Source organism: Caretta caretta, chromosome 1 (assembly GCF_965140235.1).
Source record: "Caretta caretta isolate rCarCar2 chromosome 1, rCarCar1.hap1, whole genome shotgun sequence".
Taxonomy (NCBI): Eukaryota; Metazoa; Chordata; order Testudines; family Cheloniidae; genus Caretta; species Caretta caretta.
Window position 1 is genome coordinate 216,270,621 of NC_134206.1, and position 71,843 is coordinate 216,342,463.

Below are 71,843 nucleotides of genomic sequence, written 5' to 3' on the forward strand. Positions count from 1 at the left end.
AGCTCTCCCGCATCCCAGGTGAGTAACTAACCACTGGGCTAAAAGTTACAAGGGAAGTCATCCCTTCCCTGCACTTCTTGCAAAAACAGCATAGATGCCTAACCCTCAAGAGAGTTTCCAGATGAGAATAGGTAGCAGAGCTAGGCCCCTCCCTGCAGCCTGGATTTAGGTGCCTATCTCTGGGAGAAGGGCAGTACTTGCATATACCTCTCATCAGCATCTCCCTTTGGCTAGCTTAGATGGCTCCCTGCCTAGCATGCTGGCTTTTGTGAGTCCTATTCTAAGGCTCCTATCTCTCCCCATGCAGTGTATATTAGCCTAGGTGCCTATCTCAGACTTTGTGAATCTCAGTGATTTTTCTACACACTTAAAAGTTAGACACTGTGACACTGAACATTGCCATGCCAAACACCTGTTGTACATCCGGACCCTAGAGAATGTTCAGAAGCATTATGACCTGGGCTTCTGGTCACAAAATGTGTCCTAACATGTCTTTTTATCTCTTTTTATTTCTTTGGTTCTGTGACATAGCTGAAGTTCCAAGTTTCAATTTGACATCTGTTGCACACTTCAGAACTGGATTGATAGATTTTGTGTGTTATGTCTAGTGCATGGCAGTAGTACTTGATGCTCACAGTAGCTTATTTTTCCCAGGTACATTCTAAGATTCTTTCCAGTTAGTGTTTCTTTTTCCCAGGTTTCAGTTGTGAAAATCAAGACACAGTAAGTTCTGGCTTAGGGTCTAATGGAATGCCAATTTGAACCCCCACTTTGAGAAGCCTGAACCCCCCCCCCCAAAATACTGAGTATATGTTTTTTCATACTGAAAGCACTAATGTGCATTTTGGTGATGTTGCTGTACCTTAGCTCAACTGTTGCTTTCTCACAGATCCAGAAGTGCATCTCTGTGCAGTAGTTATTAATAGGGCTGTCAAGCGATTAAAAAGATAATTGTGATTAATCACACCGTTAAAATATAACAGAATACCATTTATTTAAATATTTTTGGATGTTTTCCACATTTTCAACTATATTCATTTCAATTACAAGACAGAACGCAAAGTGTACAGTGCTCACTTCATATTTATTTTTATTATAAATATTTGCACTGTAAAAATAAATGAAATAGTATTTTTCAATTCACTTAATACAAGTACTATTGTGCAATCTATTTATCATGAAAATTGAACTTACAAATGTAGAATTATGCACAAAAAATAACTGCATTCAAAAATAAAACAATGTCAAACTCTAGAGCCTACAAGTCCACTCAGTCCTACTTCTTGTTCAGCCAATTGCTCAGATGAACAAGTTTGTTTACATGTGCTGACCACTTCTTGTTTACGTCACCTGAAAGTGAGAATAGGCGTTCGCATTTAACATTCCTGTGGTGGGAAAAACACCTCAACAGCCCAACACTGTGGCATTTAATTTCAGAAGGGGAACTATGCAAAAATGAGGAGGTTAGTTAAACAGAAATTAAAAGGTACAGTGACTAGAGTGAAATACCTGCAAGCTGCATGGACACTTTTCAAAGACACCATAATAGAGGCTCAACTTCAATGTATAACCCCAAATTAAAAAACACAGTAAAGGAACTAAAAAAGAGTCACTGTGGCTTAACAACCATGTAAAAGATGCAGTGAGAGATAAAAAGGCATCTTTTAAAAAGTGGAAGTCAAATCCTAGTGAGGTAAATAGAAAGGAGCATAAACACTGCCAAATTAAATGTAAAAATGTAATAAGAAAAGCCAAAAAGGAGTTTGAAGAACAGCTAGCCAAAAACTCAAAAGCTAATAACAAAATGTTTTTTAAGTACATCAGAAGCAGGAAGTCTGCTAAACAGCCAGTGGGGCCCCTGGACAATGGAGATACAAAAGGAGCACTTAAAGACAATAAAGTCATTGTGGAGAAACTAAATGAATTCTTTGCTTCAGTCTTCACGGCTGAGGATGTGAGGGAGATTCCCAAACCTGAACTGTCTTTTGTAGGTGACAAATCTGAGGAATTGTCACAGATTGAAGTGTCACTAGAGGAGGTTTTGGAATTAATTGAGAAACTTAACAGTAACAAGTCACCGGGACCAGATGGCATTCTGAAAGAACTCAAATGTGAAATTGCGGAACTATTAACTATGGTTTGTAACCTGTCCTTTAAATCAGCTACTGTACCCAATGACTGGAAAATAGCTAATGTAACACCAATATTTAAAAAGGGCTCTAAAGGTGATCCCGCCAATTACAGACCGGTAAGTCTAACATCAGTACCGGGCAAATTAGTTGAAACAATAGTAAAGAATAAAATTGTCAGACACCTAGAAGAACATAAATTGTTGGGCAAAAGTCAGCATGGTTTCTGTAACGGGAGATCATGTCTTACTAATCTATTAGAGTTCTCTGAAGGGGTCAACAAACATGTGGACAAGGGGGATCCAGTGGACATAGTGTACTTAGATTTCCAGAAAGCCTTTGACAACGTCCCTCACCAAAGGCTCTTACATAAATTAAGTTGTCATGGGATAAGAGGGAAGATCCTCTCATGGACTGAGAACTGGTTAAAAGGCAGGGAACAAAGGGTAGGAATAAATCGTCAATTTTCAGAATGGAGTGGGGTAACTAGTGGTATTCCCGAAGGGTCAAGTCCTAGGGCCAATCTTATTCAACTTATTCATAAATGATCTGGAGAAAGGAGTAAACAGTGAGGTGGCAAAGTTTGCAGATGATACTAAACTGCTCAAGATAGTTAAGACCAAAAGAAGACTGTGAAGAACCTCAAAAAGATCTCAAAAAACTAAGTGACTGGGCAACAAAATGGCAAATGAAAAGTAATGTGAATAAATGTAAAGTAATGCACATTGAAAAACCCCAACTATACATAAAATATGATGGGGGCTAATTTAGCTACAATCAATCAGGAGAAAGATCTTGGAGTCATCGTGGATAGTTCTCTGAAGACGTCCACACAGCGTGCAGTGTCAGTCAAAAAAGCAAACGGGATGTTAGGAATCATTAAAAAAAAGATAGAGAATAAGATGGAGAATATCTTATTGCCCTTATATAAATCCATGGTACGCCCACATCTTGAATACTGCATACAGATGTGTTTTCCTTATCTCAAAAAAGATATACTGGCATTGGAAAAGGTTCAAAGAAGAGCAACTAAAATGATTAGGGGTTTGGAATGGGTCCTGTATGAGGAGAGATTACAGAGGCTAGGACTTTTCAGCTTGGAAAGAGGAAACTAAGCGGGGATATGATAGAGGTATATAAAATCATGATTGGTGTGGAGAAAGTGAATAAGGAAAAGTTATTTACTTGTTCCCATAATAGAAGAACCAGAGGCCACCAAATGAAATTAATGGGCAGCAGGTTTAAAACAAGTAAAAGGAAGTTCTTCTTCACACAGCGCACAGTCAACCTGTGGAACTCCTTGCCTGAGGAGGTTGTGAAGGCTAGGACTATAACAGGGTTTAAAAGAGAACTAGATAAATTCATGGAGGTTAAGTCCATTAATGGCTATTAGCCAGGATGGGTAAGGAATGGTGTCCCTAGCCTCTGTTTGTGAGAGGATGGAGATGGATGGCAGGAGAGAGATCACTTGATCATTACCTGTTATATTCACTCCCTCTTGGGCACCTGGCATTGGCCACTGTCGGTAGACAGGATACTGGGCTGGATGGACCTTTGGTCTGACCCAGTATGGCCATTCTTATGTTCTTATGGAATTGCTGTAGCCGGTGTTTCAAGATATTTACGTGCCATATGCGCTAAAGATTCATTTGTCCCTTCATGCTTCAACCACCATTCCAGAGGACATGTATCCATGCTGATGATGGGTTCTGATAGATAACATACAAAGCAGTGTGGACCGACACATGTTCATTTTCATCATCCGAGTCAGATGCCACCAGCAGAAGGCTGATTTTCTTTTTTGGTGGTTCAGGTTCTATAGTTTCTACATTGGAGTGTTTCTCTTTTAAGACTTCTGAAAGCATGCTCCATGCCTCGTCCCTCTCAGATTTTGGAAGGCACTTCAGATTCTTAAACCTTGGGTTGAGTGCTGTAGCTATCTTTAGAAATCTTACATTAGTACCTTCTTTGAATTTTGTCAAATCTGCAGTGAAAGTATTAAAAAAAACAACATGCTGGGTCATCATCCGAGACTTCTATAAGATGAACTATATGGCAGAATGCGGGTAGAACACAGAGCAGGAGACATACAATTCTCCCGCAAGGACTTCAGTCACAAATGTAATTAACCCATTATTTTTTTAATGAGCGTCATCAGCATGGAAGCATGTCCTCTGGAATGGTGGCTGAAGCATGAAGGAATATTTAGCATATCTGGCATGTAAATACCTTGCAACGCCGGCTACAAAAGTGCTATGTAAACACCTGTTCTAACTTTCAGGTGACATTGTAATTAAGAAATGGACAGCATTATCTCCCGTCTTAGGGATTGGCTGAACAAGAAGTAGGACTGAGTGGACTTGTAGGTTCTAAAGTTTTATATTGTTTTGTTTTTGAGTGCAGTTATGTAACAAATAAAATCTACATTTGTAAGTTGCACTTTCACAATAAAGAGATTGCACTACAGTACTTGTATGAGGTGAATCTAAAATACTATTTCTTTTGTTTATCATTTTTACAGTACAAATAATTGTAATAAAAATAATATCAAGTGAGCACTCTACACTTTTGTATTCTGTATTGTAATTGAAATCAATATATTTGAAAATTTAGAAAAAGATCCAAAATATTTAATAAACTTCAATTGGTATTCTACTGTTTAACAGTGTGATTAAAACTGCGATTATTTTTTTTAATCACGATGAATTTTTCTGAGTTAATTGCATGACTTAACTGTGATTAATCAACAGCCCTGGTTATTAATAATAATTTTCATTCCACACAAGTAGCCACAATTATAGGATGCATACAAGTCAATCCTAGAAAATAAAGCATTTCATTATGTCCTGACATTGGCACTCTGCATGTATTCGGGGCACTGTGTATTTACCAGTTTCCCTTGGGTTAGTAATCTGCACCTACCCTACAACTGGTTCAGATTACTTTCCCCTCCATCCCAGCTCAGCTGTGCCAGCCAGTGCTCTGCAGGGCCAAAGCCAATGCTTATGCTCCACTACTGCTTGTCCACTCCCTCCTCACCCACACAGGACAGGAAATAGCAGTCCCGCAGAGGCTGGTATTGCCCCTGTGCTTGTAGTCACAATGCAGACAGCACAGGAGAATAAGTGGGTACCATATGCTTCTCCTTTGTGCAAGCACACAGCACAGGCCACAACTGGTAAGTTTTGAATACAGTATTTAGGACCCAAACTGCTCTCTGTGTCAAAAGAGCTGAGCCATCCTCCCCAATACCAGCTGTTCCTTTCAGATGTACACAAACCAATCCAGTAATATTGTGTATAGGAGCCTTTTGGAGGTGCATGATTCTGTGAGTAAATCGCAACATTATTTCCAAAAAGAAACCAAGTTCTTATCTTTCATAATTTGTATAAGCTAAAAAACCAAAAACTAATATAAATCAGTAACAGGAGAACTTCCAGCCAATGACATCCACCCATTCCAGCCAATGACACCCTGATTTTGATGAAATAGCCCTGACTTGTATTACAAGACTGTTCAAGTGTCTCAGATTATTGCTATGTTGCAGGACAGATTTAAGAGTCACTGTTCTAGCACCAGGGGACAGATTTTCAAATATATTTAGGAACTTAAAAGTTGTAGATAGACACCTACTGGGATTTAAAAAATGCTTAGGCACCTAACTGCCATTGATTTTAGTGGGAGCTAGGCACTTTTAAAATCATACTGGCTGAAAGGTGACAGGCAGAGCTCTTTGAATCTGGGGATTTACCATCCCTTACGGCTTCGGCCCTGATTTTGAAATGTTTTGTCTGGATCAGATGATATGGAACCAGACACATTGCCTATCTCCATTAGTGTGTCCTGAGCAATTCCTGAGATGTGCCTCACATGTTCCGAATGTTTCCTGTCATCATATGCAATTTCAGTCCCATCCTTCTTCTGTTTTCTGTCTTTCTGGTTTTTTACCTTCTGTCTCCTAAGAGCCTGGCTTAGCCAGCCAGGACAGCACTTTGCTGTAACTGATTTAGCAAGCCATAAATAATAAAGTAACATGATCCATGGGAATTTTGCTCTCTAAAATATGATGAGAATCAGGATAACCCAGTCAGATGTTTTCCTGGGCCAGGGAATTGCAGATGAGGTCAAGGAGTATCTAAATGGGCCAAGGGCCCTAGCAATCCCTGTAGTCTTCCAGTACCCAACCAGCAACTCGGAGACAGAAGCTTTCTCTTTCCCCTTTTGTGCGTCTGTCTGCTTTTCTCTTAGGCAAATATAGGATCGGAATTTAATGACAACTTAAGATTTGCGAGCTCCCGCCCACCTAAAATAGACTTTGTTTCTTCCCCCCTGCCCCTCTCTCAAGTTCAGTGGATATTATTTAAGAAACTTTTAAGGAAGAGATTTCTGTAAATTCTCTGTGTAACTTCTGTGCTTCAGCCTCTGGAGAGGTGAAAGAAATGAAGGATGGAATCTACGGTGGGATACCTACGTGGCAGTGGAGGCACCAACTTCTAGATCACTGGGTACAGCTGCACAGCGTTTCTAGCTAGAGACAGATGTAAAAGCAGGAATCGGGCTCTGATTGCTTGGCTGGCAGCACACAGCACGCATCCTAGACTTACCATTAACATCCTCCACAGCACTCCCCTCCTCAACTCTTGCCAGGGAACTTGAGAGACTGGCGTAGACAGCTTGTTAAGGAAGAGCCCTGGCTGGGATGATTTAGTTAGGGATCGGTCCTGCTTTGAGCAGGGGGTTGGACTAGATGACCTCCTGAAGTCTCTTCCAACCCTAGTCTTCTGTAAGAGCTGTGTATTTTTCCCTGGCTGAGGATAAGGAGTGGATAAAGAGAAGAAGATTGAATTGGAGTGGACATTGTCATGGGGCAACTGTGACATGATTTTGCAAACTGGAGGAGCTATGTGGGCATGCTTGTCACTGATGCATGTGGTACCTACCCATGCCCTAAATATGCATTTAGCCCAACTTTAGGCATCTATTGTTCATCTTAGCCCTAAATTATCAAAAATGTACCAATCTTTTTGTGTATAGAAAAAGCTGTGTTTTCCTCCCAGGAGCAGCCAGTCCAATACATTTTATTTGCTATTATACAGACAGAGATATTCCTATGAGGACACTTTAATAGAACCCCCACTTCTTAGTGAGAAGTCTGTAGGTTCAGACTCACTGATGGTACCATTGAAAGAAGACGAGTACCACCGAACAGGGTGCTGTTCACCCATTCTGATATCTGTGAGACAGGCCTGCTCTTAAGCTTATAGGACCGTTAAGTGCTATACGAGAAAGTTTAGAGACACCATTTTGAAGTATGATTCTGGCATATCTGACACAAATATATATTTTGCTTGGGAAAGTGACAGGAAATGTGAAGTGATATAGATTTTTGTAGTTTCATAGAACCACCCATTGTAAAGTTGGAAAAGCCCTATATGATTCCATCTCATTTACCCATGCCCCATCTGAACCATTGCACATCAGACAGAGGTTTGGAGAGGGTGCTTCATTATTTAATGGTTGTACTTCTATGGCACTTTCAGTCAGGATATTGTAGCACTATATGAAGTGACCAAGTGAAAGTAAACATTATTTTTCCTTTAGATTTGTAAAAGTCACCTGTCCAAATATCAAGGCACATCAACAAACCAAATCAAACGTATAATTTTAAATAGATACTAGTATTTTCAAATGCATGGAGGACAGTGCGGTCTCTGGTGTACATGGTGTAATTGTGACACTAACAGACAGTTCAACTAGTGTGTGACCATAACAACATAACAGGAGATATTAAAATGGTGTGACAAAGCTCTGTCCTTGCCTCCATGGGTTCCGTGTTTCCTGGCGGATTTCGCTAGCCTCAGAGGCTCACTGTGACCCTCCATGTAACCCTTCTTTCTCTAGAGATAAGGGTCACAGTCTACTGAGCCATTTTCATCATAAGCCAGCAAGGGAGGTGAGGAGAAGTTATCCTTCTTTGCACAGTCTCTGTTGTCTCCCAGTCTCAGTGATTAATCAGGGGGCAAAGGTGCAAGGGGGGGGGGGGAGCCTGGGCCCACCCTCTACTCCAGGCTCCAGCCCAGGGACCCTAATAGTATCAGCTATGGTAGCTGACCTTTTAGAAACATGATATGTACAATTCCCTGAGCTACTTCCCCCACAACAGCCCTCACTTCCTCAAGCTCCACTTCACCCTTACCTCAGGGCTTCTTTCCTTGTGCCTGATATGGTGTGTACTCCTCAGTCTCTCCAACAGCGCAACTTCCTTCCACAGCTCCTGAGATGCACACCCACCTGACTGACTGGGCGGCTTTTAACTAGTTTCAGCCAGCCCCTGATTGGCTTCAGGTGTCCCAATCAACCTAGCATTCTCCCTGCCTTCTGGAAAGTTCTTAATTGGCCCCAGGTGTCTTAATTGACCTGGAGCAGCTTCCATTTCACTTAACCTGGTACCAGGGATTTGTTTAGCCTGGAGCTAATATATCTATCTCCCACTACTTTTCTATAAATCGGTGACACTGGTCGTGGCACTAGTTAACTCGAGTGGGTGGAAGACCACGAGTGTCGAGGAAGCCCCCCCGCTCTGGGCCCAGGCTAGCCTGAACACTTCTCCCTCCTGAAAGCTGCTGTGTTGTACCTTCTGATTGCGTTGTTTTGTTGCATAGTTGTTTTGTTTCTTTGGTAATTCTGTAAGCGTTACCAATAAACTTTCTTTCTGTTTCAAAAAAAACAAACAAAACAAAACAAAAAAAAAACCTGGTACCAGGGATTTGTTTAGCCTGGAGCTAATATATCTATCTCCCACTACTTTTCTATAAATCGGTGACACTGGTCGTGGCACTAGTTAACTCGAGTGGGTGGAAGACCACGAGTGTCGAGGAAGCCCCCCCGCTCTGGGCCCAGGCTAGCCTGAACACTTCTCCCTCCTGAAAGCTGCTGTGTTATACCTTCTGATTGCGTTGTTTTGTTGCATAGTTGTTTTGTTTCCTTTGGTAATTTTGTAAGCGTTACCAATAAACTTTCTTTCTGTTTCAAAAAAAAAAAAAAAACACTTCTCCCTCCTGAAGGCTGCTGTGTTATACCTTGTGTTTGCTTTTGTTTTGTTGCATAGTTTTGATTTATCCTTTTTGGTGATTCTTTGTAAGTGTTACACAAATAAAATTCTTTTCTGCTTCAAAAAAAACCAACTACTTTTCTATAGCCATCTGGCCTTGTCCCGTCACAATGGTAAACAGGGCCATTCCTCGTAGATCATTGTCAAAGCCGTATTAAGAAGTCTTAAATCTTTAACATGTTTGCCTGTATTATTAGAGAATCAAGACTAGAAGCTAAGTGTATTTGTCTGTGTTTACCTATATCTTGTTAGAAGTTTAACCATGTGATCTAATTAGCTTGTAGATGCTAAAATCCTATTCCCGTCTCTTAATGATTCATTACTGTATTCTATTGACTCAAAAATCAAAGATGCAAGATGCTATAGGACATAATAACATTACTTATATTGTCTTCAGCTTAATTATCTGATATAATGAATTGTTTTAGTAATTTGAATAGTTATTGCTTAATGTATTTTCTGAGAAAGGACCCACTGAATAGAGATCAAACTGTCTGCTTGCTTTCATCAAAGCCCATGTGGTGGGATTACCTGTCAGCACCCAGATTGCTTCAGATATAAAGAAAGCTTCAGGCCTGATCCTTTTTATATCAGGTTTACTTAAACTTTGACAGAGAAGGTCTAAGCCACAAGACTGAGGTCTCCAGATTTACTCTGGATTTACCCTGGAATTCTCATGGAAGAACTTGAACAAACTCTACATCTGAAACGTCTATTGGACTGTAACCTTTTAAATTGATTCCAGAAAGACTTTTACAAATCAGCAGTCTCACCATCTCTGCTATGAAACTGACCTAAGGACTTTACACACATTTGTATGTATATTGATCTCTTAACTATATATAACTCTCTTTTATTAATACATCTTAGATTTAGTTAATAAGGATTGGCTGTAAGGGTGTATTTGGGTAAGGTCAATGGTCTTTTGGAATTGGTAGAACTTTAATTATGGTGAATAAGGTTTTCGATAACCCTTCGATAACCCTAGATTTGATTGGGTATGGGTCCTGCTTTTGAGCAGGGGGTTGGACTAGATGACCTCCTGAGGTCCCTTCCAACCCTGATATTCTATGATTCTATGATTCACTATATTAGCATTGGCTGTCTATATGGGAGCCAAAGGTTGGATTGCTTAAAGGGGATTGTATTTGACTTCTCCAATGTGGTGTCACAGAAGTTGTTTTGTTACTGGCTTGCTGAATCTAATTATAGAATAAACCACCAGTTTTAGGGATTGTCTACTCTATTCCTTGCTGTTTGCCCTGAGTAAGCATTCTCAGTGTGACCCTTCCAGGCACCACAACCATAGTAATATATCTGTATAATAAAGGAACACAACTAAGTGATCAGGCAGCTGCATTCTGCACTATCTTAAGTTTGAGTGGTCTTCGAGTGTTGTCACAAGTTGAGCACATTACAGCAATCTAGTTATTATCCTTATTTCGACTTGTAAAACTGCAAAGGTTATTATGAGCATGAAATAATCCAGGACATTTTGAACTCCAGCCACAGTATATGATTCTGATTTCCTGTAGCAATATTTGTAATGGTTTTCTATACTCTTTGTAAAGAATGGCTTTTTGTTGCTAATGTATAACTATATCTATACAATAACAAGCTGGCTGTCTGAAATAGAAGAAACGTTGTACAAGTATCAGATGAGTAAAATCACCAAGGAGAAATAGGATAAAGGCCTAGTTTACACTACAGAGTTAGGATGACACAAGGTGGCTTACGTCAACCTAATTATGTCAGTGTCTACACTAGAATGCTGCTTCTGCTGAAGTAAGTTGCCTGCTACACCAACATAATAACTCTACCTCAACTAGAGGTGTTGTGCTTCGGTCGGTGTTGTTAGAGCAGCGCAGTGTCCATGTAGACACTGAGTTATTTACATCACCTGTTGTCTGTCAGACCTGAGTAGGGCTGACAACTGGAGCTACCGCCACCCTGGTGCTGACAGCCTGAGCTGTCACCAAGCACTAGCTGGAGCTGATCAGGCCACACACCCGTTCCAAGTGCACTTTAACCAGAAACCTAAATTTGGAATTTAGAATGTGGGAATTTAAGACTCACCCTTTGGTACCCCTCGCTGCCAAAGATCCCAGGTGAACTCACCCGTTGGCGCCAAGTGGATGTTTGGAGGCGAGAGGCCCCGATGATGGTCGCCTAGAGTCCTACTGCGGTGGCCAAACTGTTAGGGGAATAAACAATTAGCCCTTGCTCTCACCAATTTAGGTGCTTGATTCGACTCTAGGATCCCACGAACTTCTAAATTCTGAGTCTAATCTATATATGCGTCTTTTATTAGTTAACAGAAATACAGCTCGAGCTGGGTGCCTCAGGAGAGGGACCCCGCCCCTCAGAAATTGCAAGCAATTATACCCTTTACAGTTGGTAACACCGCCCTCGCCCATGTCCAAAGTCCAGCCCCCCAATTTGAGTAGGGGTCTCTGCTCTTTTCCATTGGACAGTTCTGTTGCTGAGTGGACAGTCCGTTGCCAGGTGCCGGATTTGCTCCAGGAGACAGTCAGTCCTACTCCTTGCATTCTATTTTATCTTCGATGATAACAGGCAGTCTCTCCTGGTTTTGTAGCTGCTTCTTCAGCATTCCTCTCAGGTCATCTTGACCTCGGCCTTAGGCTTCAACTACTTTAATCACTTATGCTAAGTTAGTAACTTATGCTAAGTTATAAGAACAAACTTATTGAACATTCATATAAAATAGCATATAAGCACTTTTTTATAACAATAACTCCACCTCAATAGAGGTGTTGTGCTTAGGTCGGTGTCGTTAGAGCAGCGCAGTGTCCATGTAGACACTGAGTTATTTACATCACCTGTTGTCTGTCAGCCCTGAGTAGGGCTGACAGCTGAAGCTCCCCCCACCCTGGTGCTGACAGCCCGAGCTGTCACCAGGCACTAGCTGGAGCTGTCAGCACCCGGGCCAGGGGGAGGGCTCCAGCTGTGAGCCTGGCCCCTGGCTGACAGCTTGGGCTGTCAGCACTGGAGCGGGGGGCGAGAGGGGGGGGGAGAGGCTGACAGTTGAGGCTGTCAGCCCCAGGGCTGCTGAACTGCAGCTGTCAGTGTCCCACAATCCCCTACCTCAGTCAGTGGAACCACTCCTAGTCAGGGCATGTCCCACCGACAGATGGGACATAGTGTGGACGTGAACCCACCACTTTAATTACTGTGTTGGCTGTACATTGACTTCACTTAAGTTGACTTAATTTTGTAGTGTAGGCAAGCCTTTAGTTTATGGTTGTCTGAGGGAAATAACTGAAGTGTGATGAAATTTAGAAAAAAATTATTTCAAGTTGGAACTCAGGATTTATTTTTAACTTTTTTGTAAAATTGAGATCTGTGATATTTTAGAATTGTCTCTCAAAGAGACAAGCCTCATCACTTCAATTACAATATTTAAAGCTAGAAAAAGCTCTGGTGGATCTCCTATTCAGAAGAATTATGCCCCAGGGTTCTGGTCACAAGATATAACCCAACCCATTTTATCTCCAGTTTCTCCGGTTCCATGCTATGCCTGAAGTTCCCAGTTTCAATCTGGCGTCTGTTACACATTTCAGAACTGCACTGATGGATTTTGTGTTCTCTCTGGTGCATGGCAGTGGTATTTTGATGCTGACAGTAGCTTATTTTTGCAAGTGACTTCCTAAGACTCTTTCCAGTTATTGTCTTGATTTTCATAACTGAACCTTAGTGTGGAGGGAAAGAAACAAGAAGTTCTGGTGTAGCATATAATAGAACGCCGATTTTAATCCCCACTCTGAAAATTCTGAAAAAAAGTATAAAAACCTCACAAGAAAACAAAATACACTGAGTATATGTCCCATCATACTGATGGAGCCAGTGTTCCTTCTGGTGATGTTTCTTTATCTCAGTTGGACAGCTGCTTTCTCACAGATCCATAAGTGCTCCTGTGAGCAGTCATCTTTATACATTTTCCTGTCATATAGGGATGCACATTGATTGTATCCACATCCGCGGTCCCTGAAATAGATGTTTTAGAAATAGATTAACATTGTTTGTGTTTAGTAATTTTGAATATTTGTTCATTATTGTATAGATCTGTGTTAATGGTGACATAAATCGTATCATAAGAGGAATGGGAACTGCCCCTTTAAGAATAGGGTGAAGGCACCGTGAGTGAGCTGCTACAGAAGCTAGTATTCACTGTGTGCTGCTGCTGCTGCTCCTGGAAAAGGACGGTGGCCTGTAGCTGGGCACTGGGGAGGTCTCTGTCTGCAAAAAGCTCCTTACGCAAAAGATTGGAAACCCAGAGCAAACAATGGTCTCTTTAAAAAATGACTCTAGTGGTTAAGGGTGTAGCACACAGACTGTCATCCTAGAAAATGAGGCATCGTTTTACTGTGTCCTGACATGTGCGTTCTATGCGTGTGTTCAGGACCCTCGTGTCTTCGCCAGTTTCCCTAGGGGGTAAATAATGCACAGCTGCCCTACAACTGGTGTGGATTACTGCCCCTTCCTGCCAGCTCAGCTGTGCCAGCCAGTGCTCCGCATGGCCAGTGCCAAGTCTCCAGCCTTGTTTGCCCACTCCCGCCCTGCCCTGTGCAGAACGGAGATTAGCAGCTCACAAAGGCTGTTATTGCCCCTGTGCGTCTCTGTCAGAACACAGGTAGGCAGCACAGGAGAGTAAGGGGGCACCTTATGCTTCTCTCCTGCAGGGGTCCTGGAATGGGCCACAATCAGGCCCTAAATATTCATTACCAATCAGTTCTCTGTGCTGAAAAAGCTGAGCCGTCCTCCCAATGCCAGCCGTTCCTTTCAGATTTACATGATAATCCAAACCAGTAATAGTCTCTAGTCTGTCTTGGAGGTACATGATTCTGTGAGGAAATCACAACAACATTACTTAAATAAAGAACTCATATTCTTACCTTTAAAAAACCCCACTAATGTATATTAGTGATGGGAGAGAACTCCCAGCCAAAGCTATGGCGTCCACCCTTCCTGATGTGATGATATATCCCGGATTTGTATTACAGGACTGTTCAAGTGTCTCAGATTATTGAAATGTTGCAGGACAGATATAAAAGTCACCATTGAAGTGAGTCAGATTTTTAAAAGGTATTTATGCAGATAAGCACCGAGTGGGATTTTTCTAAAGTGCCTAACACCCATTAAAATCAATGGGAGATAGATGCCTGGGTGCTTTAGAAAATCTCATTAGGTGTTTATCTACATCTTTAGGTGCATAAACACCTTTACAAATCTGCCCTAACGGCCACATTTTTAAAGGTATTTAGGCATAACTATGCTCAGCTTTGCAACACCTAACTAATTTAGGAGCCTAATCCTCATTTTCAAAAGTGACTTGGGCACTTCGGAGCCTAAATGTGTTTGAAAATGAGATATCGTTTCCTAATCAGTTCAGCATTGCAAAGTTGAGCACATAAGCAGCTAAATACCTTTAAATATGTGGGCCTAAATGCCTTTGGTAATCTTGGAATAAAAGAATATTTGAACTAAATGCAAAGATGGACAATTTCTATGAACTCATGTCTTAATCTTTTAGAAATCTGACAGATTCTGACATATGATACAACATATAATAGTTGGGAAAACTGACAAGAAATCTTTATGATAAATATTATTTCTAGTTTCATAAAACGACAGAAATTAGAGTTAGAAAACCTGCTACCTTGTCCACGCACCAATGCAAGGTGGATTTCTTTATTTTGTAATTTAGAAAATGCTTCCATATAAAGTCTCTGAATTCATGTGCTCCAGTTAGTAGAACATGTGACTTTTAAACAAAAAGTCAAAAACAATAGAACTCTATGCCCAATCCAGTTATAAACTTTAGACCAAACAACTGAACTCCAATTCCAATAAGCAACAGCCTGAAGAAAGGCATGGGATCAGCTCCATGCCCTAAAGATCCACAAATTATGTTTTTTTTGTAGCAGCACAGGAAGTGAATTCCAGACTCCAGGTTCCTTCACTAGAATGCCCTGTCTCTCCATCCCCAGGCATTTGAACTTAGCAGTGGTTAATTCTACCTACTCAGCTGGCCTCAGTTGCTTTGTGACAGTCCATGGCAGAAGAAGTTAGCTACCAGGGAGCTTGGACAAAACCCGCATAGGGCTTTAGACAGCAAATCCGAATCATCCCTTGCATTGCATACGGCAGCTAGAAGTACAGCTGTTTCTGGAAGTTGTCTGAGCAATAACAGAGCTTTGGTGGACTTCTGCTATTGATTCTGCCTTGCTGCTCCTCAGTGCATGTTGTCTTTATCCCACGCTCCCAGCTCTCAACCTATGCTTGGCTCCCGGCCCTGATTAACTGTCTTCGGTTTAAGATGATTGCTGATCTCAGTGAAAGACAGTGGCCCAACCTGACCCAGACTCTTGCCTCACACACTCAATCTGGTAATAGTATCTGACTGTGTGCTTTTGAGCTGGCCTGGCCCCGGATTGATCTCTGACCTTCAGCCCCAGTATTGAGTAGCTCACTCCAGGCCCACAGGCCACCCATGACTTGGCCTGACAATAGGGGCCTAATTCCCAATTGTCCTGTGCCTTCTGTTGTCATTTACATGGGTGTAAACATCTACCAGATCAGATTGCTAACATTTTATGTCGACTTTACCACATTGTAAATGAAGAAGTGAATCCTGCTCTCTCTCTGCCCATCTGATGTGGAAGTGTGGAAATCCTGCCCTTGAACCCCTCTAGCAGCCAGAAGAGCAGGACAAGTGTTATCCACATAGAACTGATCAACCTACTCCTTAAAGCACCCAGAAGGCAGTGCTCTGTGTGGAAAACCCATTGTTCATAACCACAGCAGGATCTGAGAGACTCACATCTACTCTTTGCTTTAAAAATATCCTATGGTGGTAAGTTCCACAAGCTATTTATCCAGTGTCTGACAAAGGCACTGTGCACTGCAATGTACCACACCCTGTAGATAGGAGGCAATAGAGCTATAGTAACCAAACTGCATTTTCTGTCTTGGGTGGCTTATGAGAAATTTACATCCAGATAAAATAAAAGAGGCTTGGGTAGGAGCTCTACCAGCTTCTCCATGTCTTGTAGCATGAGAAGGGTTGAATTCTGTAAGGAACAGAATTTTCGACTCTGCTTCCAGGACCTTTTCTCTCTTGAAATGTAGAAGCAGGTGTCACCTCCCATCCATTGCCAGTTTGCAGGGCAGAGTGTACAATTTGGTCCTAAAAAAGAGAGAGAAATTGTCTTTGTTTCTCATCCTAAGCAGTTCAATTTAGAATACAAGGGCTACTGCCATTGACTGGAAAGATGCACATAGAAGTTGCAGAGCTGTCATGTATATGGCACTGATCCTCCACGGGCCAAGCCCGGGATTATCACTAGCCTGTGTGAAATGATCTGCTGAGTCTCAGTTCTTTTAAAGTATGATACGATCTCCATGGAGAAGGGCTGGATTTTGCATTGCTGAAGAGGTAGAAACTGTGTTGAACCCAGCAGCAGAGAACGTTGTTATATCAGGAATCACCAGATCGAGCTTCTACACATAGTCTTACAAGTTCTGCTCCTCAGCATGAGAGCAGTGTGCAGTCTCTGAAGAGATGCTGTATTGTTGTTAGGTTTCAGAGTAACAGCTGTGCTAGTCTATATTTGCAAAAAGAAAAGGAGTACTTGTGGCACCTTAGAGACTAACCAATTTATTTGAGCATAAGCTTTCATGAGCTACAGCTCACTTCATCGGATGCATACTGTGGAAAATACAGAAGATGTTTTATACACACAAACCATGAAAAAATGGGTGTTTATCACTACAACAGGTTTTCTCTCCCCCCACCCTACTCTCCTGCTGGTAATAGCTTATCTAAAGTGATCACTCTCCTTACATTTTTTCATGGTTTGTGTGTATAAAAACATCTTCTGTATTTTCCACAGTATGCATCTGATGAAGTGAGCTGTAGCTCACGAAAGCTTATGTTCAAATAAATTGGTTAGTCTCTAAGGTGCCACAAGTACTCCTTTTCTTTTTGCAAATATAGACTAGCACAGCTGTTACTCTGAAACCTAACAACAATACAGCATCTCTTCAGAGACTGCACACTGCTCTCATGCTGAGGAGCAGAACTTGTAAGACTGAGAGCAGTGTGCAGTCTCTGAAGAGATGCTGTATTGTTGTTAGGTTTCAGAGTAACAGCTGTGCTAGTCTATATTTGCAAAAAGAAAAGGAGTACTTGTGGCACCTTAGAGACTAACCAATTTATTTGAACATAAGCTTTCGTGAGCTACAGCTCACTTCATCAGATGTATACTGTGGAAAATACAGAAGATGTTTTTATACACACAAACCATGAAAAAATGTAAGGAGAGTGATCACTTTAGATAAGCTATTACCAGCAGGAGAGTAGGGTGGGGGGAGAGAAAACCTGTTGTAGTGATAAACACCCATTTTTTCATGGTTTGTGTGTATAAAACATCTTCTGTATTTTCCACAGTATGCATCCGATGAAGTGAGCTGTAGCTCATGAAAGCTTATGCTCAAATAAATTGGTTAGTCTCTAAGGTGCCACAAGTACTCCTTTTCTTTTTGTTGTTAGGTTTGAGATTCAGGTTCTTTTTTATAAAGCTGTTACAAGCAGCAAGAGAATTTGCTCTTTCCCTTAATCTTTGTAACTACCGTTTATTTCTGGGACAGAGTTGCCTGCTGGGACCCAGACATTAATGTGTGGGCTGAGATTCCTGAAAGCAAGGATTGCCTGTATGCTGTTTGTGACCACCTCTGTTCCAGGTGTATCTAGTGTAAAGAAACCACTTGCACTAAGAATACCCAGACTCCTCATGATTAATTTCTCTTCCAATGGAAAACTGACCCTACCAGGCCCTGAAATCTGCTGTGACTCAGCAAAGAGGCTTTTTTTTTTAGTGAACAATCTTGCAGTGGCCAGAGAATGAGAATGGGGATGGAGACAGTATGAACTACCAGGATCAAGACTTTTTCCATCTTAATTGATAACATTATTATGAATCTGAATGTCCTTTATGTAAGGCCCCTTTAGACCACTCTGACAACGTAATGGTGCTTTAAAGGGAGTGTAAATGGCTCCCATAGCAGTGTAAAGGAGAATCTGCTCCTATACTATCTTTAAAGGATAGTTCATACATAACATACCTAAGGCAAAAATCACAAAAGCAAGGTGGTTAAAAGTCAGGGCATCTAACAGGGCATATCCTCTACTCCAGTGGTTCTCAAACTTTTTTTTTCACAGACCACTTGAAATTTGCAGAGGCTCCACTAATTAGGTGAGTGGCCCTTCGTTCTCTTGTGTGTGGCTGCCCAGGCGCGCACCTTAGAGGGAAGTATCTGTGGACCACCTGAATGGAGCTCGCAGACCACTGATGGTCCGCAGACCACAGTTTGAGAACCTCTGCTCTATGCCTCAACCTAGGAACACACATCCTACTAGAGCAACCACCATACAATGCAGAATACACACTGTCATCTGAACTCTGCCCCAGTGGGGACACCAGACTTACAGAATAGCCCTCCCAAAATCTCTACACCCACAAACAGACCTGACTTTCCAAAAGCACTGTCCCAATTATTCCTTCTGCACAGTTCTGGAAAAACCACACTAACTCAATGTTCACATAAGGGCTGTTCCACAGAGATCCTTCTCTTTATGAAAGTAGCGTCTGCTTTGCTGAAGACCTTCCTTCCATAGATGATGCTAGATTAGAAAAGCCCATTCATGCTCTGTGTTAAGTTCCAGTTTCAGAGAGAGGGGACATTACTGGAGGCATGTGAAAATTTCTTGCTCTTCCAATATGATCAAAACCAGTGCTGGTGAAAATGAAACTCCATTGTCCTTTTCAAAAACAAAATGTGTTCATGTTTTCCACTGGTGAACCATTGTGCTTAAGGATCTATTTATAAAATGATTATCAATCCCTCTTCCCCAGTCTCAGACCACTGGTAGCCTTAGGCACTAGAGCCAGGGTCAGAAATAAATCACTTTTCCCATCTCCCTGAGATTCTGGGCATCACAATGAAAGACTCTGATGATCTTTCCAGCTCTGCTTATTTTTCTAGTGTTTTGCAAGCAACTCGTGTACTCCACCCTTGAGGTTCCATAGTGAATCCACGTTAGAAGCCAATCAATATTGCTCCTTAATTAGCCAAAGAGGGCAGTGCAAAGTAGAGCTAACCAAACCATTTTTTTTTAGATGAGGGACTGAACAAAAATATCTGAAAAAAATGGTAAGTTTCCAATCAGAGGTGGGTTTTTTTCATTTTCTTGCTGAAATGAAAAATTGAAAAAAATTTCCTTGATGTTAAATGAAACCACATTTAAAAATGAAACTATTCATTTAGAAATGGAATGTTGTTAGTTTAGAAAAATATCAACGCAATGGAAAAAATTTGCTAAAGAGTCAGTTTGGGGTTGAACAAAATGTTTCCTTCATCCCACAATGTTTTGTTTCCAGACATTTTTAAAGGACTAGATTGAGAAAATGGCCAGAGGAGGAGGCCCTCTTAGAACCCTTACCTCGGCAGGTAGGGCATTCATTTGGAGGGGATATTTGGGTTTCCTTCGCCGATGCATTGATATGAACCTCTATCTCCTCTATCCCAGGAGAGTGAGCTAGAGGCTATTCTTGGATGAGGTTCTCTTAGTCTATTTTGTGGAAGCCATTCCACTTTGTATAAATAATTTAAAAATATTTGGAGCAGGGACATCATCACAGGTGAGGGCCCTAGCACCTAAACTGTAATCATTCTCCCAGTCATGCTCTGCTTTTGTGAATCACTCTGCTTTTGTGAATGGCACCTAAATTCTTGTGTTTATCTAGCCTGATTTTTTTATTTTATTTTTTTTTGCCAAAACAATTTGGGAAATACCTGTCCAGTCCTCTTATACTTTCTGGACAGATATAAATAAATAAAAATAAACTTTTTTATTTGACTTTTTCATTTTTTTCGTTATTTTTTAGTTTGTCTGACTTCAACCTAAGTTGACGAGTAGTTTTGGACACCCCTTTGATGATTTACTATTCAAAAAAAAAAAAAAAAAAAAACAGTTGCCCAGCTCTATTGCTGAGTGATATAAAGCATTCCTGCTTCTCCAGACTCTGAACATGCTGCTTCTTTCACACTTCATGACCCAGTCTTAGAGGAACTGAATGAAAGTTGATCCTTAATCTTCCAAGCTGTTATACAGACCACTAAGCAACATCACTAGTGGACAGTTACCATCTGATACTGTTTTATGGCCCATGTGAAATCAGTCAGATAGTACCAGTTCAGTTACTAGGAGGAAGGTGTCAGCATCACAAAAGCACAATAATAACTGGCATTAATTATTTGCTTTCTTAGCCATTTGAACAGAGAAAACAAGGGCTGAATGGCTCATGAAGGAGGAATTCCCTTGTACCTCACCTCTCTGCTAATTGCATACAATTAGTGATCGTCCTTTTCAGTGCAGGTATAGAGGTCATTTAATGGGGTGTAATTGGAAGAGAATAGGTGAAATTGTACAACCATTGCCCAACCTGTATCTATTCTGGAATAAAGGACAGGAGTCCATTTGCATAACAATCCTATTTACCATTATTCTTATTTTTTTCTTCCCCTTTCAGACACAAATTGTCTTTCATGTCTTGCAGCCTTTTTGAGGAACTTGTTTGCAGAGTTTCCTGGTTTTGCTTGAGGTTTCCAATCTGTTTCTGGAAGTCACTGGAAACCTGAAAAACTGAAATTCACAAAAAGCATTTTGTATTCTTATAATTTATGAATAAAAATTATTCCTGTCTTTGTCCTCTTTTAATTTTTGTATCCGGGGGTAGCCGTGTTAGTCTGTATCCACAAAAACAACAAGGAGTCTGGTGCCAGTCATCTGTTTTTTTTTAAATTTTTGGTTATTCTATTCGTCTGGTTTAAATTTTGTGCCTTGTTTTGGGTAGTAACCTTTAGTATTGGCATTACAGGTTTAGTGTAATTTTTCTATTTTAAAATAAATTTTAAATAAAATGAGCTGGCTTTTTAATGAGATACAAAGCCTTTCACCTTTTTGTCACCAATTGATATCCAGCGCAGGTCAATAGTAACTGAAAAACATCCCCACCTTATAAGTGTTCAGTGTGAAATGAATTAGTGGATGTCACCCAGTTCCTCATGGGACTGGTTTCCATATCACAAAAAAGAGCATCATAACTTGGTGTCACCAAAAGGCTTCCCTTTGGCAATTTAAGTAGAGAGGTTAAGGAGTGAGTGGGCTCCAGAAATTGTCACTTGCAGCAATAACACTACTCTGGAGCTCAACCAAGGTAAAGTACATTAATGGGTGATAAGAACAGGAGGACTAGTGGCACCTTAGAGACTAACCAATTTATTTGAGCATGAGCTTTCAGGAGCTACAGCTGAAACACGGCTGCTACTCTGAAACCTGTCCTTAAGGGGTGATAGTGTGTCTGGGAAGCTTGCATTACCACTGCTCATGCTGTACCTGTGCGATGGTTAAATCAACAACTTCAGACTACAGGGGATGGATAGATACCTGTATCAAATTCACCAAATAAAAAAGTATTGATACTTACACACAATCCCCAGGGCTAATAGCCCTACCAGCAATGCCAAGCACAATGTGAGGAAAGTCAGGGCAGCCAGACGCCATGTGGGGGATGAAGTGGGGCGCCCTGCAGAAACAGCAGAAAAAAGTCCAGACCAGTAATATATATAATTGGTGCTTTAGTGGGGCCAATTTCACAATGCTGAAAACAATTATAAACCAAATCCAAACCAGCTGGGAGGAAGAATTTAATCAGAAAAAAATTGAACGATAATTGGGAATCTTTAAACAACACCTTACTAGATGTCCCCAATGCCATAAGCCCACAATTGAGGAAGAAGGCTGTGCTAAGTTTTAAAAAAAAAACTAGTTTAGAGTAGAATTAAAGGCAGCTGTAAAAAATAATAATAATTAAATACATAGCAAATGGAATAAAGGGGAATTAATATAAATCAGAAATTAGGAATTGTAGAAAATTGATAAGGAAAGTCAAAGGATATCTAGGGCAGCAGAAATAAGAACAATAAGAAGGAGTTTTTTAAATATATTAGGAACAAAAAGAATCCTGACAATGGTATTGGTCCATTGATAGATGGATATGATAGAATTACCAATAATAATGCAAAAAAGGCAGACATGCTAATATATATTTCTGTGCTGTATTTGGGGGGAAAGCAGATGATGCCGTCTCATCATATAGTGAGTACACTCTTTCCCATTCCATTTGTATCTCTGGAGAATGTTAAACAGAAACTGGTGTGACTGCTGATGGAATACTATGTCCAGTTCTGGTGCTCACAGTTCAAGAAGAATGTTGATAAATTGGAGAGGGTTCAGAGAAGAGCCATGAGAATAATTAAAGGATTAGAAAACATGTCTTATAGTTATAGAATCAAGGAGCAAAATCTCTTTATTTTAACTAAGGGGTGACTTGATTATAATCTATAAGTACCTCCATGGGGAACAAGTATTTAATAATGGACTCTTTAATCTTTCAGAGAGAGGTATAACACGATCCAAAGCCTGAAAGTTGAAGCTAGACAAATTCAGACTGGGAATAAAGTGTAAATTTTTAATGGTGAGAGTAATTAACTGTTGGAACAATTTACCTAGGGGTGTGGTGGATACTCCATCACTGACAATTTTTAAGTGAAGATTGGATGTTTTTCCAAAGCCGTGTCTACACTAGCGAGCTTATGTCTGTGCCGATGCAGCTGCGCCATTGCAAGATTGATCGTGTAGCTGCTCTATGCCAAGGGGAGAGTGCTCTCCTGTCAACTTAATAAAAACACCTCCATCAGTGGTGGTAACTATGTCAGCGGGAGAATCTCTCCCGCTGACATAGCACTGTGCACACTACCACTTATGCTGGCAAAACTTATGTTGCTCAGGGAGTGGTTTTTTCACACTCCTGAACGACATAAGTCATAGCGTAGACATGGCCTAAAAGATTTGTTCTAGGAATTATTTTTGGAAAGTTCTATGGCCTGTGCTATGTAAGAGGTCAGACTAGATGCAAGAGGTCAGACTAGATGCTCATAATGGTCCTATCTGGCCTTGGAATCTATGAAAACTAATAATGAATTCAGTGACTAAAAGCTCTGCATTCTGGAAATGCCTTATTTTGCTGCTTTGTTCTTCTTCCTTCCTTCCTTCCTTCCTTCCTTCCTTCTTGGTTCCCACATACCCACAAAGACACTGAGCCAGCTTCTGATAGGGCAGACTCAGAAATGGTGAAAGGTCTGCTTGGAAAGGGCTGCAGCTACACAAGTTTCCAACAGACTCTCTTCCACTGCAAGGGCTACAGATGGTCAGCACAGACCCTTGTTGGCCTTTACACAGGGCTTCCCTTGCAGAAGCCTAACCTGATCCTGTATTGTTCTTCCGCCATTGTACCCTATCTGTTAAAACTTATCCCATGACTTCTTTCTGCCAGAGAGACCTGCCTCCTCTGCAGTTTCTTCCCCCAGCTGAGCTCCCTCAGTCTACTTTTAAAGCCTAGCTAGCTCTGCCTCTTCTGGGCAGGAGACAATTAGTTAATCACTCCCAGGTGTGAAGCTGACTAACTAGGGTTCTTTCCCTTACTTTACAGAGGATGGGGATGCTCTGGCACCGGCTCAACACCCTAAGCCAGCCCCCAGGTATCCTGGCCTGACTCCAGAAGAAAATTTTGGAGTTCTTTTGGCTGAAGCTGCACTGGGTCTCTGTGGTGGTCCTGAGTCTCCTCCTGGGAGAGGGTGGACAGGACCTGCCCTGCCTTCGCAGTAAGGTCCATGTCTACCACCTTCAGGCCCTGCAGAGACTTCTTTATGGTGCAGGTACCGCAGTGTAGAGTTTTCTGGTGCACGCCTTCCTCCACCATCTCTGAGGGCTCTGATACAACCTTCAGCTCTTCTACCTCCATCTGAGGGGTCTTCTGCAAGACCTGTCTGAGTTGCCGGTCTTCTACTGGGACATCCTCAGGACCTGGAAGCTGGACTTGATGACCAGGTCCATGGTGGCCGCTAAGAAGGAGGACCTCTTTGCAGAGCCTCTGCTATACAACCCCCAGCTCAGTGTGCAGGTGGCGGAGTCCCCCTTGGTGAGCCAGAAGTTGGTCCTGACAGGTATCACCAGAATCGGGGAGACCTCCTGGAGTAAAACAATTGGACCCCTGTCGCTTGGCCAGCACATGGGGCTCTCCATCCCTCAAGTTCGACGGTGTATAAGAGCAGCCATACGAGGTCAGTCCAAAGGTCCATCTAGCCCAGTATCCTGTCTTCCAACAGTGGCAATGCCAGCAGCCCCAGAGGGAATGAACAGAACAGGTAATCATCAAGTGATCCATCCCCGGCTGCCCATTCCCAGCGTCTGGCAAACAGAGGCTAAGGACACTATCCCTGACCATCCTGGATAATAGCCTTTGATGGACCTGTGCTCCATGAATTTATCTAGTTCTTTTTTTAACCCTGTTATAGTCTTGGCCTTCACAAAATCCCCTGGCAAAGAGTTCCACAGGTTAACTCTGCATTGCGTGAAGAAATACTTCCTTCTGTATACACCAGGAGGTGAGGGCAGCCTTACTGCCTGTCTCTCAGGCCTTCCTCGAGTGGGTTATTCAGGAGGGTTCTCCCTGCCTGCCCTTCCCCCCAGCTCTCTGGACCTCTCCATCAGGCCCCTGTCCTGTGACCCTCCCCCTCATCCCCCCCGACCACTCCCTCCTCACCAGATGAGCTGGCTGCACAACTTGCAGCAGGTCCATCTCTGAACTGTTGCACTGCCCTCCTCAAAAGATGCTGCAAAGAATGTGGCTACAATCAATGTGTGTCCAGAGAGCACTGAGAAACCTGTGTGCCTTCTTACAACACGTTCCTGGGGGCAGACTATTATGTCTTCTTCTGAAATCTTTGACACTGGTCAGTGTCAGAAACAGGATTTCTTTCTTTGCCTGTCAGCCCAGGTTCTGGGCACTTTTGAATACTTAAATGGCCCAGATCCTTAACTCTGCTGTGACCCCTATGCACAGCACCTCTGGGACACTGTGGCATAGCTGGCACAGGAGGGTAACACCAGTGTAATAGCTCTGATGCTAACTTCCTTCCCTATGGCTGGTGTAAACCGGTGGCTCCAGAAAAGAAGACACTACTGGGGTTTCCCTGAACCGGTGATCCCCAACTGCTCCTCCTCCAATGACCATTTATGGTCACGAGCACCTGCAGCAAAGTTGGAACAGCCTTCAGAGTGCTCTAACTGATACCAGAGGACTGGCTTAGAGCACAATTGGCCCAGGATTGGGGATAGAACAAAGATGGTTTCCAGACATTCTTGCACATTCCCCTACTGAATCATGCTGTGTGCTCCTCTGCCTGAACCAGGAATCGGGGCCTGTAACACACTGATGCCGTCTGGTGATTGCTACTTTCCTAAAAATGACAAAACTGCTAAATAATCTGGCATTTATCTGAATGTAAAGGCAAAATAACCTACCACCTTCCCTACCGAGATACAGCCCCAAGCTGGAGCCTGACAGCATCACAAGTGGTCTCTGACAGATAAGGAAAAAAGGAAGTGGTTTCAGTTTGATTCACTCGGGATCTGAGGTTTCCCTAGCTGAATGCAAGCCCTTCTGCAGAGATCAGCCTGGGCCTCTGAGGTCCAAACTGGTCAGGGAGCCAGAGCAAACAAAAGTTCTGTCTGGAGAGTTTTGTATTTAACTAATCTCTCATTCATTGTTTCAGAAAAAGGCTCCGTGAAACAGAGTTTGTGTTTTGAGCCTTTTTTTTCTTCTTCTTGCATTTACAAATATTCCCATGGTCTCTTTTTTAAAAGGACCTTTGACTATTTAAAGTACTTCCCTCTTCTCTGGCTCTGTTCACCCTCTCGCATGGAGACATCACAAACGCTCTATACTGTGAAAGTGAGTTATCATTTGTCACCAAATGTTACAACCTCCCATGAGAAGGAAGCAGGTCAAAAATGAAAGAGAACTAAGATCCTATTTCCCCCATAGACCAGAGTTTGACAACTATAAAATCCTAATCTAGGGCAATATCCTGCCATTGTTGATTCTGCCAAAATCCCCATGGATGGCACAATATTCCTCTAGACTCTCAAACTCTACTCTAGAACCTGATCCCACAAACACTACCTTGCACACTGGTCACTCCCATGGGTAGTCCCATTCAAGTCAATAGGATTACTCATGGTAGAAAGTGCTCTCAGCAGTTAGTGTTTGCAGGGATCCTTACATTATACAAATATTCAGGGGAGGGACAACATCTCCCTCCATGCTTTGAACTGCACAGTGCATGCTTCTGCGCTTCTGTTAATTAATAATGACAATAAAACAAAAGGAGAAATTCACCACTGGTGTAACTCTACTGACAGTCATGGATTTAGAGGAGTGAATTTGGCCCATTCTGCCTAAGATTAGGTTGACAGTACTTCCCAGTCCAGCTAATTTAAGCACAATAACCAAAAAAGCTCCTTAGAGATTGTACCTTTTTCCTCAGGAGCGGCAGGTTTTGGGATATTTTCCAGTGCATAAGGTTTATTAAATTCCAGATCCGCATATGTTATTTCCTCTGTCATAGGCTGGTGAAGAGGGAAGCTTATATTTCAAGTCAAAAAGTTAAGGCACATTCAAGGTTCTGCAGCAGATGAGCGAGGAACAATATCTGTCATTTTAGAGAGGGCTCCTTTTTAATGCATTGGTAGATACAAATGATGCAACCCGGATGTCAGAGCAGAGTGGCCCAGAACTTCCTATGACAGGATGTTACAAAAGAGAAATGTTCCCTTTTGACTGAGGAACAGTTCCCCTCTCTTTCTTCCTCTGCCTCCCTTCTCACCCATCTACCCACCACTTATTTCTCTTTGCAACATCTGTCTGTGTAAATTCTGTGCTTTGGTTTTTAAAGAGGCAACTTGTTTCTGCAGAACTGCAGGGTCAGGATTCATATGTGGGGATGAATACAGGATTTTCACAGCATTATGGTCATGTTCTGTTATGATCAGATGCATGTCATAGGGGTTAGCACTCTGCACAGTCCAGCAGCAGGCTTGGGATCAATTCTCAGTCCTTGTCGCTTGCCACAGGGTGCTGAGAGTGCTCCAGAGACTAGGTTCTGTCCCCAGGAGTTAGAGTTCAATGTGACCATGCAGAAGCCCAAGTCCAGGTATTTGGGCCCAGATCCTTGGCTGGTATAAATCAGTGTATTGATAATTGATTTATAGTCCAATGTACATCATCTGGCACCTGGTTTCTACCAGCTCAGGTCAGAAAGAGCAAGGAGTGCTCCAGGGATCGGGGCCAATGCCTGGGAACCACTGCTTGTGCTCTGATATGTGAGACTTCAGCTTTATTAACATTCCTGGAATCTTGCTTGTCTAGGCCTAAGGGGATAGTCTTTGACACAAGGAAAAGTTCAGGCAAAGGGACAGGTTTTGAGGCTGCACAAGAAGGTAAAAGGAGGATGCAACATGTGTGCTGGCTTTTGTGTCTCCTCCATAAGGGCCAGCAAAAATTGTAGACTCTGCACTCTTCTCAGTGCAGTGACTGCTCCTTTCTAGCACACCCTGTAGTGTAAGGCTCTGAAAGGGGACAGGAAGGAGGGAAGGAACTGGCTAGCCTTGGAAGACAGTGCATGCTGCACCCTCCTAGCAGACAGAGCACCAGGTGTGTTATTTGGTGCACCAGAGAGATCCACTGTATTTCTGTGGGCCACAGGGATTCCCACTGCTCCTGACCATACAGCATTAGGGCAAGTTTTGTGACAGCCAGAGCAACTGAGACACAGAAACAGACTCCCCTGGGGAGGTGGTCAAGTACTCAGTGATACTGAGAGATTCCAGAGAGTTTAAATTAGATGTGGGAATGCAGATGTGGGACGTACACCATTGTGAAATGAAACAAGGGCTACAACATGTGGATCAGGAGCAGATTGTAAATTATGTCACAATCTGAGTTGCTAACAGAAATAGGACTGATTCTCATTTACAGTAGGACCACCTTACACCACTCTGGCAGTGTAAAGGATCTTTAAGTGAGTGTGGATGAAATTTACACCTACTTTAAGATGTCTTTGCACTTTCAGATTGGTGTAAACCAGCCTTCGGGTGACTGAGAATCAGGCCATAATATGGGGTTTGTTTTGTTTCTCCCTCCAATTAACTGAAAAATATTATAGACATTAACATTTTCATCATCTCAGTTGTTAGAAACATAGAGAAGGAAAATTAAATTTAAATTATCCAAATGTTAACCTGTGTTCCAATAGAGCCCAATTCTACAAATGCTTTGCACAATATTATCTTTACTCAAATGAATAGCCCAGGTGAATTACTGATGTGCTTAAGTGTTTGCAAGTACAGGTAATTCATTTGGACTGATCAAAGAAGAAAACACTCTCTGAAATTATTTTAGTTATTAACCAAAATTCCAAGTGTCCCAACCTTTAAATTCGTGTTTAAATTAGTGTTTAAATTTGGCAGAGAATTCCGTCTCTCTCCCTGCAGATAGGGGGTTTTTCCAGGCTGCACAGTTCTCTGCCTACACTTCCCAGCAAGCCAGATGACCTACACAGCCAGTGTCTGTGGTTTGTTTTGTGCTCCCTGACAGTTAATCAAAAAAAGGGGGCATGACCTATGCTGAGGTTCCACCCAAATCAGGGGCCCCATGACAGTCATCCTTTGTGAGCAGAGAACTCTGCCCCTCTTGTAGCTCTTGACTCACATTTACACTGCCACTCACATCCATATTTCCTCTGTCCAAGTAAGAAGAGAGTTAATCTTCTCTGGGAAAGCATCCAACAGTAATTTTCTCCAAGAGGAATTCACTCCAGCAGACATTGTTGTTTCCTTAAAGAAGTGATGCTTAAAAAATTAAGCAAGTTACAGATGAGAAAATATAGACAATATGAGATATTATGCAGGACACTGTCCAGATTCTTATACCTCACCTATCCCTGTGGTATGTGAACATCTAACAAAGTAGCTTCAGTGATGAGTTGCATTATCACCAAAATGTCACTTTGGAGAATAAAAAGTAAACTTCTATAGGAGAAGAAGTTAGTTCCCTCTTTAGCACTTACCTCTTCTGCTTGTAGCACAAGCAACTTTGCTTCTCTCTCTTCCTATCAGCAACATGGCTAGTGACAGCCACTTGGGAAGAAAGAATCTGCATTGAGAGACCTTTCAGAGATATAGGCCAATTCTCTTTCTGAGCACAGGTGATGCAATTAACAGAGTGGGATCAACAGTGGGAGTTATCACTATACCACCAACATAAGGGTGTGGTGTTTATTTTATTTATTTTATTTATCTATCCACTTCAGGACACTGCCCTCCAGCAGTGCCCACTACTCCAGACTTACCCCCTTCCGGGGAGGTTAACAGCAGGTCTGGGGACTCGCACCTGCCTCAGTGGCCAACCTCAACCCAAAGTCTAGCCCCCTTTGCCAGAGTGCCCCTGAATTTCAGTGATCACCACTATGAGGCAGCCCCTTGGGGACTGTTGCAGACAGGCATAATTTAGAGAATGTCCGAGGCTGCTATAAATTACACTAAGGAATAGGCCAGCCCGATTGACCTCAGAATCAGCACATGTGGCTTCAGCTCTCCTTTATCCCCTCCTTTCTCAGCTGCACTGAATAGAGCTTTGGCACAACTGAGGATCTGGCCCCTTCTATTTACTTTGTGGTTTTTCTCTTTACTCTCTAGTGGAGGCAAAATAAACTTTGCTTTTATTGAAAATAAATATGGCTCCACTTCTCCTCCCACAGGGACTGGTGCAAATGAGGACTAACCCCACTGAATTCAATTCAATTAGATTGCTAGAAAGACAGAACACAGTCAAGTTCCTGGAAGTGGTTATAGTAAGTGTCAGTGGACACTGCCTTTCCTGGGCACTCCAAAGAAAAGGAAGTTCACTTTAAATGTCAGAGGAGGCTGGTTTGGGAATGAGGGAACAGAATAGACCCAAAGAGTGGCAATGCCCTCCTCAAAAGATGCTTCAAAGAAGCTGGCTGCAATCAGTGTATGTCCAGAGAGCACTGAAAGATCTGTGTGTCTGCTTACAACATCCTCCTGGGGCCTGACTTTGAAATCTTCCTCTAAAGCCTTCGACATTGGTCAGTATCAGAAACAGGATTTCTTTGTTTATCTTTGTTTTTCCAGCCAAGGTTCTGGGCACTTTACAATCCTTAAATGGCCCAGATCCTTAACTGTGCTATGACCCCTATGCACAGCACCTCTGGGACACAGCGGCATAGCCGGCCCAGGAGGATCATACCTGTGTATTTGCTCTGGTGCTAACTCTCCTCCTTATGGCTGGTATAAAATAGTGGCTCCAGAAAAGAAGGCACAGCTGGGGCTTTCCTGAACTTAGGTGATCCCTAGCTGCTCCAATGGTCATTTATGATCACTAGCAACTGGAGCAAGTTGGAGCAGCCTTCAGACTGCTCTAATTGGTACCAGAGGACTGGACTGAAGCACAGCTGGCCCAGGATCAGGAATAACACAAAGGTGGCTTAAAGCTACTTTGCACATTCCCCTCCTGAATCATGCTGTGTGCTCCTCTGCCTCAGCCAGGAATCAGGGCTGAGAACACACTGATGCCGTTTGGTGATTGCTACTTTCAGAAAAATGGCAAAACTGCTAAATAATCTGACATGTATTTGAATGTAAAGATGAAAAAACCTTCCACCTTTCCTACCAAGCTACAGCCCCCAGCTTGAGCCTGAAGGCAAAACGCTTTGTCCTCTTTGACAGTTAACCAGAAAAGGGAAGTAGTTTTCTATTTCAATTACTCTGCTGCAGAGAACAGCACGGGGGCTCTGTGGTTGAATTGGTCAGGAGGCCACAGCAAACCAATTTCCTGATTTGTACGTGTTTTGATTAAATAAACTCTCATTCATTGTTTTGGGAAAAGGTTCCACGAACTGGGGTTTGGCTTTTGAGGGTTTTTTCTTCCGCTTTCTAATGTCACCTTGGTCTCTTTTTTAAAATGCAGCTTTGACTGTTTAAAGTGTTTCCCTCTTCTCTGGCTGTGTTCACCCCCTCACATGGAGACAACACAAACACTCTGCTCCAGAAACTCGAGTTATAATTTGTCACCAAATGTTACAATCTCCCATGAGAAAGATGCAACCTGGAGCAGGTTAACCATGAAAGCAAACAAAGATCTTCTCCTTCCCATGGACCAGAGTTTGAGAATTTTAAAATCCTAATCTAGGCTGCATCGTGCCATGGATGATTCTGCAGAAATGATTATGAACTGATGACACAGTATCTTCTCTAGCGTGTCAAACTGTTCTCTAGAGCCTGATCCCAAAAACACTTATTACCTGGCATACTGCTCATTCCTATGGGTAATCTATCCAAGTGAATAGGACTACTCATGGCAAAATGTATTCCTCTCAGCCGTTAGTGTTTCCAGGATTGGTTCCCTACATAAGAAAATCTTCAGGGTAGAGACAGCATCTCCCTCACGCTTTGAACACCAATGTGCATGCTTCCACACTTCTGTTAATTAATAATGACAATAAAACAGGACAAATTCACCACTGGTGTGACTCTACCAAGAGAAGTGTTAGAGGATCAAATTTGGCCCACTCTGCCTAAGATTAGGTTGAGAGCGCTTCCCAGCCCAGCTACTTTTAGCACAATAACTAAAAAGCCCCATAGAGATTGTACCTTTTTCCTCAGGAGCGTCAGGCTTTGGGACATTTTCCAGTGCATACGATTTATTAAATTCCAGATTCGCATATGTTATTTCCTCTGTCATAGCTGGTGAAGAGGGAAGCTTATATTTCAAATCAAACAGTTATAGCATGTTTCAGGTTCTGCAGCTTTTGAGCAAGGAGCAAGATCTGCTGTTTTAGAGAGGGCTCCTTTTTTAATGCATTGGTAGATACAAATGATGCAACCTGGATATCAGAGCAGAGTGGCCCAGAACTTCCTCTGACAGGATGTTACAAAAGAGAAATGTTCCCCTTTGACTGAGGAATTGTTCCCCTCTCTTTCTTCCTCTACCTCCCTTCTGGCTCATCTGCCCTCCACTTATTTCTCTTTGCAAAATCTGAAGAAAACACAGCCCTTCGGCAGAGAATTCCATCTCTCTCCCTGCAGATAGGGGGTTTTCCAGACTGCACAGTTCTCTGCCTATACTTCCCAGCAAGCCAGATGGCCTACACAGCCAGTGTCTGTGGTTTGCTTTGTACTCCCTGACAGTTAAGCAAAAAAAGGGGGCATGACCTATGCTGAGGTTCCACCCAAATTAGGGGCCTCTTGACAGTCACCATTTGTGAGCTGAGAACTCTGCCCCTCTTGTAGCTCTTGACTCACATTTACACTGCCACTCACATCCATATTTCCTCTTTCCAGTAAGAAGAGAGTTAACCTTCTCTGAGAAAGCATCTAACAGTAATTTTCTCCTAGAGGAATTCACTCCAGCAGGCATTATGGTTTCCTTAAAGAAGTGAGGTTTAAAATATCCAGCAAGTTACAGATGAGAAAATATAGACAATATGAGATATTATGCAGGACACTGTCCAGGTTCTTATACCTCATCTATCCCCGAGAACCTAACAAAGTAGCTTCAGTGAGGATTTGCAACATCATCAAAACTTCAGTTTGGAGAACAAAAAGTAAACTATGTGTAGGAGAAGAAGTTAGTTCCTTCTTCAGCACTTACCTCTTCTGCTTGAAGCACAAGCATCTTGCTTCTCTCTTCCTTCAGCAGCCAGGCTAGTGACAGCCATCTGGGAACAAAGTCTCTGGATTCAGAGCTTTCAGAGGTATAGGCCAATTCTCTTTCTGGGCACAGGTGATGCAATTAACAGAGTGGGACCAACACTGGGAGTTATCACTATCCCACCAACATAAGGGTGTGGTGTTTATTTTATTTAGTTAGTTATTTAGTTGGGTGATCATACAATAACTTTACTGAAGTCACTGGGAAAGTGAAATGATGAAGTTATTTATATACAAACAGATATTAAGATGAGGAAGTTGGAGTTACATGATACTTTAAAGTGCATGTCTGCTCTAAAGGGATGAAATCCAACTCCCTTTCCCAGGGCTGGTCTGTCTCTGCAGGGTGAACAGGACAAAAAATCAACAACTTGTTTCTATTCCTAAGGCCAAGAGCATGGCTTTAAATATCCACAGGAAGCAGGTGCATTCCGTAAGAAGATGTCTTTTTATATTCACCTTTCAAAGTAAAACTGCGCTTTTGGAAATTTAGCCCTGTGTAGCAAAGATAAATTATAATGGACTTGCTGATTACATCTTAACCCACATCTCTCTCAGTACAGAAAAATAACACCTGAGATTTTCATGTTGATCTAGGGGGATTTAGTTACACGTCTTCCATTCAAATGCATGTCTTTAAATTCCCTAGACTGCTTTGAAAATCTCCACCAAATGGTTTTCCAGTAGAACCTTATTGTTCGGAATGACATGAGATGAAATTAAAATTTAGGCACATGAAAGGCATCATCTACCCACAAGCTAGACAGTGTAATCTGAAAATACCTGGAAAATCAGAACTGAATGAATGGAAATGAATGTTATGGTGTCAAAAGCCACATGCACACACTATGCCTTCTGGATAAACAATGAACATTGGACATACAAATGGTACTTCATACCCAATTGGTACAGTGCAGTTCTCCTGGGAAGACCATACTAGACAAGCCATCAGAAGTTTTATGAGTGGATTTCTTCATTCCCCCTCACTTTAAGCCAAAAAAGACAAGGATGGAAGATCAGAGACCAGAGTCTAAAAATGACCCCCTTTTAAGACTCTGCCATGTTGTTACAGAAAAGACAGATTGAGGATGGGTATTCATTGTTGTTCTCCTCCACAATCCCCTCCTTGCTACAAAGAACCTGATTTGTACCAATGCAGCAATCAGAAGATTCCCTGTACTGGGACACACTCACTTTTAATACAAAGTTTCTGCTGCTTAGAGTCGCCAGGAGGATGTATGAATGGAATGGAGTACATCTCATGTGACATGGCATGTATTTTCCTGTTGTTGTTTATTTGAGGAAGATGTGTACTGTCGTTCAGGTACATTGAACACTGGCCCGTGGACTGGAACTGGCCCACTTGATGTATTTGGTGGCCTTTGTGGTATATTCAGATTCTGCAGAGTCTAACTTTATTTTTGAAATCAGGTTTCCAGACTCAAGTGTTGCAAAGAAACTCTTGAAAATGTGACCCACGGAGTGTAAATTGCCACAGCATGAGTGTTATGCATATGCCCTAATCCTTGAGATCCCCATATCTACTGGAAGTGGCTTTTTCAGAATTATAATTGTCATCACTAACAAAAAGTGTAAATGTATTCATGACAATGTTTGCAACTGCTGGACTGCACTTCTCTTCAGCATTGTTCACGTTACTTTCCTCTTCCTTTTATGATCCTGCTGTTTTGTTTGTGTAAACATTAATGAAAAGAGAATTGGGGCCCTGGGTTAAAGTTCATTTAATCAAGAAACAAATGTATTCAAGAGTAGATCATGTCAGTTAGTAAGAGCCCTGGGTTGGTGACCATACCAGGGTGACCTCTACTCTGTCTGATCTAGGGAGGGGGAGCTGACATCCGGAATCAAAGCTCCCATGGTGAAAGTCTCTTGCTACTACCCAACTCCAGCTGAAACTAGGGCCTGTTACATGGTGCACCCCAACTGGTCTCCCTCTTCACAAGAACACACAAGAGTTTTCTATTCTTCAGACAGAGGGTGCCCTGGAAGTAAAAGATACTACTTTTATTCAAATTTTTAAATGACACCTGATCAAAGATCAAAGCACATGTACTATACAGAAAAGGCCCTTAAACTGATTGATCCACATGCAGTAGTATAAAAATAACACAGGAGATAAAGCATGCAACATTTTAAAAAGAGTACAATACAAATAGTACAAAATTCAACTGAACTAAAATCTACATTTAAGACCCACCCCAACGTTTAACAGCGAGACACCACATTGGCCGACTCTGCCCCAGATACACCAGTGCAATGTCTGTGCAGAGGAGTCCTCGGCTGGATCTGCGAGGCAGTACATTTCAGAGAGGAGAGCCTTTCAGTGAGAATCCTGCAAACCTAGCTGAATGGATCTGGGGACTGTCAGCTCACATGTTACGCTCTACCTCACGCACTGGAATAAAACAAAGGAAAGGGTTGATCAGTACGGTGCAAAGCATCCAAATAAAAATGATCTTTTCAGACTAACACTAACACTTTGAATTGAGCCTGGCAGCCAGTGCAGCCTCTTGAGCCCCGGGGGACTGTGCACGTTCCAGTCCAGAATCAGCATCATATAAGACAGTGGCAACTTTCTTCATTGCCTGACATTTCTGAGTGGCTTCAGGAGTAACCCCAAGAAACGTTCATCACAGTAATCCATTTATTATTCTTTTTGCCAATTACATGACTGCGAACATTATGATAACCCTAAAATTTTCAACTTGTTTTAAAATCCAGCCACAATATTTAACTCTTTTAGCCTGAGGCAGTGAGTTACAGAGATTTTCTATCCACTCTATTTACAGGGTCTTTCATTATGTCCTACAGTATTACAAGATGCAACCTAAAGATCTAATCATCTGAAAATGACCTATCAGAGTACTTTCTAAATCTTCATTTCTCACAAAATGTTTAAACGTTCTTCATAATTCAAATCCCTCCAGAATCTTAGAGAGCTACATATTCATAATTTGGCTAAGTGATGACTGAATAGTAGGGATACTGCCACCTTCTACAGGTATGTACAGAAGGTCAGAGGAATGTGTTTAGGGTTGTTGGAGGGTTTAATAGATGTGTGAAAAACCTGAGGGAAATAGAAATGTTTAGGGTTAGTGATCAGGAAATTTTTGGCAGAATAGACTCCTGAATGAAAATGGTTGAAAACTCAACACCTGAGTTAAATCTGCAATAGACAAATCTCTGGCAAATAGACAATGGGAGACAATCATATACTGGGCTTCCAGGGGATGAACAAGATGTGACCCTATAGTTCTTTCCATATCTCAGTTCAACAGCTTTATAATTTGTCAGGATTTGCAAGTTTCAATTTGGTATCCATTGCACATTTCAGACCTGGATTAACAGACTTTGTGGGTAGCACCCTATGTGTGTTCCCTAAGTAATGTAGTTTTTAACAGAGGTGTCCTAAAAACAATGCAAATGAAGACGCTGATTTGGACACTGACTACACACCTATTTAAATCACCATTTGAAAACTTTGAAGAACCAAAAAATTAACAATGCAGAGCAAACAGAGGATCTTCCCACGGCTGAAAAATAATAATTTCATACTGATAAACCACACTTCCCACTATTGATTGTCTTTAACCTCAGCTGGATGGCTGCCTTCTCACAGATCCAGATTTTTTTCTCTTTGCAATTCTGATCAGCATAGACATATGCGGTAACAAACAGATATGCACAGTGTTTGGCAAGTTGGTAGATATAGATCCTAGAAAACAAAGCACTGTTTCAGTACATCGTGGCATGTTTGAGTTACACACATGGCCATTTCTAGACAGGGCCATCTCCACAGGAACTGTTCGAGTCACTCTCAGGGAAACATGATTCTCCAAACTGTTGAAGAGCCTGGCAGGGCCAAGCCCTGAACCCTAGGACAATAGACCTGATTGTAAAGTGCTCACAGCCCTGCCAGCCCCCTGCATAGTGATGGAACCTCCGGAGGGAATCTGGGATGTGTCACCCAGATAGCAGTGAAGACACCAACATCTAGGTCATTGAACCCCAGACCAGTGTTTCTAGGTACAGCCAGAGCTAAAAACCAATGTAAAGCAAACTCAAACAGGGGCATCGGCAGTGGGGATCAAACTGGGACCTCTGAGCTAAATGTATGAGCTTCTAGTGCATGAAGTAAAAGACACTTCTCTCTTAGCCAAGTCTGTAGCAGACTCATCGATCTCTAGCTGGCCTACCCAGCACTAGATGGGGACAGAGCACCACTCTGAGCAAGCAGGGGGTTACACCAGTGAGCCTGGGAATCAAATGTGGGTTGCCCAGAGTGCATCAGTAATAATCTCCTCAGCACTCCCATCCCCCACTGGTGCCAGGGAAACAGAGGCTTGAAGGCATTTCCAGCTTCTCAGCAAAGGACTGAATATTTTTCGATGGGGAAGGGGGATGCAGGGAGAATAATTAAATTAGAATAATAGAATCATAGAATCACATAAGATTAGGGTTGGGAGAGACCTCAGGAGGTCATCTAGTCCAATCCCCTGCTCAAAGCAGATCCAACCCCTACTAAATCATCCCAGCAAGGGCTTTGTCAAGCCTGACCTTAAAAACCTCTAACAATAGAGATTTCAACACCTCCCTAGGTAACACATTCCAGTGCTTCACCACCCTCCTAGTGAAAGAGTTTCTCCTAATATCCAACCTACACCTCCACCACTGCAACTTGAGACAATTGCTCCTTGTTCTGTCATCTGCCACCACTGAGAACAGCCTAGCTCCATCCTCTTTGGAACCCCCCTTCAGGTAATCGAAGGCTGATATGAAATCCCCCCTCACTCTCCTCTTTTGCAGACTAAAGAAGCCCATTTCCCTCAGCCTCTCCTCGTAAGTCAAGTGCCCCAGCCCCCTAATCATTTTCATTGCCCTCCACTGGACTCTCTCCAATTTGTCCACATACTTTCTGTAGTGGGAGGCCCAAAATCAGATGTAATACTTCAGATGTGGCCTCACCAGTGCTGAATAGAGGGTGATAATCACTTCCCTTGATCTGCTGGCAATGCTCCTACTAATGCAGCCCAATATGCCGTTAGCCTTCTTGGCAACAAGGGCACACTGCTGACTCATATCCAGCTTCTCATCCACTGTAATCCGCAGGTCCTTTTCTGCAGAACTACTGCTTAGCCAGTCGGTCCCCAGCCTATAGCAATGCATGGGGTTATTCCATCTTAAGTGCAGGATTCTGCATTTATCCTTGTTGAACCTCATCAGATTTCTTTTGGCCCAATACTCCAATTTGACTAGGTCACTCTGGACCCTACCCCTACCCTCCAGCATATCTACCTCTCCCCGCAGCTTAGTGTCATCCGTGAACTTGCTGAGGGTGGAATCCATCCCATCATCCAGATCATTAATGAAGATGTTGAACAAAATCGGCCCCAGGACTGACCCCTGGGGCAATCCGCTTGATACCAGCTGCCAACTAGACATCAACCGATTGATCAGTACGTGCTGAGCCCGATGATCTAGCCAGCTTTCTATCCACCTTATAGTCCATTCATCCAATCCATACTTCTTTAACTTGCTGGCTAGAATACTGTGGGAGACAGTATCAAAAGCTTTGCTAAAGTCAAGGTAGATCACGTCCACCACTTTCCCCATATCCACAGAGCCAGTTATCTCATCATCGAAGGCAATCAGGTTGGTCAGGCATGACTTGCCCTTGGCAAATCCATGTTGACTGTTCCTGATCACCTTCCTCTTCTCCAAGTGCTTCAAAATGGATTCCTTGAGGACCTGTTCCATGATTTTTCTGGGAACTAAGGTAAGGCCGGTCTGTAGTTCCCCGGGTTCTCCTTCTTCCCTTGTTTGAAGATGGACCCTCTAGTTGCCTTTTTCCAGTCATCTGGGACCTCCCCTGATTGCCACAAGTTTTCAAAGATAATGGCCAATGGGTCTGCAATCACATCAGCCAACTCCCTCAGCAACCTCGATGCATTGCATCCAGCCCCAAGAACTGATTTGGTAACCGTGTTCAGGGAGTGCATGCCAGATTGGGTACCTCAGGTGAGTTCATGCAAAATATGAAATTGCAGAACTACTGTCGCTGAAAGAAGTCTCTGTACCAGATGGCTGGAAGGTAGCTACTGTAATGCCAGTCCTTAAAAAGGGCTCCAGAGGAGATCCTGGCAAGGTCCTCTCATGAATCAGTAACTGGTTAAAAGACAGGAGACAAAGGGTAGGAATGAATGGTCACTTTTCAGAATGGAGAGAGGTAAATAGTGGGGTCCCCCAGGGATCTGAACTGTGACCAATGCTGTTCAAAGTATTCATGAGTGATCTGGAAAAAGGAGTAAACAGTGAGGTGTCAACATTTGCAGACAAAAGAAGATTACTCAAGAGAGTTAAGTCCAAAGCAGACTGGGAAGAGTTACAAAGGGATCTCAAAAAAGTTTGTGACTGGGGTCTGAATGAGCTGTTGCCATCCAAGAAGGAGATTTGGGAATCATTCTGGATAGTTCTCTCAAAACTCCATATTAATGTTCAGCAGTGATAAAAATGGCTAACAGAATGTTAGGAGCTATTAGGAAAGGGATTGAAAATCAGACAGAAAATATCATGATGCCACTATATAAATTGATATATATCCATAGTCCATAGATTTCTGTGTCCAGTTCTGGTTTCCCCATTTAAAAAAGAATGTTGTGGAACTAGGGCTGTTGATTAATCACCGTTAACTCATGCAATTAACTCAAAAAAATTAAGCTTGATTTAAAAAATTAATTGTGATTAATAGCAGTTTTAATCGCACGTTTAAACAATAGAATACCAATTGAAATTTATTAACTATTTTGGATGTTTTTCTACATTTTCAAATATATTCATTTCAGTTACAACACAGAATACAAAGTGTACTGTGCTCACTTTATATCATTATTTTTTATTACAAATATTTGCACTGTAAATATGATAAACAGAAGAAATAGTATTTTTCAATTCACCTCATATAAGTAGTGAAAGTGATCACTTTCAAGAAAGTGCAATTTACAAAAGTAGATTTTTTTTTGTTGTATAACTGCACTCAAAAACAAAACAATGTAAAACTTTAGCACCTACAAATCCACTCAGTCCTACTTCTTGTTCAGCCAATCGCTCAGACAAACAAGTTTGTTTCCATTTATGGGCTATAATGCTGCCTGCTTTTTATTTACAATGTCACCTGAAAGTGAGAACAGGCATTCACATGGCATTTTTATAGCCAGCATTGCAAGGTATTAACATGCCAGATATGCTCAATATTTGTATGCCCCTTCATGCTTCGGCCACCATTCCAGAGGACATGCTGATGACACTCATTAAAAAAATAATGCGTTAATTAAATTTGTGACTGAACTCCTTGGGGGAAAATTATATGTCTCCTGCTCTGTTTTTTACCCGCATTCTGCCGTATATTTCATATTATAGCAGTCTCGGATGATGACCCAGCACATGTTCATTTTAAGAACACTTTCATTGCAGATTTGACAAAATGCAAAGAAGGAACCGATGTTAGATTTCTAAAGATAGCTACAGCACTTGAGCCAGGATTTAAGAATCTGAAGTGCCTTCCAAAATCTGAGAGGGACGAGGTGTGGAGCATGCTTTCAGAAGACTTAAAAGAGCAACACTCCAATGTGGAAACTACAGAACCTGAACCACCAAAAAAGAAAATCAAACTTCTGCTGGTGGCATCTGACTGAGATCATGAAAATGAACGTGCATCAGTCGGCTCTGCTTTGGATCGTTATCGAGCAGAACCCATCATCAGCATGAATGCATGTTCCCTGGAATGGTGGTTGAAGCCTTGAAGGGACTTATGAATCTTTAGCGCATCTGGCATGTAAATATCTTGCAAAATCAGTTATGACCGTGCCATGCGAATGTCTGTTCTCATTTTCAGGTGATGTTGTAAACAAGAAGCAGGCAGCATTATCTCATGCAAATGTAACCAAACTTGTTTGTCTGAGTGATTGGCTGAACAAGAAATAGGACTGAGTGGACTTGTAGGCTTTTAAATATTACATTGTTTTATTTTTAATGCAATTTTTTGTACATATTTCTACATTTGTAGTTCAACTTTCATGATAAAGAGATTGCACTACAGTACTTGTATTAGGTGAATTGAAAAATACTATTTTGCTTTTACAGTGCAAATATTTGTAATAAAAATAAATATAAAGTGAACACTGTACACTTGGTATTCTGTGTTGTAATTGATATCAATATGTTTGAAAATGTAGAAAACATCCAAAATATTTTAATGGTTTTCTATTATTGTTTAATTGTGCAATTAATCATGATTAAATTTTTAATCATGCAATTAATTGAAATTACATTTTTAAATGACTTGACAGCCCTAAGTGGAACAGAAAAAGGTTTAGAGAAGGGTTTGACAGAATACACCACTGTATTCACACTGTACACACTATTGTAATAAACTTTGTACAAGTACGCCCTGTAAGGTATTACCTGAAAACCCATAATCTGCTGGTCAGTGTTGTCCTGGTAAAATATGTGTGGTACCATGGTATAGGAAGATTATAAGATTCCCCCTGTAGGCTGTTATTAACACATGTTCAAAACCATGCAGCCTTGCCCAGGCAGAAGTTAGGTCTGTCCTGAACAAAGGAAGGATTGTGTGCTAGCCTTAATTTGCATTTAAGCAGGAAAGAGAGCAATCAAACTGGAAGGGGAGACAAAGGAAGTTCGAACAGGTGAAAAAGCAGCAGGAAATATCCTTCCTTTGTCTCCTGAGTCTCAGCCGGAAATGTTTTTCAAGAAGGGGACTGAAAGTATAAAAAGGAGGAACAAACACCCTGTCAAGGTTCCTTTCCCACTCTGAACTCTAGGGTACAGATGTGGGGACCTGCATGAAAACCCCCTATGCTTACTTTTACCAGCTTAGGTTAAAACTTCCCCAAGATACAAATTAATTTTACCCTTTTGCCCCTGGACTTCCACTGCCACCACCAAACTTTATCTGGGTTCCTGAAAAAATGTAGTTTGGACACGTCTTTCCCCCCAAAATCCTCCCAACCCTTGCACCCCACTTCCTGGAGAAGGTTTGGTAAAAATCCTCACCAATTTGCATAGGTGACCACAGGCCCAAACCCTTGGATCTTAGAACAATGAAAAAGCATTCAGTTTTCTTACAAGAAGACTTTTAATAGAAGTAAAAAGGAATCACCTCTGTAAAATCAGGATGGTAGATACCTTACAGGGTAATTAGATTCAAAACATAGAGAATCCCTCTAGGCAAAACCTTAAGTTACAAAAAAGACACACAGACAGGAATATTCATTCTATACAGCACAGCTATTTTCTCAGCCATTTAAAGAAATCATAATCTAACACATACCTAGCTAGATTACTTACTAAAAGTTCTAAGACTCCATTCCTGTTCTGTTCCCGGCCAAAGCATCATACAGACAGACACAGACCCTTTGTTTTTCTCCCTCCTCCCAGCTTTTGAAAGTATCTTGTCTCCTCATTGGTCATTTTGGTCAGGTTACCTTTAGCTTCTTAACCCTTTACAGGTGAGAGGATTTTTCCTCTGGCCAGGAGGGATTTTAAAGGGGTTTACCCTTCCCTTTATATTTATGACACACCGCAAGGGACTGCTCACTCTCTCCCTGCCCATCGCATTCTCAGCCCCGGAAGAGACAAAGGAAGCAGCCTTTCTGAGGAGGGGGTCTTGACCTGAAGAGTTTGGTCAGTAACATTGCTGGAAGGATGTGTTGAGAGATTTTGATTGAATCTAATATAGTTTGTTAAGTTAGTCACTAGTAAACATTTTATGTTTATTTTTCTGATAACCATTTCTGACTTTTAAGCCTCATTACTTCTGCTTCAAAAAAATCAATCTCTTTGTAGTTAATAAACTTGTTTGACAGTTTTTTCTAATCCAGTGTGATTAGCTTGAAGTGCTTGGATAACTATTTAAGATAATAAGATGGCATATTATTCCCTTAAAGCAGTGTTTCCGAAACTTGGGGTGCCGCTTGTTCAGGGAAAGCCCCTGGCGGGCTGAGCCGTTTTGTTTACCTGCTGCATCTGCAGGTTCAGCCGATCGCGGCTCCCACTGGCCGCGGTTTGCCACTTCAGGCCAATGGGGGCTGCGGGAAGTGGCGGCCGGTACGATTGGCCTGCAGGAATGAACCACGGCCACTGGGAGCTGCGATTGGCCGAACCTGCAGACGCGGCAGGTAAACAAACCGGCCCGGCCTGCCAGGGGCTTTCCCTGAACAAGTGGCATCCCAAGTTTAATATATAAGACTTAATATATTTTAATATATAAGACTTAATATATATATAAGACTTAATATATTTTTACTGTCCAGGAGGGGGCTGGGAAATACAGTACATATATTTCTGGGGGAAATTTGAGACCGGGGGGGCAGGTGTTGGGGTCTGCGGTGGGGCGGCTGCCCCAGCCCCTCCGGAGAAGGGCTGGAACAGGCCGTAGAGGCTGCACAGACCAGCGACCAATCAGCAAGGGCCTGTGGACAGACAATCAGGGCAGATTATGAGGCAGCCAATCAGGGCCAAGCTAGGTCCTATATAAAGGTGCCTAGCAGGGGTGGGATCAGTCTCTCCCTGACTAGCAGGGGAGGAGGACTGGCTCCTGAGCTAGGGAGTGAGCACCTTGGACAGAGCAAGGCTGGGCAGGCTCGGGGGAGCAGGAGAGCGCTCCATCCCCATTACCTGCCAGGCTGCAGACCCTGCTACAAAGGGCCGAGAAGGTGCACAGGGCCAAAGGGGAACTGGCCCAGGGAAGAATAGGAGGACAAGAGGGGAACAAAGGAGGGTAGAAAGAGGCTGCCACTAGAGGGTCCCTGGCTCAGGACTCAGAGTAGTGGGCAGGCCTGGGTTGCCCCATCCCTCCCTTACACTGCACCTGGCAACCGAAGACAGTGGCCAGTACAGACTGCAACTTGCCCCTGAGATAAGGGGCTTGACTTTGGGTTGTGGTTGTCCACTGAGGCAGGTGTGAGTCCCAAAAACTGCTGTTAATCTCCCTGGAAGGGGGTAAGTCTGGAGTAGTGGGCACTGCCGGAGGGCAGTGTCCTGAAGCGAACGCTGCCAAGTGGGGAGCAATGCGGGACCCAGGGCAGCAGAACCCACAACGGGCAAGACACCACACGCAGAGGGTGCTCCAGGACTGGACAGAGCTAATTCCCGGAGCAACCAGGGGGAGGCGCCAGGGGCGGTGAGTCTTGACCCCATCACAGGGTCACTGCAGAATACCCAAAGCTGGTGAGAGCCAAGGGGTGGCTGGCTGGCTGCAGCACACACAGTGACTTACATGCTGGTGGCTGTTTATGAGCTGTGTAGGCTGGAGACTACAGCAGCAAGGTATTGTAAAGGGCACCCCAGGTTACACTGCAGAGGTGACACAGCCATCCACTAGTCTGAATTGTACCCCAGAATGTCACAAAGGGCACAAAGATGGTGAAGGGTACGGAACGGCTTCCATACCAGGAGAGACTAAAGATTCGGGTTGTTCACCCTAGAAAAGAGAGAAGTAAGGGGAAGAGGGATATAATTAAGGTTTTCAGCTAAGATTGAGCAGCAGGGCTAGGCACCTCCCTGCAGCCTGGACATAGATGCCTGTCCCTGTGAGAAGGGAAGGGTTTGCACACACTTCTCCTCAGCATCTCCCATTGAACAGCTTAGGCGGTTCCCTGCCTAGGGTGCTGGCTTTTGTAAGCCCCATTACAAGGTTCCTGTCTCTTGATATATTTTGAATAAGAGTCTAGGAGCCTCTCTCAGACTTCGGGAGTTGCAGTGGTTTTCTGGGCACCTCAAAGTTAGGTATGGCTCGGTGTCACAGCACCTAACTCCTTTTGTGCATCCCGGCCCTCGAGAATCTAATGTTCTGAAGCATCACACCATGCGCTTCTGTCATAAATATAAAGGGAAGGGTAACCACCTTTCTGTATACAGGGCTATAAAATCCCTCCTGGCCAGAGGCAAAACCCTTTCACCTGTAAAGGGTTAAGAAGCAAAAATAACCTTGCTGGCATCTGACCCAAATGACCAATGAGAGGACAAGATACTTTCAAATCTGGAGCAGGGGGAACAAAGGGTTTGTCTGTCTGTGTGATGATTTTTCCGGGAATAGATCAGGAATGCAGCCTCAGAAACTCTTAAGTTAGTAAGTACTCTAGCAAGAAATGTGTTAGATTTCCTTTTGTTTAATCGCTGGTAAAATAGCTGTGCTGAATGGAATGTATATTCCTGTTTTTGTGTCTTTTTGTAACTTAAGGTTTTGCCTAGAGGGATTCTCTAAGATTTTAATCTGATTAACCTGTAAGGTATTTACCATCCTGATTTTACAGAGGTGATTCTTTTACTTTTTCTTTAATTAAAATTCTTCTTTTAAGAAGCTGATTGCTTTTTCATTGTTCTTAAGATCCAAGGGTTTGGGTCTGTGTTCACCTGTACAAATTGGTGAGGATTTTTATCAAGCCTTCTCCAGGAAACAGAGTGTAGGGCTTGGGGGGGGGGATATTTTGTGGGAAGATGTCTCCAAGTGGGCTCTTTCCCTGTTCTTTGTTTAACACACTTGGTGGTGGCAGCATAGGGTTCAAGGACAAGGCAAAGTTTGTACCTTGGGGAAGCTTTTAACCTAAGCTATTAAGAGTAACCTTAGAGGGTCTTTCATGCAGGTCCCCACATCTGTACTCTAGAGTTCAGAGTGGGGAAAGAACCTTGACAGCTTCTAATCACAAGATGTGACAGAAAAGGTCTTTATCTCTAATTTTTCTGGTTCATTGATATGCCAGAAGTTCCTAGTTTCAATTTGGCACCTGTTGCACATTTCAGAACTAGATTCCTAGATTTTGGGTGTTATCAATAGTTATCGGGTGTAATACTTTGGTGCTGATCGTAGCTTATTTTTACTAGTTACTTTCTAAGAATCTTTCCAGTTAATGTTTCTTGATTTTCATCATTGAACCCTGTGGAGAAAAGAAGCAGAAAGTTCTGGTTAGTGGCTAATAAAATGCCCATTAGAATCCCAGTTGTGAGAAGTCTGAAAAACAAAAATATGCACAAGAAAACAGAATCACTAGTATGTTATCGCATACTGATGGATCCAATTTCCGTTTGATGTTGCTGTACCTTAGTTTGACAGCTGCTTTCTCACAGATACAGAAGTACTTCTCTGTGCAGTAGTAACTGTAAATTTTTTCTCTGTATAGGTATCCACAATTAGAGGATGAATACAAGTCAATCCTAGAAAATAAAGCATCATTTCATTATGTCTTGACATTGGCATTCAGTGCATGTATTCGGGGCACTCTGTATTTGCCAGTTTCCCTGGGGTAAGTAATGTGCATGTGCCCTACAACTGGTTCAGATTACTTTCCTCTACATGAGAGCTCATCTCTGCCAGCCAGTGCATTGTGAGGTCAGTGTCAACGCTCCACTGCTCCTTGCCCACTCCCTCCTCACCCACACAGGACAGGGATTAGCAGCCCTACAGAAGCTACTATTGCCCCTGTGCTTCTGGTCACAACACAGACAGACAGCGCAGGAAAGTAAGTGGGCACCATCTGTCTCCTCTGCACAAGCACCCAGGACAGGCCTCAATTTGGTCCGAAATATTTATAACTTACCAATCTACTTTCTGTGTCAAAACAGCTGAGCCATCCGTCCAATACCAGCTGTTCTCTCCAGATTTATGTAAACCAATCCAGTAATATTGTGTATTCTCTCTTGGAAGTACATGGTTCTGTGAGGAAATCACCACATTATTTCCCAAAAGAAGCCAAGTCCTTATAGGAGATATGGGGTCTGGTGCCCTATTGTCCTGCACATTGTCTTGTTATTTACACCAGGATAAAATGGGTATAATATCTACCAGATCAGAATGCTGGCATTTGATGGCCACTTTATTCCAGTGTAAATGAAGACACAAATTTTAGGACCATGGTGAATCCAACTCTGTGGAAGTGTGGAAATCCTTCCCTTGAATCCCTCAAGGAACCCAGAAGACCAGGACAAATGTTATCCACAAAGCACTGATCCACCCTCCTCCTGAAAGCAGCCAGAAGGCAGTACCCCCTGAGAAAACCCATTGTTTGTAACTACAGCAGGATCTGAGAGACTTGTGTCTATTCTACTAATATCCCCGGCAATAAGTTCCAAATGTGACCAACAGATTTACTGTACTCTGCACTGTTCCACACTTTGTGGTTCCTGAGCACAGAGCTGTAGTAACCAAAATGCAATTTATCTTGGAGAGGCTTCTGAGAAATTAATTAAAGTTAAAATAAAACAGACTGGGAGAGGGACCATACCAGCTTATGTCTGTGTTTTAGCATGAGAAGGGTGGAATTCTGTAAGGAGCAGAACCTCTGGCTCTCTTCCCATGACCTCTTCTGCATTGATATGTAGAAGCAGGTGTCACCTCCCATCCATTGCCAGCTTGCAGGACACAGTGTACAACTGGGTCCTACGAAAGAGAAATTGTTTCTATTTCTCATCCTAAGCAGTTCAGTGGAGAATACAGGAGCTGAAGCCATGGGTTTGAGTGGGTATAGAAGTTGCAGAGTTGTAATGGATGTGACACTAATCCTCCGGGGACCAAACTGGAGAATCTCGCTAGTCTGTGTGAAATGAGTTGCTGAGTCTCAGTTCTGTTACAGTATGACTTGATCTCCATTGAGGAGTGGTGGATTTTTCATTGCTGAGAAATTTAAAACCCAGGAGTAGAGAACGTTATTATCAGGAGTCACCAAGTCATGCTGCTACACATAATCTTACAAGTTCTGTTCGTCAGCATATGAGCAGCGTGTAGTCTTTGAAGAAATACTATGTTAGTTTTGTGAGGGAGATTCTTTTGACAGAGCTGTTACAAGCAGCCAGAGAGTTTGCCATTTTCCTTAATCTCTGTAATTAGAGTCCATTCTTGGGGCAGGGCTATCTCCTGGAAACCAGGTATTAGTGTGTTGGCTCAGATTCCTGAAAGCGGGGATTGCTGCATGCTGTTTGTGACCACCTCTGTTCCAGGGTGTATATAGTATAAACCAAGCAATTGCACTGAGGGAATACGCAGACTTTTTGTCATAGATTTCTCATCCAAAAGGAAACTTACCCCACTTCTCCAGGGTTCTAGGCACCACAATCAAACACCCTGATGATATTTTCACTCCTGCTTATTTTTTTACTGGTTTGATATCCAACTGCCCAATTCCACCCTGGAGGTTCCATAGCAAATTCACTATAAGGGACATCAATATTGCTCCTTAATTGACTAAAGAGGGCATTGCTGAATAGAGCTAAGTAAATAAGTGGGTGGCTGGGAGGAGGAGCATCTGAAGGAGAAAAAAATCTTAAAAAAAAAAGTTCAGTAAGTTTCAAATCAGTACAGAACTCTTTCTCGCTGAAACAAATTCATGTGGGTCAAATGAAACAATTTCAAAATGAAAGTTTATTTAGAAACTAAATGTTGAAATGGTTCATTTCAAAAATGTCAAAATGAAGCATTTTGAGTTAGTTGAATTTTTTCCTTATTTTTTATTTGGCGGAATTCTATCCAAATTCAGAAATAATTTTGCTCACCACTTTGGACATTTACTATTCACTAAAAAAACATTGCCTAGCTCAATGCTGAGTCACACAAAGTACTCTTGCTTCCCCACTGACTGAACATACTGCTTCTTTTGCAATTCATTATCCTGTCCCAGTCCCAGAGGTACTGAATGAAAATTGAACCTTAGTCCTCCACACTGTTCTGCAGACCACTAAGCAACATCTCGGGTGACAGTTACCATCTGATGCTGTACTGTGGCCCATGTGAAATCAGTTGGTTAGCAAAAATCCAGTTACTAGGAGGTAGGTCACATCACATCACAAAAGCACCACAATAACTAGCATTAATTATTTGCTTTCTTAGCAATTTCAACACACAAGAAGAGGATCGAATGGATCATGAGGGAGGAATTCCCTTATCTCAGCTCTCCACTAACTGCATACACTTAGTTGTGGTCCCTTTCAATGCAAGGGCAGAGTTAATTTAATAGGGATGTTATGAGAAGCAGATGGGGGAATTGTATAACCTTTGCCCAACCTTATCTATTCTGGAATAAAGGATAGGAGTCCATTTGCATAACAATCCTAATTACCATTATTCTCATTATTTTCCTCTCCTTTAAGACACAAATGATCTTTCATATCTTGCATTCTTTTTGAAAAATTTGTTTGCAGAGTTTCCTGGTTCCTCCTGAGGCTCCCAATTTGTTTCTGGAAGTCATTGGAAACCTGAAAAACTGAAATTCACAAAAGCATTTTCCATTTTGACCATTTACAAATCAAAATTATTCCTGTCTCTCTCCTCTTAATTTTAGTGATTCCATCCATCTGGTTTAAATGTTGTGCCTCATTTCATGTCGTAATGATTAGAAGTGACATCACAGATTTAGTGTATTTTTTTTCTACTAAAAACAATATAAAATGAGCTGGTTTGTTAATGGGGTACAGAGCCTTTCACCTTTTTGTCACCAATGTCTATCCAATGCAGGTCAGTATTAACCAAAAGGCATGCCTCCTGAGAAGTGTACAGTATGAAATGAGTTAGTGGATGTCACTCCAGTTCCTAATGGGACAGGTTTCCACAGCACAAAAACCACCACCATAACTGGCACAAGAAGGCTCCTCTTTGGCAATTTAAGCAGAGAGGCCAAGGAGTGAATGGGCTACACAGATTGTCACTGGTAGCATTAATACTACTCTGGAGCAGGGCCAAGGTTAAAGTACATTAATTGGTGAGAGTGTGTCTGGGAAACTTGCATTATCACTGCCCCCGCTGTACCTTTGAAACAGGTAAATCATCAACTTCAGACTAGAAAGGATGGATATCAATCTGGCATCTTTTACAAGCACCAAATGAATGAATAAATAAAATATTGATACTTACACACAATCCCAAGGGCTAACATCCCTAGCAGCAATGCCAAGCACAGTATGAGGAAAGTCAAGGCAGCCAGACGCCATGTGGAGGATGAGGAGGGGAGCCCTGGAGGAACAGCAGAATAAAGTCCAGACCAGTAATATTATTTATATATATATTGACCCTCTTAAAGCACTAAGTGTGTGTGTGAAATGAAATGAAAATTGGGAATCATTTAACACTTCTCTAGATGCACAAAAAGTCACAATCCCACAAAGAAGGCTGTGCTGGTTAAAAAACCAGTCTGGATTATAAGACAATTGAAGGCAGCTGTAAAATATTATATCGAAGGCAACACGCTGTGAGAAAAGGCTCTTAGCCTCTACGTGCTATTCAAAACTCCCGCCAAAGAGGGACAGCCTTTTGATGAGAAGGAATTCAAAGCCAGTCAAGGTTGGCTTAACAGTTTTAGGAACTGCTTCAACCTCAAAAACGTGCAGACTACTGGTGAAGCTGCATCTGTCAATGAAGAGGCAGCAAAAGCTTACCCTGAACAATTAAAGAAATATAATATATACACACACACACAAAATGGAATAAAGGGGAAGTTGATAGTAATGAATATAAATCATTGTGAAATAATGTATCCCTGTGTTCACACCCTACACACTATTGTAATAAGGTTTATACAAAGTATGCCTTTTCAGATTGTGACGGGTTGGACCCCCCTTCCGAGATGCCACCTGTTGTGTTGGGGTCCCACTGAGCCCACTCATTCTACCAGCCTGGGCTGCCTCACCCTGTCCTGCTGCACACACACACAGAGGTAGGGGACACACCCAGGTGTAGAATCACAGAGTCTGCAATCAGCTCTGTGTGGGAAGACTCAGCTCAGGGAATTTACCATAGGGTACAGCAGCAAAGCATTGTAAAGGGCAACCCAGGTTAGAGGGCAGGAGTGAAACAGCTACTCATTAGTCTGGATTCTACACTGAGTATGTCACAATCAGAAGTTAGGAATTGCAGGAAATTGATAATGGATTGTAAGGTGGATAGAAATCTGGGTAGATCATCGGGATCGACAGGTAGTGATCAACGGCTCGATGTCTAGTTGGCAGCTGTATCAAGTGGAGAGCCTCACAGGTCAGTCCTGGGCCTGGTTTTGTTCAACATCTTCATTAATGATCTGGATGATGGGATGGATTCCACCCTCAGCAAGTTCACGGATGACACTAAGCTGGGGGGAGAAATAGATACACTGGAGGGTAGGAATAGGGTCCAGAGAGACCTAGCTAAATTGGAGGATTGGGCCAAAAGAAAACTGATGAGGTTCAACAAGGACAAGTGCAGAGTCCTGCACTTAGGATGAAAGAATCTACTAGAGGCTGGAGACCGACTAGCTAAGCAGCAGTTCTGCAGAAAAGGACCTGGAGATTACAGTGGACGAGAGGCTGGATATGAGTCAGCAGTGTGCCCTTGTTGCCAAGAAGGCTAACGGCATATTGGGCTGCATTAGTAGGAGCATTGCCAGCAGATCGAGGGAAGTGATTATCACCCTCTATTCAGCACTGGTGAGGCCACATCTGAAGTATTACATCCAGTTTTGGGCCCCCCACTACAGAAAGGATGTGGACAAATTGGAGAGAGTCCAGCGGAGGGCAAAGAAAATTATGAGGGGGCTGGAGCGCATGACTTACGAGGAGAGGCCGAGGGAACTGGGCTTAGGTAGTCTGCAGAAGAGAAGAATGAGGGGGAATTTGATAGCAGACTTCAACTACCTAAAGGGGGGTTCCAAAGGGGATGGAGCTAGGCTGTTCTCAGTGGTGGCAGATGACAGAACAATGAGCAATGGTCTCATGTAGCAGTGTGGGAGGTCTAGGTTGGATATCAGGAAACACTATTTCACAAGGAGGGTGGTGAAGCACTGGAATGGGTTACCGAGAGAGGTGATGGAATCTCCATCCTTAGAGGTTTTTAAGGCCCGGCTTGACAAAACCCTGGCTGGGATGATTTATTTGGAGTTGGTCCTGCTTTGAGCAGGGGATTGGACTAGATGACCTCCTGAGGTCTCTTCCAACCCTAATCTTCTATGATTCTATGAAGCCATGGGACGGAAGTAGAAATCTGTGGCAGCAGAGTTAAGGACAGTGAGAAGGAATTTTTTAAATATATTAGGAACAAAATGAATCCTGACAATGGTATGGGTCCATTGCAAGATGGAAATGGTAGAATTATCAATAATAATGCAGAAAAGGCAGAAGTGTTCAATAAATATTTGTGTTCTGTGTTTGGGGAAGAAAACAGATGATGCAGTCTCATCATATGGTGGTGATAGCACTCTTTCTATTCCACTTGTATCTCTGAAGATTGTTAAACAAGCTACTAAAGTTAGAACATTTTAAAATCAGCAGGTCCAGATAATTTGTATTCAAGAGTTTTAAAAAAGCTGGCTGAGGAGCTTGCTGGACCATTAATGTTAATTTTCAATAAGTCTCGGAGTAATGAGGAAGTTCCAGAAAAGTGGAAGAAAGCTAATGCTATGCCAACTTTTAAAAAAAGTAAACAGGATGACCCAGATAATTATAAACCTATCAGCCTACCATCAATTCTTGACAAGATAATGGAGTATCTGATATGGAACTCGATAAATAATGAACTAAAGGACATTAATATAATTAATGCAAATCAGCATGCATTTATGGAAAATAGATCTGGTCAAACAAACTTGATTTTTTTTATGAGATTGCAAGTTCGGTTGATAAAAATAATAGGATTGATATAATGTACTTTGCCTTCTGTAAGGCATTTGACACGGTGCCGCATGACATTTTGTTAAAAAAACTAGAATGATATAACATTAACATGACACACATTAAATGGATTAACAACTAGGTAACAAATAGGTCTCAAAATGTAACTATATAGCATTTTTATCAATGACCTGGAGGAAAACATAAAATCATCATTGATGAAGTTTGCAGACGATACAAAAATTTGGGGAGTGGTAAATAATGAAAAGGGCGGGTCACTGATTCAGAATGATCTCGATAGCTTAGTAAACTGGGCACCAAGCAAACAATATGTGTTTTAATATGGCTAAATGTATCATCTGGGAACAAAGAATGCAGACCATACTTTGATGATGAGGGACTCTGACCTGGGAAGCAGTGACTCTGAAAAAAGTTTGGGAGTGGTGGCGGATGATCAGCTGAACACAACCTACCAGTGTGATTCTGTGGCGAAAACAGCTAATGCAACCCTGGGATCATAAACAGGGGAATCTTGAGTAGGAGTAGGGAGGTTTCAAACCCTTTTGGAGACAACCAAGATGTTACAACTCAATTTTATGAACTCTTTGATTGGATAATATGCACTTGAACCAGATCCTCAGCTGGGGTAAATTGGAATGATCTACTGAAGTCAGAATAGCGACACCAAGTTTTGACCAGTTCTAGCTACAAATGAGTTAACTTCCCAATTAATTACAATCCAGTTCCAATTTGGAGTGTGTATGGGACAGTAACTGTGTACCCAGTTCATATTAACATTTTGCATAAGTCCAAGGCTGGAGCACAGACAGAAGACCCTGTTAAATCCAGGTTAGTTCCCATTTTCTCTTCAAAATAGAATGCTGTTTTAACCAGTCTTGTAAATGGGCCTCCCTACATGGTTGTTTTTGTAATGTAGACAGGCCCATGACCCACATGCTCTCAGAGAGAGGCTGGTCCTTAAGGCATCATGCTGTAGTGGAAAGAAACAAAAGGACTTTCTGAAACATAACAGTTTTCATCTTACTTAGCCAATATCCCGTGAAATTAACTGCAAGTGTGTTTTTAGTCTAGCTGTATTTCTAGTCTCCTTATTGAACCAGGTCCCTGCCACCGTGGTTTGCCTGCTTTATGTTGCTCCGGCAATGCAAAACAGGAAGAAAGTCTACTTAGCCATCTACATGGGAATCCACCATGATAGGGAAATTCCTAGCTGGAGTAGCCAACTTCATACCAGCTGGCCATAACATAAAGCGGGTGTCTAGGACATGGCTAGGAAGGCGACATGGTGAGAATGCCCCTGCACTCCAGTGACCATCACTTGTGAAGGAGCCCCGTGGACACTGTTGCAGCCAGGCCTGAGGCTGCTCTAAATTATGCTGAGGGAGGGGTCAGCCTGTAAGTGTGTGTCTTCGTCTCTAGGGCACACCTGATGCCTAGATGCAGCATTGCAGAGCTCTATGACTCTCATACCACCTCTGGTGACTACTTATTTGGCTACAATGGCCAGTCCCAGCCAATGTATTCTCCCTACCCCCTGTCTGGGTCTTCTGTAGCTCAGCCCTCTAGCCAGGTCACATAAGAGTTCAGCTTCTTCCAGAGTAGCACAAACAATGTCAAACAGATCCTTAAACTAATAGTCCTTCTGCTTCTCTCAACTTCTCTGTAGTTCCCTTGTTTGCCTTTGCACAGGGCTTTTCTTGCAGGTGCCTAACCTGCCTCTGTATTGTTCTTCTGCCATTGTACCCTGTCTGTTAAATCTTATCCCATCACTTCTCTCTGCCAGAGAGACCTGCCTCCTCACCACTCTCTTCCCCTAAGTGAGCTCCATCAATCTACTTATAAGGCCTAGCTTCACCTACTCTGGCTAGTAGGCAACTAGTTAATCACCCTCAGGTGTGGAGCTGAGTAATTGGGGGTACTTTCCCTTACCTTGCAGATGATGGGGGTTAAGCCCCATCATACAGCCCCAGCTGGCCTCATGATTAGCAAAGGTGGTGTAAACTCCCTTTTATCTGCTTCCCCCTTAGCTGCACTGAATGGAGCTTTGGCACAGCTGAGGATATGGCACCTTTTGTTTACTTTTGCCATTTTTCTTTTTACTCTCTATCCAAGGCAAAATAAACATTGCTTATATTAAAGATACCTATGGCTCCGCTTCTCCTCCCACTGCACTGGTGCAAATCAGGATTAACTCCACTGAATTCAATGACTGCCTGAAAGACAGTCAAGTTTCTGGAAGTGGTTATGTTAGGTGTTGGACTGCTTTTCCTGGGCACGCTGAAGAGAAGGAAGTTCACTTTAAATCTCAGAGGAGGCTGGGTTGGGAATGAGGGAACAAACCCAAAGAGTTGCAAAGCCATCCTCAAAAGTTGCTGCAAAGAAGCTGGCTGCAGCCAGCGTGTGTCCAGAGAGCACTGAAAGATCTATGTGCCTGCTTACAACATCTTCCCGGAGCCAGACTATTAAATCTTCCTTTAAAGCTTTTGACATTGGTCAGTATCAGAAACAGGATTTCTTTTTCTTTCTCTTTCTCTTTCCAGCCTAGGTTCTGGGCACTTAACAATTCTTAGATGCCCCAGATCCTTCCCTGTGCTGTGACTAAGGTGACCAGATAGGAAGTGTGAAAAATTGGGAAGAGGAGAGGGGAAATGGGGGTGGACGGGGGGGGTGTAATAAAGTCCTATCTAAGACAAAACCCCTAATAATCGGGACAATCCTGATAAAATCGGGGCATCTGGTCACCCTAGCTGTGACCCCTATGCACAGCACCCTTGGGACACAGTGACAAAGCTGGCCCAGGAGGATCATATCAGTGCAGTAGCTCTGCTGTCAACTCCCCTCCCTATGGCTGGTGTAAAGTGGTGGCTCTGAAAAAGAAGGCACAGTTAGGGCTTCCCTGAACTCTGGAGATCCCCAACTGCTGTAATAACCATTTATGGTCACTAGCAGCAGTCACAAGTTGGAGCAGCCTTCAGAATGCTCTAATTTATACCAGAGGACTAGCCTGTACGTAAAGACAAAATAACCTAACACCTTCCCAAACGAGGTACAGCCCCAAATTGGAGCCTAAAGGCATCACAACTGGTGCTCTCAGAAATTTAAGCAAAAAAAGGGAAAGTGGTTTTCAGTTTGATTCACTTGGGGACTGCGGTTTCCTTAGCTGAATGCAAATCCTGCTGCAGAGGACAGGATGGGGCTGTGAGGTCTGAACTGGTCAGGGAGCCAGAGAAAACAAAAGACCAGGTTTGTGAGTGTTTTACTTAAATAATCTCTCATTCATTGTTTCAGGAAAAGGTTCCAGGAATCAGGTTTGTTTTTTGAGGAATGTTTTTCTTACACTTACTAATGTGCTCTTGGTGTATTTTTTTTAAAATGACCTATGACAATTTCAAGTGTTTTCCCCTTCTCTGGCTGTGTTTACCCTCTCACATGGAGATGCCACAAATGCTCCATACCCTGAAAGCAAGTTATCATTTGTCACCAAATGTTACCACCTCCCATGAGAAAGAAGCAACCTGGAGTCGGTCCTACATGAAAGAGAACAAAGATTCTCGTTTCCCCATGGAACAGAATTTGGCAACTGTAAAATCTTAACCTAGGGCCACATCATCCCATGGATGATTCTATAGAAACCCCCACTGAATTCATTATGAACTGATGGCACAATATGTCCTCAAGACTGTCAGACTCTACTCTAGAGCCTGATCCTCAAACACTTACTACCTTTCACACTGCTCACTCCCATGGGTAGTCCTATTAAAGTCAATAGGACTACTCACGGTAGTAAGTACTACTTTCAGCAATTGATGTTTGCAGGAGTGGGTCCCTATATAGTAAAATGGTATGGGGAGGGACATCTCCCTCCATGGTTTGAACAGCACTGTGCATGCCTCTGCACTAATCACAATAAAACAGGAGAAATTCACCACTGGTGTGACTCTACTGAGAAGGAGGGAGTTAAAGGAGTGAATTTGGTCCATTCTGCCTAAGATTAGGTTAGAGCACTTCCCAGCCCAGCTACTTTAAGCACAACTAAAAAGCCCCATAGAGATGGTACCTTTTTCCACAGGAGCGTCAGGCTTTGGGATATTTTCCAGTGCATAAGATTTATTAAATTCCAGATCTGCATATGTTATTTCTTCTGTCATAGCTGGTGAAGACGGAAGCTTATATTTCAACTAAAAAAATTATAGCACGTTTCAGGTTCTGCAGCTGTTGAGTGAGGGAAAAGATCTGCTGTTTTAGAGAGGGCTCCTTTTCAGTGCATTGGTAGATACAAATGAGGCAACAGAGCAGTCCAGAACTTCCTATAAGAGGATGTCACAAAGAAAAATGTTCCCCTTTGACCAAGAAATTGTCCCTCTCTCTTTCTTCCTCTTCCCTTCTCGCCTATCTGCCCTCCACTTATTTCTCTTTGCAATGGCTGAAGAAAACACAGTCCTGTGTAAATTCTGTGGTTTTGGTTTCTAAAGAGGTAACTTGTTTCTGGAGAACTGCAAATTCAAGACTTACATGCAGGAATGAATACAAGCTTTTCACAGCATCATAGTCATGTTCTTTTGTTACCAGCTACATGTGGTAGAGGTTAGCACTCTGCACTGCCCAGCAGTGGGTTTGGGACCAATTCTCAGTCTTTGTCTCTTGCCACAGGGTTCTGAGAGTACTCCAGACACTGGGTCCAATGCCCAGGAGTTAGAGCTCTGTGTGGCATGCAGAAGCTCTAAGTTCAGGTACTTGAGCCCAGATCCTTGGCTGCTATAAATCAGTGTATTGATCACTGATGTCCAATTTGCATCATCTGAGCATCTGACACCTAGTTTCTACCGCCTCAAGTCAGAAAGAGCAAGGAGTGCTGCAGGGATCGGGGCCAATGCCTGGGAACCGCTGCTTTTTTCTCCGACATAGAATCATAGAATCACAGAAGATTAGGGTTGGAAGAGACCTCAGGAGGTCATCTAGTCCAACCCCCTGCTCAAAGCAGGACCAACACCAACGGAATCATCCCAGCCAGACCTTTTCAAGGTGGGCCTTAAAAACCTCTAAGGATGGAGATTCCAACACCTCCCTAGGTAACCCATTCCAGTGCTTCACCACCCTCCTAGTGAAAGAGTTTTTCCTAATATCCAACCTACACCTCCCCCACTGCAACTTGAGACCATTACCCCTTGTTCTGTCATCTGCCACCACTGAGAACAGCCTAGCTCCATCCTCTTTGGAACCCCCCTTCAGGTAATTGAAGGCTGATATGAAATCCCCCCTCACTCTTCTCTTCTAAAGACTAAATAAGCCCAGTTCCCTCAGCCTTTCCTCATAAGTCCTGTGCCCCAGCCCCCTAATCATTTTCATTGTCCTTCGCTGGACTCTCCAATTTCTCCACATCCCTTCTGAAGTGGGGGGCCCAAATCTGGATTCTATACTCCAGATGTGGCCTCACCAGTGCCAAATAGAAAAAGGATAAGTGCAGGGTCCTGCACTTAGGACGGAAGAACCCAATGCACAGCTACAGACTAGGGACCGAATGGCTAGGCAGCAGTTCTGCAGAAAAGGACCTAGGGGTGACAGTGGACGAGAAGCTAGATATGAGTCAGCAGTGTGCCCTTGTTGCCAAGAAGGCCAATGGCATTTTGGGATGTATAAGTAGGGGCATAGCGAGCAGATCGAGGGACGTGATCGTTCCCCTCTATTCGACATTGGTGAGGCCTCATCTGGAGTACTGTGTCCAGTTTTGGGCCCCACACTTCAAGAAGGATGTGGATAAATTGGAGAGAGTCCAGCGAAGGGCAACAAAAATGATTAGGGGTCTGGAACACATGAGTTATGAGGAGAGGCTGAGGGAGCTGGGATTGTTTAGCCTGCAGAGGAGAAGAATGAGGGGGGATTTGATAGCTGCTTTCAACTACCTGAAAGGGGGTTCCAAAGAGGATGGCTCTAGACTGTTCTCAATGGTAGCAGATGACAGAACGAGGAGTAATGGTCTCAAGTTGCAGTGGGGGAGGTTTAGATTGGATATTAGGAAAAACTTTTTCACTAAGAGGGTGGTGAAACACTGGAATGCGTTACCTAGGGAGGTGGTAGAATCTCCTTCCTTAGAAGTTTTTAAGGTCAGGCTTGACAAAGCCCTGGCTGGGATGATTTAACTGGGAATTGGTCCTGCTTCGAGCAGGGGGTTGGACTAGATGACCTTCTGGGGTCCCTTCCAACCCTGATATTCTATGATTCTATGAAATAGAGGGGAATAATTACTTCCCTCAATCTGCTGGCAATGCTCCTATTAATACAGCCCAATATGCTGTTAGCCTTCTTGGCAACAAGGGCACACTGTTGACTTATATCCTGCTTCTTGTTCACTGTAATCCCCAGGTTCATTTCTGCAGAACTGCCGCTTAGCCAGTGGGTCCCCAGCCTGTAACAGTGCATGGGATTCTTCAATCCTAAGTGCAGGATTCTGCACTTATCCTTGTTGAACCTCATCAGATTTCTTTTGGTCCAATCCTCCAATTTGTCTAGGTCACCCTGGATTCTATCCCTACCCTTCAGTGTATCTACCTCTCCCCACAGCTCACTGTCATCTGCGAACTTGTTGAGGGTGGAATCCATCCCATCATCCAGATCATTAATGAACATGTTGAATAAAACCGGACCCTGATGTCCATGGGGCTCTTTGCTTAGAATCATAGAATATTAGGGTTGGAAGGGACCTCTGGAGGTCATCTAGTCCAACCCCCTGCTCAAAGCAGAACCAATCCCCAGCTAAATCATCCCAGCCAGGGCTTTGTCAAGCCTGACCTTAAACATATCTAAGGAAGGAGATTCCACCACCTCCCTAGGAAACGCATTCCAGTGTTTCACCACCATTCTAGTGAAAAAATTTTTCCTAAGGTCCAACTTGATACTGGCTGTCAACTAGACATTGAACCATTGTACACTACCGGTTGAGCCTGACAATCTAGCTAATTTTCTATCCACTTTATAATCCATTCATCCAATCCATATTTTTTTAACTTGCTGGCAAGAATACTGTGGGAGATTGTATCAAAAGCTTTGCTAAAGTCAAGGTATATCATGTCCATCACTTTCCCCATATCCACAGAGCCAGTTATCTCATCATAGAAGGCAATGAGGTTCATCCGGCATGACTTGCCCTTGGTGAATCCATGCTGACTGTTCCTGATCACCTTCCTCTCCTCCACATGCTTCAAAATGGATTCCTTGAGGACTGGCTCCATGATTTTTCCAGGGACTGAGGTGAGGTTGACTGATCTGTAGTTCCCCGGATTCTTGTTCTTCCTTTTTTTACAAATGGGCACTATATTTGCCTTTTTCCAGTCATCCAGGACCTCCCCCGATCACCACAAGTTTTCAGAGTTAATGGCCAATGGCTCTGTCATCACATCAGCCAATTCCCTCGGATGCATTAGATCTGGCCCCATGTACTTGTGCATGTCTAACTTTTCTAAATAGTCCTTAACCTGTTCTTTCACCACTTCGGGCTGCTCACCTCCTCCCTATACTTTGCTGCCCAGGACAGCAGTCTGGGAGCTGACCTTTTTCTGGGAAGACCGAGGCAAAAAAAGCATCGAGTACTTCAGCTTTTTCCACATCATCTGTCACTATGTTGCCTCCCACATTCAGTAAGGGTCCCACACTTTCCCTGACCTTCTTGTTGCTAACATACCTGTAGAAACCCTTCTTATTACCTTTTACATCCCTTGCTAGCTGCAACTCCAGTTGTTCTTTGGCCTTTGTGATTACACCCCTGCATGCTCGAGCAATATTTTTATACTCCTCCCTAGTCATCTGTCCAAGTTTCCACTTCTTGTAAGTTTCTTTTTTGTGTTTAATCTCACTGAAGATTGCTCTGTTAAGCCAAGCTGGTTGCCAGTCATATTTGCTATTCTTTCTGCACATTGGGGTGGTTTGTTCCTGCGCCCTCAATAAGGCTTCTTTAAAATCCGCTAACTCTCGTGGACTCCTTTCTCCTCGTATTAGCTTCCCAGGAGATCCTGCCCATCAGTTCTTTGCAGGAGTCAAAATCAGCTTTTCTGAAGTCCAGGGTCTGTATTCAGCTGCTCTCCTTTCTTCCTTTTGTCAGGATCCTGAACTCAACCATCTCATGGTCACTGCTGCCCAGGTTGCCACCCACTTCTACTTCCCCTACTAATTCTTCCCTGTTTGTGAGCAGCAGGTCAAGAGGAGCTCGGCCCCTAATTGGTTCCTCCATCACTTGTACCAGTTCTCACCAACACTCCCCAAAAGCTTCCTGGATTGTGCACTGCTGTATTGCTCTCCAAGCAGATGTCAGGGTGATTAAAGTCCCCCATTAATACCAGAGCCTGTGACCTGGAAACTTCTGTTACTTGTCTGAAGAAAGCCTCGCTTACCTCATCCTCCTGATCCGGTGGTCTATAGCAGATGCCCACCACGATATCACCCTTGTTGCTCTCGCCTCTAAACTTAACCCAAAGACTCTCAACAGGCTTTTCTACAGTTTCATACTGGAGCTCTCAGCAATCATACTGCTCTCTTATATACAGTGCAACTCCTCCACCTTTTCTGCCTCGCCTGTCCTTCCTGAACAGCTTATACCCATCCATGACAGTGCTCCAGTCATGTGAGTTACCCCAACAAGTCTCTGTTATTCCAATCACATCATAGTTCCTTGACTCTGCCAGGACTTCTAATTCTTCCTGCTTGTATCGTAGAGCTTGGCTGTAGACAATGGACTGTGTGGTGTGGTCTGGGTGAAAGCTGGAGGCATGTAGGTAGGAATAGCAGTCAGTAGGTTTCCGGTATAGGGTGGTGTTTATGTGACCATCGCTTATTAGCACCGTAGTGTCCAGGAAGTGGATCTCTTGTGTGGACTGGACCAGACTGAGGTTGATGGTGGGATGGAAATTGTTGAAATCATGGTGGAATTCCTCAAGGGCTTCTTTTCCATGGGTCCAGATGATGAAGATGTCATCAATGTAGCGCAAGTAGAGTAGGGGCATTAGGGGACGAGAGCTGAGGAAGCGTTATTCTAAGTCAGCCATAAAAATGTTGGCATACTGTGAGGCCATGCTGGTACCCATAGCAGTGCCGCTGATTTGAAGGTATACATTGTCCCCAAATGTGAAATAGTTATGGGTGAGGACAAAGTCACAAAGTTCAGCCACCAGGTTTGTTGTGACATTATCGGGGATAGTGTTCCTGATGGCTTGTAGTCCATCTTTGTGTGGAATGTTGGTGTAGAGGGCTTCTACAACCATAGTGGCCAGGATGGTATTTTCAGGAAGATCACCGATGGATTGTAGTTTCCTTAGGAAGTCAGTGGTGTCTCGAAGATAGCTGGGAGTGCTGGTAGCGTAGGGCCTGAGGAGGGAGTCTACATAACCAGACAATCCTACTGTCAGGGTGCCAATGCCTGAGATGATGGGGCGCCCAGGATGTCCAGGTTTATGGATCTTGGATAGTAGATAGAATATCCCAGGTCGGGGTTCCAGGGGTGTGTGTGTGCGGATTTGATCTTGTGCTTTTTCAGGGAGTTTCTTGAGCAAATTCTGTAGTTTCTTTTGGTAACCCTCAGTGGGATCAGAGGGTAATGGCTTGTAGAAAGTGGTGTTGGAGAGCTGCCGAGCAGCCTCTTGTTCATATTCCAACCTGAGGAAGGAGTCTACATAGCTAGACAATCCTGCTGTCAGGGTGCCAATGCCACCCTATACTGGAAACCTACTGACTGCTATACTTACCTACATGCTTCCAGCTTTCACCCAGACCACACCACACGATCCATTGTCTACAGCCAAGCTCTACGATACAACCGCATTTGCTCCAACCCCTCAGACAGAGACAAACACCTACAAGATCTCTATCAAGCGTTCTTACAACTACAATACCCACCTGCTGAAGTGAAGAAACAGATTGACAGAGCCAGAAGAGTACCCAAAAGTCACCTACTGCAGGACAGGCCCAACAAAGAAAATAACAGAACGCCACTAGCCGTCACCTTCAGCCCCCAACTAAAACCTCTCCAACGCATTATCAAGGATGTACAACCTATCCTGAAGGACAACCCATCACTCTCACAAATCTTGGGAGACAGGCCAGTCCTTGCCTACAGACAGCCCCCCCAAACTGAAGCGAATACTCACCAGCAACCACATACCACACGACAGAACCACTAACCCAGGAACCTGTCCTTGCAACAAAGCCCGTTGCCAACTGTGCCCACATATCTATTCAGGGGACACCATCACAGGGCCTAATAACATCAGCCACACTATCAGAGGCTCGTTCACCTGTACATCTACCAACGTGATATATGCCATCATGTGCAAGCAATGCCCCTCTGCCATGTACATTGGTCAAACTGGACAGTCTCTACGTAAAAGAATAAATGGACACAAATCAGATGTCAAGAATTATAACATTCAAAAACCAGTCGGAGAACACTTCAATCATTCTGGTCACGTGATTACAGACATGAAAGTTGCGATATTACAACAGAAAAACTTCAAAACCAGACTCCAGCGAGAGACTGCTGAATTGGAATTCATTTGCAAATGGATACAATTAACTTAGGCTTGAATAGAGACTGGGAGTGGCTAAGTCATTATGCAAGGTAATCTATTTCCCCTTGTTTTTTCCTACCCCTCCCCCCTCACTGTTCCTCAGACGTTCTTGTTAAACCTGGATTTGTGCTGGAAATGGCCCACCTTGATTATCATACACATTGTAAGGAGAGTGATCACTTTAGATAAGCTATTACCAGCAGGAGAGTGGGGTGAGGGGAGAGAAAACCTTTTGAAGTGATAAACACCCATTTTTTCATGGTCTGTGTCTATAAAACATCCTCACTGCATTTTCCACTGCATGCATCCAATGAAGTGAGCTGTAGCTCACGAAAGCTTATGCTCAAATAAATTGGTTAGTCTCTAAGGTGCCACAAACACTCCTTTTCTTTTTGCTAGGGCAGTGCAGCTCTGAGCCATAGCTATTAATAGCTGCCATAGTCAGTCCTTACGATATCGAGGGAAAGTTTGTAACAGCCAAAGCAGGGAAATAGTGGGGAAGTGGGGAAGTGGCTGAGTACCCAGTGATGGGGGGAGATTCCAGAGAGTTTGGATTTGATGTGGGAATGCAGAAGGACATAGTCCTGTGGGATTCTGGGGGACAGGAGATCAGACTGGATGACCCAGGAGTCCCCTATTTGTTATGATTCTGTTTCACCCTTACACTCTGCTGAGACACAGACAACTTTTCTGTGAAACCCAAAACACACATTGTGAAGGCTGGATGTCTGACGTTCAGGTTTCCTGTGTGACTTACACCATTGTGAAATGAAATAAGTGCTACAACACGCGGATTGCACATGGGTTTCACAATCTGAATTGCTAAAGTAATGGGACCAATTCTCATTTACACTGCCAAAGTGGTATAAACAAGCCTTTGGGTGACTGAGAATCAAGCCTTAATGTCAGGTTTCAGAGTAACAGCCGTGTTAGTCTGTATTCGCAAAAAGAAAAGGAGTACTTGTGGCACCTTAGCGACTAACCAATTTATTTGAGCATGAGCTTTCATGAGATGCATCCGATGAAGTGAGCTGTAGCTCACGAAAGCTTATGCTCAAATAAATTGGTTAGTCTCTAAGGTGCCACAAGTACTCCTTTTCTTTTTGCGAAGCCTTAATATGCGGTTTGTTTTGTTTTTCTTCCCCAATAAACTGAAAAACATTAGAAACATTAACATTTGTATCAGTGCACAATAGAAACAAACAGCATTTATAGTGGAAGCAAGTTAGATCCTAAAATACTGAGTTTTAATCATCTCAGTTGTTAGTAACACAGAGAAGGAAATTTTTTTTAAAACATCCAAATGTTAGCCTCCATTTCCATAGAGCCCTATCCTGCAAATGCTTTGCACAAAATCTTCTTTACTCACATGAGTAGCACAGGTGAGTTACTGATGTGCTTAAGTGTTTGCAGGTACAGGTAATTCAGTTGGACAGATCAAAGAAGAAAACACTGTCTGGAATTATTAGAGTTATTGACCAAAATTCAGAATGTCCCAACCTTTAATTCTTCATTTAAATTAGTACAATAACGTTTTCTTTTCCAAAGGGAAAATTTCTGAAATTCTTTTCCCCCTGACTGTGCCTTTAAAAAACTTGTTTCTTTTGGGAACTGTCTTGATGAAAACATTCAATTGTAGATGCCTAAACTCGTATGTCTAAGGATGGGATTTTCAAAAGTGCAAGTCACAGTTCAGGTCAACAGCACCTGTATCTTCCTTCCATAATCCTATTCAAGATCCCGGTTCCCCGGCTGTCAATTCTCTTGGACAAAGACCCCTGTCTCTCTCCCTGCTGACTGGGGCTTTTTCCAGGGTGCACAATTCCCTACCTACACTGTGTTATTCCCAGCAGGCCAGACAGCCTACACAGCCAGCATCTATGCTTTGCTTTTCCTTCAGAGGCTATAAACAGCATAATTTCCCACAGTTATAAGTTACCACCCAGCCCTTTCTAAGCAAGCACATTTATCCTTAAGATGAAAGAATTACAGAGAAAACATATTAAAAACTCTGTGTCTTAACGAGTGGGGAAGCAGCAGCCTCTTTGCTGTTAGCACTACAATAGCCATGAGCTAGATCCTCAGTTGTATAAAATGGAATAGCTTCAACTTCTGTTTAAGCCAGCTTTCTCCCCCTCTTGCCACTGCCAGTGAGGCACAAAGAAGCTGGTGAGGTGAAGGAAGGTTCTCGTCCTCAGGGTCTAGCTGTCCATTTGGCAAATTCTTCTTAAGCTTTATTGTCATGCTGTATCTCAAAAAAGGCAAGGTCTCAAAATGTGTTGTGAAGGTCTTGCAGATCAACAACTTCTATTGCTATTTTTGAACGCTGGTAGTAAATGCTGGGAAGATGTTCCTGTGTGAATCTGGAAAATCAAAATGTTCCCTTGTCATGTTATAGACATGTACGCTCTGATGTGTGGATCTACAGTTCCTTCTCCTGCAAAGTCTGGATTTATAACAACTTCAATTAATGACAGTTAGGTAATTTTAAAATATAATTGGGGAGTGAATTTGGTGGTTGTGACAGTGAAGACTTAATTGCACCCTCTAAATGTGTGAGGGTTTACATGCTTCCTCAGAACTGTTATTGCATCTTATTGAAGCCTTCCTCACCCTATTCTAACACTTGTGGGGCATGAGTAAAATACATCAACAAACCTATGTAGAATGGCAGACCTAAACTAGCAGGGATACTGAGAACAGGACTGAGACAAGCAAAGTTGGTGGTGGTGGGGAACTTGCATGGACCGCCTCAGCAACTTAATCTGTCTCTATCCAGCACTACCAACCACAACAGTCATCTGTTTTTGTCTAAGCCGATCCATTTTAGGAGACAACTGGAATAACTATACAGTACCATGAGACTGTTTTCATATATTCAGGGCCAGATCCTTAGATAAAGTTGGTGTAACTCTTTTGATTTCAATGAGCTATGCTGCTTTACACCAGGTGAGGATATGGCCCTCCTTCATCTCTAGGTCACTGGTTCCTCTACATCTCCGGGTTGTTAATTCCTATCTGGAGGCCCCTCAGGGGCCTATCTGAAATAAGTGGGTAGATCCCAGTCTTGCTCTGAGAAGGATGATGTTTACATCACAAAAATCACTACCAGATAAGAATTACTTGGCTCCACTCAATATCTCAGCAGAGGGGTCAAAACTGGAATGGACCATAGCATGGGCCCCTGTCTCCCTTAGAGGTGATCCCTCGGGGTCAAGGATGAGGTTAGCATTAGCAGAGGGATGGGACAGTGTGCATATGGGTGTTGGGCCCAAGAAGGCAGCTTGTGTTACTGCCCTCTGGGTTGCAGATATTCTGGAAACAGAGGACATCAGCCTCCAGGGCTATTAGTCCTGCACTTTCCACCAGCACTTTAAAACATTACACAAACTTAGTTGCTTGTTCTCAGTGGTCAGGAATCATTAGACACTCTCAGTCACAGACGGAAAACCACAACAGAAAACATGAGAAATATAGCAGATGCTCAGCGCTGACGTCATTCACGCTTGGTTGTGAAACCTGCCCCGTCAACTATATCCAAAGCCGCAGCGATGGTATCTGGGAAGTACATGAACTGCAACAGCAGGGCTGCTCTACCCCTCTAGCTTTTGTGGGTCTTTCCTGCATTACTCAAGCCATAGCCGATGGTGTGGTTGCTACTATATCACAGCAGCAAACACTTTAGCAGTGTCAATAAGGAGAACTACTTGAAACTGTGTGAAATCTTGATGCAAGATGTCAAAAGCTTTGAGTGGAACATTTTGTACAAATGTGCTGACTTTTCACCCACTCTCTTGAGGATTTGAATACACACACAGCAAGACATGCCTGAAACTTAAGGAGTGGACTGGGTGTAATGTCTTATACACTACTCTCTCCAGAATCCTCACTAGGACTCTGGAACAACCAGAGAAGAGGCTGTCCCTCCCAGGATGGAACTGAGCTCAGCGCAGACTGGGGCAGGTCTGTGGGAGTGAGATTGTGATTGCACCATACACTGCAGTCATGACTTGTAGAACTCACAGTTTATGGACCTTGCTATTGAGTTTCAGTGCCTCGATTTAAGGAGCTTTCAATGATGTGTAACACATTTATTATCTTTCTTCTCTGCCTGTGTAACGTTTTCTGTCTGTGGTGATGAGGGACAGGAGAGGGAAGCAAATATAACTCTTTTTGCGCATATGCTTTATAAGTCCTGAGCTTGGAAAATATCTTAGTGTTCCCTTTTATTTCACAGTGTGGTCAGAGCAACAAAATAAGCTCACGGGTTCTCTGGAGTCACTTAAAAGCATAGTTAAGCACTTGAACAGGTTACCTAGGGAGGCTTTAGAATCCCTGTCATTGGAGGTTGTTAAGAACAGGTTCAATAAACACCTGTGAAAAATGATCTAGGTATACTATATCCTGCCTCAGCACAGGGGGCTGGACTAGATGACCTCCATTTATATGATTGTATGAGGAACCCTTGTTTTGGCAAGAAAAGCCAACCAAGTTCACCTGTAAATATTACCATCAATTAACACCAAGCATTTTGCCCTCTTATTAACATAAAGTGTTACTGTCATTTTCAGCAGCTTTTCAGCTGTTATTTGTATATATTGTATAAACACAGTTCAGTCTGAAAGTTTTTGTGGTTTCGATCATTCTTTGTATAAAGTTTAAGATTAGTCATTGGCCTGAATGGCTGGGATTGGGCGAATTTATGGGTGTGCAACTAATTGAAAGACAGCACTCAGCGAGTTAGCTGTCAAACTGGGAAGGCATATCTCGTGGGATCCTGCAGGGGTCGGTCCTGGGTCTGGTACTGTTCAACATTTTCATTAATGACTTGGATAATGGAATGGAGAGTATGCTTATAAAATTTGCTGATGACACAAAGCTGGGAGGGGTTGCTTAGCACTTTGGAAGACAGGATTAGAATTCAAAATGACCTTGACAAATTGGAGAATTGGTCTGAAATCAACAAGATGAAATTCAATGATGACAAGTGCAAAGTAAAAAATGTAGGAAGAAAAAATCAAATGAACAACTATAAAATGAAAATAACTTTCAAGACAGTAGTACAGATTAAAAGGATGTGCCAGTTATAGTGGATCACAAATTGAATGAATCAATAATGTGGTGCTGTTGCAAAAAAGACTAATATCATTATGGGTAGGACCCTATCAGATTTGTGGCCATGAAAAATGCATCACGGACCATGAAATCTCGTCTCCACCCATGAAATCCGGCCTTTTGTGTGCTTTTAAGATATACCATACACATTTCATGGGGGAGACCAGTGTTTCTTAAACTGGGGGTCCTGACCCAAAAGGGAGTTTCAGGGGGCTTGCAAGGTTATTTTAGGGGGGATTGCAGTATTGCCAGCCTTACTTCTGCGCTGCCTTCAGAGCTGGGCAGCCGGAGAGTAGTGGCTATTGGCCAGGAGCCCAGCTCTGAAGGCAGCACCCTGCCAGCAACAGCGCAGAAGTAAGGCTGGCAATTCCATACCATGCCACATTTATTTCTGCACTGCTGCCTTCAGAGCTGGGCAGCCGGAGAGTGCCGTCTGCTGACTGAGGATCCAGCTCCGCAAGCAACAGCGCAGAAGTAAGGGTGACAATACCATACCATGCCATCCTTACTTCTGCACTGCTGCCTTCAGAGCTGCGTGGCCAGAGAGTGATGGCTTCTGACGGAGAGCCCAGCTCTGCAGGAAGCAGCGGAGATGTAAGGGTGGCAAAACCACACCATGCCATCCTTACTTCTGCACTGCTGCTGACAGCTGCTCTGCCTTCAGAGCTGGGTTCCCAGCCAGCAGCCACCGCTCTCCAGCTGCCCAGCTCTGACGGCAGTGCCACCAATAGCAGCAGCGCAGAAGTAAGATTAGCAGTACCACAACCCCCCCCCCACAGTAACCTTACAACACCCCCCCACACAATTCCTTTTTGGGTCAGGACCCCTACAATTACAACATAGTGAAATTTCAGATTTAAATAGCTGAAATCATGAAATTTATGATTTTTAAAATCCTATGACCACGAAATTGATTAAAGTAGACGGTGAATTTGGTAGGGCCCTAATTATGGAGTCCATTAACAGGAGTCATATGTAAGACAGTGGAAGTAATTGTCCTACTCTGTTGAAGACTGGTGAGGTCTCAGCTAGAGTACTGTGTCCAGTTCTGGGGCACCACACTTTAAGAAAGATGTGGATAAGCTGGAGAGAATCCAGAGGAGAGCAACACAAATGATAAAAGGTTTAGACTAACTGACCTATGAAGAAAGGCTAAAAAAACTGAGAAAAGAAGACTGGGAGGGGAGCTAACAACAATCTTCAACGATGTTAAGGGCTGTTATGAGGAGGACGGTGATCAGTTCTTTATGTCTGCTGAAGGTAGGACAAGAACTAATGGGCTTAATCTGCAGCAAGGCAGATTTAGGTTATATATTAGGAACAGCTTTTGACCTGTAGGAGTAGTTAAGTTCTGGAATAGGCTGGCAAGGGACGTTGTGGAGTCCCCCTCACTGGAGGTTTTTAAGAACAGGTTGGACAAACACCTATCAGGGATGGTCTATGTTTACTTGGTCTAGTCTCAGAGCAGGGGACTGAATCTGATGACCTCTCAAGGTCCCCTTCAGACCTATATTTCTATGTCACACCCCCAAGGGAGAAGGATATGGGTCTGTCACAGGGAGGACATTGGCTGCTGGTTATGTACAGTGGCAGGCAGTGATCCACCCCTAATCCCAACCCACCAACCATAGTGATAAAGAAATGTTATGCTGCCCTAGCAATGAGGGATGAGGAATCACCCCCAAAGGTGGAGGAGAAGCCATGTTCCCCCAAGACTAGGAGGATCACGGCCACCACTCCAAAGAGGAAATGTAGGGTAGTTGTGGTTGGTGACTACCTTCTGAGGGGACACAGACACCCATCTTTTGGCCTGACCTGGCATCAGTGAGGTATGGTGCTTGACAGGGGCCTATATCTGAGATGTTACAGAGGGATTGTTAAGGATCATCTGGCCCTCTGACTACTACCCCGTGGGCACTAATGATACTGCGAGGTGTGGTCAGATGTTGGCTGTGTGCGTGTTCATTCAGCGTGCTGTCCCAGCTCTGCGCAGATAGCAGAGATAGCAGACCTCAATTAAACTGCCCAATAAATCCACAGACTCCGTTTTTAGTGAAGGCACCCAGCCAGGTTTATTGTTAACAAGGCACAGTCCCCATATCCTGCAGACTCTACAGAACCACTAACACATGTATGCCCATTACAATGGAACAATTCAGTGAACGGTGGGACTTTCCATTCCCCCCTAGGCCAGAGCTCAATACCCCCTCAGAGATACCTCTTTATACCCCAGTACAAACAAGTTACGTACATTTGTTAGGTGCCACCTGACAGAGTGAGGTGCCACCTTCTGATGTGGTTAGTTACTGCCCCTTCTGATATAGCTAACCATCACCCATTACCTTATACCTGTCAGTTCAATCAAAACATTTCTATCCCTCTTGCTGTCATCCTGACCTTATCTTTAGGATGGGTCAGTGTGTTCTTGTTACCGTTGAGGGTTGTGTTTGTACCGTACTTGGTATCAGGGTGTTCTGGTACCATCTTTCTCAAATGTGTTTGCGTGAGTGTCCTGGTGCCTAGCACTTCTTAGGAATGTGTGTTTCTGCAATATTCATCCTGTTCTTGCCAGATGCTGTGAGCAGGGCCTGTCTCTAGCTTACAGCCTGATTTTACTTTATATCAGCAAAGCTTTGACCACTACCTTAGCCCAGGCCTCAGGCCTCAGACCAGGCCTCTGACAGAAGGGCTTATGTTTCAAGCCCTCTTCCTAATACATGCAGTATGACCCTGCGCGATCAGAAGTGACTACAGAACACTTGGCGAAAGGGTGAAAGAGTTGGGGGCACAAGTGATATTCTCTTTTATCCTTCCAGTGAAAGGTAGGAACCCAGGCAGAGACAGATCCATCCTGGAAGTGAAAGCCTGGCCGTGCAGATGGTGTTGCCAAGAGGTCTTTGATTTCCTTGACCATGGGATGCTGTTCCAGGAAGAAGGACTGCTGAGCAGAGATGGGGTCCACCTACTGAGGAAGGGGAAGAGCCTCTTTCGATATAGATCAGCCAACCTAGTGAGGAGGGCTTTAAACTAAGGTTGATGGAGACAGGAAACAAAAGTCCTAAGTCAAAAACATGGAGACCAGGGAGAATGGTCAGAATCTGCGGGGGAGCATGGGCCACTATATCAGGGACAAGGGCAAGGCAAGAGGGAACATAGAGGGGAAATCAGATCAGTATCTTAGATGTCCGTGTATTAATGCAGGAAATATGGGAAATAAACAGAAAGAACTAGAAATCTTGTACTAGTGAATAGACACTACTATGACATAGTTGGCATCACAGAGACTTGGTGGGATAATACACATGGCTGGAATATTGGTGTGGAAGGGTACAGCTTGCTCAGGAAGGACAGGCAGGGGAAAAAAGGAGGAGGTGTTAGATTAGAATCATAGAATCATAGAATATCAGTGTTGGAAGGGACCTCAGGAGGTTATCTAGTCCAATCCCCTGCTCAAAGCAGGACCAATCCCCAATTAAATCATCCCA

At 43.1% G+C, this 71,843-nt stretch overlaps 2 protein-coding genes across 8 annotated transcripts; both read right to left on the reverse strand.

Annotated features, from left to right (window-relative positions):
- Positions 1–11,530: 11,530 nt before the first annotated feature.
- LOC125623195 (C-type lectin domain family 12 member B) lies at positions 11,531–32,184 on the reverse strand. Of its 6 annotated transcripts, none has more exons than XM_048822206.2 (7): positions 31,955–32,184; positions 29,013–29,134; positions 21,810–21,908; positions 20,822–20,965; positions 16,293–16,447; positions 13,984–14,102; positions 11,531–13,245 (listed from the first exon to the last, which is right to left on the reverse strand). In XM_048822206.2, exons 2-7 carry the CDS (start codon positions 29,065–29,067, stop codon positions 13,128–13,130), a joined length of 690 nt encoding a protein of 229 aa, XP_048678163.1. In that variant the 5' UTR covers positions 29,068–29,134; positions 31,955–32,184; the 3' UTR covers positions 11,531–13,127. The 6 variants fall into 6 exon arrangements, with proteins under 6 accessions (XP_048678163.1, XP_048678153.1, XP_074976377.1 ...); XM_048822196.2 differs by having other exon boundaries at positions 28,995–29,134; XM_075120276.1 differs by having other exon boundaries at positions 28,995–29,119; positions 31,955–32,030.
- Positions 32,185–35,023: 2,839 nt separating this feature from the next.
- LOC125623202 (C-type lectin domain family 12 member B) lies at positions 35,024–56,967 on the reverse strand. 2 transcript variants are annotated; one of them, XM_048822230.2, is made up of 8 exons: positions 56,751–56,967; positions 49,950–50,048; positions 49,159–49,302; positions 47,332–47,486; positions 46,648–46,763; positions 46,151–46,264; positions 45,939–45,987; positions 35,024–35,429 (listed from the first exon to the last, which is right to left on the reverse strand). In XM_048822230.2, the coding sequence occupies exons 1-7, from the start codon at positions 56,839–56,841 to the stop codon at positions 45,978–45,980; spliced, it is 729 nt and encodes a 242-aa protein (XP_048678187.1). In that variant the 5' UTR covers positions 56,842–56,967; the 3' UTR covers positions 35,024–35,429; positions 45,939–45,977. The 2 variants fall into 2 exon arrangements, with proteins under 2 accessions (XP_048678187.1, XP_048678194.1); XM_048822237.2 differs by lacking the exon at positions 45,939–45,987.
- Between the last annotated feature and the right edge of the window lie 14,876 nt (positions 56,968–71,843).

Coding starts and splice junctions, on each gene's coding strand:
- LOC125623195 (XM_048822186.2), bottom strand. CDS start 32,045: ATGACAGAGGAAATAACATATGCGAATCTGGAATTTAATAAATCGTAT. Junction 21,909..31,954: donor TGACGCTCCTGAGGAAAAAG/GTACAATCTCTA, acceptor CTGTTTCTGCAG/GGCGCCCCACTTCATCCCCC. Junction 20,966..21,809: donor ATTAGCCCTGGGGATTGTGT/GTAAGTATCAAT, acceptor TGTGAATTTCAG/TTTTTCAGGTTTCCAGTGAC.
- LOC125623202 (XM_048822230.2), bottom strand. CDS start 56,841: ATGACAGAAGAAATAACATATGCAGATCTGGAATTTAATAAATCTTAT. Junction 50,049..56,750: donor TGACGCTCCTGTGGAAAAAG/GTACCATCTCTA, acceptor CTGTTCCTCCAG/GGCTCCCCTCCTCATCCTCC. Junction 47,487..49,158: donor GGAAAATAATGAGAATAATG/GTAATTAGGATT, acceptor TCTCTTTCGTAG/GACCCAGTTGTACACTGTGT.